This window comes from Gossypium hirsutum, chromosome A07 (assembly GCF_007990345.1).
Source record: "Gossypium hirsutum isolate 1008001.06 chromosome A07, Gossypium_hirsutum_v2.1, whole genome shotgun sequence".
Classification (NCBI taxonomy): domain Eukaryota; kingdom Viridiplantae; phylum Streptophyta; class Magnoliopsida; order Malvales; family Malvaceae; genus Gossypium; species Gossypium hirsutum.
In genome coordinates, this window is record NC_053430.1 from 40,126,755 (window position 1) to 40,195,439 (window position 68,685).

General features: G+C 34.1%; 2 non-coding genes across 2 annotated transcripts; one reads left to right on the forward strand and one right to left on the reverse strand.

The window, feature by feature from the left end:
* Nucleotides 1-33,281: 33,281 nt before the first annotated feature.
* On the reverse strand, nucleotides 33,282-33,387 carry LOC121203803 (small nucleolar RNA R71). Its single transcript, XR_005898740.1, has one exon. It is a non-coding gene; the product is annotated as a small nucleolar RNA R71 (small nucleolar RNA).
* A 20,854-nt stretch (nucleotides 33,388-54,241) lies between these two features.
* Nucleotides 54,242-54,348, forward strand: LOC121204350 (small nucleolar RNA R71). Its single transcript, XR_005899277.1, has one exon. It is a non-coding gene; the product is annotated as a small nucleolar RNA R71 (small nucleolar RNA).
* Nucleotides 54,349-68,685: the final 14,337 nt, after the last annotated feature.

Genomic DNA, 68,685 nt, shown 5'->3' on the forward strand with positions numbered 1-68,685 from the left:
ATTGAATCGGCGTTTTCGAAGAAGATATTTTAAATACTTTCCGAGCCAGTCCCTTCACCAGATTTAAACTTAAAATACATAAGTTATGAACTTTTAATCGAAATTTAATATAAATATAATAAAAAAGAAGCAGCTAAATTACGGAGACGTCAAAAGGTTTCCGAGAAACATGTGACCAGAAACTAAGATACACGTAATAAGGTAGGGATGACGTAAAGATTAGTCTAAAAATAAAAAAGAAAGAATGATGTGGAGCAAATGATAAAAAAATTCAAATGATTGTGAAATTCTAGGGTTAGGGTTTTGTTCCAATGAGGCGAAGTTGAGTTAGGTTAGGTTTGATGTTGGAGAATGAGTGACGGCTTCATTTTCCCCTTTAGATACCAATAATTTCACATCCCTTTCAAAGACTTGTGTCCTCTTGATTTTACTTATACACTCGCTTAAGTTAAGGGATTGTAAGTAACTTCTTCCTTTTATGGGATTGGTATACATACCCCTATATACCTATCTCTTCCTCAAACTTCATATGCACCCAATCAAATATTTTCAATGCCTCATAATTAATTAGACAGTTACATATGCTCAATTATTCTCTTAAGAAAAAGAAAAAAAAAACATTTGTTGGAGCCCCCACGTGGCTTTCTCTAATATCTTCTTTGGCCACTTGTTCTTAATTAGCTATTGGCGTTATCACCCTTTTGATAATAATATACTTTGATGATGTATATATACTCCATATTTACGCTATATTATACATCATAATAATATATTGATTTCAATGATTATCTTAGGATTTTTCTTTTTAGATGATCTCATTTTATTAGAATACTCCAGGACTATACTTGCTCTGCCCCTTTTTTTAATTTCTTTTCTTTATCGTATTAATTCACTCTATAAATCCATTCTAATAATTTCAAAATGTTTGGTGTTAGAAATTGAAAAGATAAATCATCTTTATGAAAACTCACACTGCTTTAAAAAGGAGGCTATGATAAAATGTAATGAAGTTTTGGGAAATATTAACAATATCACTTTCTATCCTCCATGTGTCAAATTTTTGGAAAGAATCTTTTAAGGGCATCTTCCATGGATAACTTCTTTTCAAAGAAAAAAAGAAAAAGTAATCTTTATTCACTTTATATGATATGCACTTTTGAAATTTGTGTCAAAAGTTCGATGAGGGGTGTTGCTCATACTACTATTAACACTTATCTACAATTCAATAACATTTTTATTATTTAATTTCTACCATAAAATCTTTATAAAGTATTTACTAAATCTGAAATTAATTTTGTTGAGAAAAATTTAAAAAAGGTTTCTTTCTAGAAAGTACTAAATGTTTTACGAGAATACTTTTTTATATGCTATATATAAATTCTATAAAAATCAATCTTAAAATACATATTGTAGGATTTGAATCTAAACACTATAATGCTTGAAGTATTAGCATTATCAATTCTATCAAAACTTCATTTATCAGCATAAATTTTTATAAATATATTAATTATACAATTTTTTTTCCAACTCAACTCAAAACTTAATTGAAATCCTAATAATTTTTGAATATCAGAATCTCAAGATCAATATAAAATATTAATTTAAGATAAGAATTTATTTATTTCTCAACCAAAATTAATTTTATTTATATTAAAACTTTGGTTACAGGGACAAAAACCCCTAAAACATCTTAAACCTTACAAAAATCACACCTTAAACCTTACAAATTAAGGGTTAATTGAATACAAATTAAAACATACTATAAATGCTAAATGCTTAAATTGGGATTCAACTTTTTAAGGCTTAATCTTTCGGAATGCTTATATAAGGGGTCAATTTTTACAAAAGTGCTTAAATGAAAGTCAAATAAGAGCCAAATATTTTTGAAATGACTCGAATAAGGTTTCTCAAATGTCATATATTAGGTCTCAAATTATATTTTTATCATTTTCTTTTATTTTCAAGCAATACTTGAGTCAACTATTATGTATTTTATTTTAAATACATTAAAATTTATCTAACTTTTACTTAAATTAGGTTGAAGTGCGTAAAAAATCCTTATTTAAATATTTTTATAAATGTTAAACCCTTATATCAACCTTTAGAAAAATTTAACCCTTCAGTAAGCAACACCTAAAATATTGTGTCTTAATCAAGCATTTAACCTAATATGAATGATGTAACAAAAAAAGAAAGCATAATATAATGCTAATGCTAATACAACTATAAACTTTAATGGCTTTTATTATTTTAGCTTTTTTTCTTCTTCTTCTTATTCTAAGTTTATTCCTTGTTAATAAATATAAATATTAAGATTGATTACTTAATTCATTTATTGTTTGGAAAAATATTTGATATATTGTTAGTAGAGTTTTTAGACTCTACAAATAATATTTAGTTGACAAAAGTCCTATAAATATACAGTAAAATATCAAAAAAATAAATAAATATTTTAAAATACATGATAATTTTTTAAAGTTGCTCACTGTTGTACCAAATGCTAACCATTTTATACTTTTTCCATATGTACAAAAAAGAATATATTTGTAGAAATTAACATTTCAAAATTAGAAAATCAATCAAGGTAATATATCCATTCAACATATTAATTAGAGCGCATTGAATGAAGATGTATTATTATTCTCAGGCATAATGATTTATTTAACCCTTCAACTTTTTTTAAAAAATTATTTTATGATATGATAAACACGTGATTGTTAAGATAACAATTAATTAGTTTTTAAAAATAAAAAAATATTATTAAAAAGTTTATAAAATATTTTTTTTATATTTTTAATTTTTAAAAAAATTAATTAATTGCTAATGTAATATATACGTAAAATTATTAAAAGTTTATGTGAAAAAAAAGAATGTCAGTAATGACAATATTTCGTAAAGAAAAGAGAAAATAAAAATAAAGAACACAGATTTTACGTGGAAACCCTTTCGAGTAAAAACCACGGGCAGTGGAGAAGAAAATTCAGTATGTCGAATTCGAATAGTTACAAGAGTAATAGACTATGTCTATTTATAGGCTTGTAAAATCATATTCTAATAGGAGTGTAGTAAGATTGAAACACTTATTCTAATCAATATCAAATAGATGAAGTTTAATAAGGTTTAAAAAACCTTATTTTAAAATAAAATAAGAGAAATGTAGTTCTATATTGATTTTACTTTTATTTTAATTTACCACTGTATTTTATTTAAATAAGGATTCGGGTTACTTAATTCTAATAATCTCCACCTTGACACGAATTCTCAATGAGCAAGTTCTTCATCTCGAACTCTCAACGTCTCCACCTCTTCCATAAAACCCCTTAAGGGTTTAACTTCAACAATAAACACTAACCAAGTCTAAGCAATGCTCAAACTTGGTTATAGGAAGTGACTTAGTCATCATATCTGTAGGATTCTCATGAGTACTAATTTTGCTCACAACAATATCTCCACGAGCAATAATATCATGAACAAAATGATACTGAACATCAATGTGTTTTGTTCTCTAATGAAACATTTGATCTTTTGTAAAGAAGATGACACTTTGATTGTCACTAAATACTATACTAATTTGAAGATCTTCATTGAGTTCACCAAAGAGTCCCTTCAACAAAATAGCTTCTTTACAAGCCTTAGTAATTGCCATGTACTCAGCTTCAGTGGTAGACAAAGCAGCTGTAGTTTGCATAGTGGCTTTCCAACTAATTGCACAACCTCTGATTGTAAAGACATAACCTGTGAGAGATCTTCTTCTATCAAGGTCTCTAACAAAATTAGCATCAATATACCCAATGACTCCATCTCTAGTTCTTCCAAATTGTAAGCATTCATTAGTATTACCTCGTAAGTATCTTAAAATACTGAACTGCTTTCCAATATTCTTTACCGGGATTCGCTATGTATCTCCTAACTGCACTGACTACATATGATAAATTTAGACGTGAACAAACCATAGCATACATGAGAGATCTCACTGAACTAGAGTATGGAACATGTGACATGTACTTAATCTCATCATCTGATTATGGAGACAATCGATGAAAGTTTGAAACGGGCCGCTAAAGGAGTACTAACAGGCTTAGCACTCTGCATATTGAACCTGCAAAGAACTTTCTCAATTGTACCCTTTCTAACTTAGGTATAATTTACTTGCTTTTCCATATTTGAGAATCTCCATACCAAGTATCTTCTTTGCTGGTCCGAAATCTTTCATCTCAAATTCTTCACTTAGTTGGGCTTTGACCTTTCTTATTTCTCCTTTATCTTTTGCTGTTATTAACATGTCATCAACATAGAGGAGTAGACATACAAAAGAACCATCATTTTTTTTCTTAAAGTAAACACAACTGTCAAAGCTACTTCTTTTGAAATCATGAGAAGTTATAAAGGTATCAAACGTCTTATACCACTATCTTGGTGACTGTTTCAAACTGTAAAGGACTTTTTAGCAAGCAAACATAGTCCTATTTTTCTAAGACTGTAAAACCCTCTGGTTTTTGCATGTAAATATCCTCCTCAAGTTCTTCATACAAAAATGCAGTTTTTACATCTAACTGCTCAAGCTCCAAATCATGCATGGCCACAATACCAAGCAAAACTCGAATCGAACTATGCTTCACAACTGGAGAGAACACATCTGTAAAGTCCACTCTTGGAATTTGACTGCAACCCTTTGCAACAAGTCTTGCTTTATATCTGGGTTCTTTAACTCCTAGAGTCTATTCTTTCTTTTTAAACATCTATTTATAATGAACAACCTTTTTTACCTTTAGGAAGTTTCACAAGATCCCATGTTCTATTTTTGTAGGGTGAATCCATCTCCTCTTGCATAGCAAACATCCACTTTTCTGAATCTTCACAGCTAGCCTCCTCAGAATAATTAGATGGTTCTTAGTTTACATCATATCTTCAGCCACATTTAAAGCATAAGCAACTAGATCAACCTTGGCATACTTCTTTGAAGGTTTAATTTCTCTTCTAGTTCTTTTTTGGCGATAGAGTATTGTGGTGAATAAGAAACTCTATTATGAATTTTTGTACTGGCTTGAGGAGCCGACTCTGTTGTAGATTCTGGATTAATCTGATACTCCACCTGTTTTTGATTTTCTTTATTGGAAGAGTCTTTAAGAGATAAGTTAGATAACATAGCAGTTTCATCAAAAACATCTCTACTAATCACAACTTTTCTATTTTTAGGACACCATAACTTATACCCTTTTACACCAGTTTTATAACCAAGAAAAACAAATTAAATGGATCTCGATTCCAATTTTCCATTATCAACATGAGCATATGCAGGACACCCAAAGATCTTTAAATCAGAATAGTCAGCAGGATTACTAAACCATACCTCTTGTGGAGTCTTTTTTCTCAATGGTAACGGATGAAGATCGATTGATCAAAAAACATGCAGTAGGGGCTACTTCGGCCCAAAACGACTTTGGTAAGTTGGCATTTGACAACATACATTGAACCTTATCCATGATCATTCTGATCATTCATTCTACAACGCCGTTTTGCTGTGGAGTATGACGAGCTGTCAAGTGTCTCACGATCCCTTCTGACTTGCACAGTTTATTAAACTTATCAGAATAGAGCTCTAAGCCATTTTCTATGCGGAGGTATTTTATTTGTTCTCCCCTCTATTTTTCAATCATAGTATTCTAAGATTTAAATGCGGAAAACACATTGCTTTTCTACTTCAGAAAGAATGCCCAAAAACGCAGTGTTCACAAAACTTCAGTTTGTAAATTCCTTGCACATCAAGAAGTCCTCTTTTACTCAATTCATCCATGTCATTCTCACTCATATGCCCTAGGCGCATATGCCAAAGTTTAGTAATATCATCATCTAACAAGGAAGAGGAAGTGACAGCTGCATCACCAGTAACAGTAGAATCCTGCATAACATATAACTTGACAGTCTTTCTCTGCCCTTTCATCACAACTAGGGAACCTTTGGAAATCTTCAAAACCCCACTTTCAGTTATGTATTTTACCCTTTTGAATCAATAGCTCTCAACAAAATTAAATTTCTCTTCAATTCTGGAACATGTTGTACGTCACTAAGTGTTCTGACAACTCAATCAAACATCTTAACTTTAATTGTTCAAACACCTGTGATTTTACACGAAGCATTATTTCCTATCAAAACAACAGCTTCAGACATTGTTTCGTAAGTTGTAAACCAATCCCGATTAGGACTCATGTGGAAGGTGCAACTCGAATCAAGGATCTACTCCTCACTCACTTTAGAATTATTGACAGAAGTGACTAGAAGTTCACCATCACTGTAGTCTACTACAACATCAACTTCACTGAAATTTTCTGGTTGTTTTCCCTTTTAATTCGTAGCCTCCCTTTTGATCTTGTTCTGTTGCTTATAGCACTCAGATTTAATGTGCCCTTTCTTCTTACAGAAGTTACAAGTTTTACCTCAGTTTGAACATTTCGATCTACCCTTAGATTTACCACGAGGATTCCGTTTCTGTGTCTTTTCACGATCGTCATCAACATTCCGATCTTGTCTCCCAAAAACAATGAGACCCTCTCCTAGAGTCAATTTTAACCACAAGATGCTTTATCTTATCATATGAGGTTAAAGAATCATAAGCATCATCAACTGTGAGAGACTCGTGGCTATATAAAATCGTGTCTCTAAAGGTTGAATAAGAGGGGGCAACTAACAAAGTAGAATCAACCCTAGATCTTCCTTGTCATACTAAACCTCTATGACCTCCAAATTTGAGAGAATTTCTTTAAACACTGTTAAGTGTTCGTGCACAGACGCACCTTCCTCCAAACGATGAGCATAAAGATGCTGCTTCATATGCAACTTGCTGGTTAGAGTTTTTGACATACATATTTGTTCCAGCCTCTTCTATAATGCAGTGGCGGTCTTCTCCTTCATTACATTTTGCAAAATTTCGTTAGACAAATGCATATGTAATTGTGTTAACGCATTTCGATCCTTACACTTCTTCTCTTCATCTGTTGATGTTGAAGACATCTTATCTATCCCTAGCAGAGCATCCTCTAGATCCATCTGCACAAGAACTGCCTTCATCTTAATCTGCTACAACGCAAATCTAGTGTTGTGATCTAACAGCGGAATTTCATACTTCAAAGACGCCATTACCGTGATCGAGATGAACAACTCGGAAGCTCTGATACCAATTTGTGAAAAAAATAGAACGTCGATAATGACAATATATTGCGAAGAAAAGAGAAAATAAAAATAAAGAACACACTGATTTTACGTAGAAACCCTTTCGGGAAAAAATTACAAGCAGAGGAGAAGAAAATTCACTATGTCGAATTCAAATAATTACAAGAGTAATAGACTATGTCTATTTATAGGCTTGTAAAATTATATTCTAATAGGAGTGTAGTAAGATTGAAACACCTTATTCTAATCAATATCAAATAGATGAAGTTTATTAACGTTTAAAAAACTTTATTTTAAAATAAAATAAAAGAAGCGTAGTTTTATATGGATTTTACTTTTATTTTATTTTACCATTGTATTTTATTTAAATAAAGATTCGGGTCACTTAATTCTAACAGTTTATAAAAGATGTTTCTTAATGTTTTTAATTTTTAAAAAATTAATTAATTGCTAACATAATAGGATATATATAAACTGTCATGCGGAAGTCACATCAATAAAGTTAACAAACATTAATTTTTTATCTATTTTAAATAAATTTGACAAACAATATAAGTATAAAAGCTAAAAAGATAAAAAAAATAAATAAATAACTAAAATAAAAATTTTAAATTAAAGGGTTAAATTATCATACCTTAACGCCATTGGTTAATTAGCAAAGCTTCAGAACTGATAAACCAAACTTTAAAGAACTTAAACAAGTTAAGTTACATTGCATGCATTTTTTTTATGATTAATTAATTAACGATCATAAATCTGCAATGCATCATTAACCTTCTAGTCTTAATTTGGTCTTTTCAAATCCATCATTTTGCCTTTTTTCCCCTTTTATTTTAGTGAAAGATCTGATCTTATTGTCAACAATTTTTGCAAAGAGTGGGATTTATAACTTGAAAAAATAATCACATGTTTAAAGTTAAGCCTAAGATTTTTAGGTGTAGGAACAAAATAGACACCACTTTTGTCAACAAAGCTGGCGGATTTGGCATAAACTGCCTTATTCAAACGGGATACATCATTAGGTACATCTTTTTATTATTATTATATATAAACATATTTCAAAATGAAAACATCGATAGACATACGTAGTAGGACAAATGTTTAATCAATCAAATATTAGCACATGTGGTTATTAATTAATAAAATAATTTTTTTTAATAAAAAATCATACTCCTTAATATTATTAGATTATAACACACTTATGATATATATAATAATTTTATAAAAAAATATATAAAAACAAAAAGTGATTTTGATTGAAATGTTAAAATTAAAACATTGAAGATTTTGATGACTTAGGGTCAAATATCATCACATATATATTTTTTAATTTTATAAAAAAATATAAAAAATCAAAATATCCTCAAAATAATATTTATTGCTTTAGTAAATAATGAGTTTTAATAATTTCAAATTAAAACTTAATTTATGAATAGCATTAACTCAATTAAAACTTTAGTAATTAAATTAATTTAATAAATAACAATAACTTTCATATGAAGGATTTATATTCTAAAACAACTCATATTTTCACAACTCATTGCACTATAAAGAAAAAGGTCACACCCATGCCTTGGGGTGAGGAAAAGTTGGTCACAATTGACTTAATCCATACATTTTGTTTTGTCGATTTTAGTTAAGTTAGTTATATATTAATTAATTCAATTAAGGGTTTAATTAAAATAATTGAGTTGATCAATCGATCGATTATTGAAATTTATAATTGAATTAATTGATTTAATATACATTATTTTCAATTTATTTTAAATATATTTATAATATATAATAAATATATAAAATATTATTCTTTTATTTATAGTACATTATTATTTCATATATAAAATATTGTTTTAAATTTATTTTAAAGGAAAGGAAAATAACAAAGTTGGCTAACCGACTTAACCGATTGAAGCCCACTAAAGTTAACTTGGTACGGTTAGGTCATAAAACCAATAATAGCCGATTAGCTGGTTATTATTGGAGGTTGATTTATTAGTCTAATTACTTATGTAGAATTGTTAGGTAGACAAAAAAATTGATTGCTCTTCTCTATCAAGCCATTAAAGATAAGCTTAGAAATTTGAAACTATGAAATTAAGAAGCCTAAAGATAAGATTATAAAGAATTCAAGCTTTCTCCCAAATCTATAGAAGTCTTTGAAAAAAATGAAAAGCTTGTAAAATTTTTGAGAACTTTATAGTAAGTTTGAAGAATTCCCAAAAGTTGCTATTTGATCTTAGTTCATCAAAGAAATGAGATCAAATCATGTTTTCGAGATCATGTCTTGAAGATTATTGGATCAAAAGTATTTCCAATCTTGCTCTTATGACACAAAGGAGATTAACCTATTTTCGAAATAAATTCTTGATACCCTTGAAGCAAGCCCGCCAACTCAAGATTAAGTCTAAAAGATTTTTGGATCAAATCTCAACAATTTTCAAGAAAGAAACTTTTTAAACCCATTTTTAAAGATCAAGTCTTGAAATCTTTTGAAGCAAACTGATAACTTTAAATTATATAGATTTTTAGAGCACCTTTTTACTTAGAATTTATATAGATCCCGAGTATTTTTATAACCAATTATGTGTTTTTTGTACATATCGAGAATGTTGGCACAATTAAGTCAAGATTATTATTTTTGAGTAATTCGATGCTAAATTCACATAATTCTACTCTATGTTTGCATTTCGAAAATTGCATAATCTGTGCTATAATTGTTGCAGCTTGGTACACCAACTTGTTCGATGTTCAAAGCCAGTATGAGTGACACATGCACATGAGTTGAACAACAATTAGCATGGGACGACAAGCTAAGGAATTTGGACTCAACAAAATCATTTTAACCTAGGTTGGAATTGTGTTGCTGAAAAGAACAAGTCTGCTTTTTACATAGGAGCCCAAACCGTCCATTAAGGGGGAAAGAAGACCAATTTCAACAATGACTTGATAGAGCAACCCAATCAACTTTGGAATAATTATTTTAGGGTCCTTACATATGAAAAAAATCACAAATCAGCCTCAATCAAACCTTATAGTTGTCATCCAACCCATGCCACAAATCAAACAAGAATCAATCTTGAATCATGAAAAAAATCAACCCCTCTCTCCATGAAATATGGTCAACCATGCATGAGAGATTTCTAAGGGATGTTCATGCTATTTTTAGCAAACTCCAAGCCTTCCCTCATGTACAAATACCACCCTCATTCACCTCCTAAAATTGTATTCTCTTGAAACCGAAATTTCGACTGGCTTAGTCGAAATGTAAAAATCTCAACACCTACTTGTTCCTATCGCATAAAATTGATTCCAATCGACTAATTATGCATCCAAGAAAAATCTCAACCTTCCAATTACACAAAACTACACATATTCGTGGTTTCGAAATTTAGACATCCTATGATAATTTTCACGAAAATTCATTAAAACCTTTGAATTCTTCAACGAAACTTTAAGGGAAGTTTAGAAACCTTCTAATCACTTTATAAAAAGTCAAAAAACACTTTGAAACATCATTTTTATTCAAAACCCCAAAATCCACTATTAACGACCCAATTCTTGGCATTTATTCAAAACTTTTGATTCAATAGATAAAAGTTCTACTTAAAAGTCTAGATATTATCAAAAACTAATAGGAAATCGAATCGTTACCTTTGATGGGAGAAAATCGAACGTTTGGTTGAAAATTCGGAAAACCCGCAAGTTGTGCAATGGCAAAATCAATGGTGTTTTTGACAGTTTTTTATGGAATTCTAGGGAAGTTTAATGCTTGGAAGATGATGGAAATCAAAAGAATTGATGTTTGAAAAATAAAATAAGTGAAGGGTGCTTGGGAAAATCAAGGGATGGCAACAAAAAAGGTGAGTGAAGAAACTATCGTGAGTTTAATGTAGATGGAGGGGAAAATAGTGTATTTTTAAAACTTTGATATAATTGCTTTAAAACCACTCCCAATTTAAACCATTTTACAAAATAGTCCTCCTTTCAAAATTAAAGATCTTTCCTACCTTATTTTCAAAGATTGATTTGATTTTCAAAAAGCTATAGTCGAAAATAATTTTAGGTTACCATAATTCAAAATTTCTGAACCCATTCCTAGCCAAAATCCCTAAATTACCCTCAAAACTACTAGGCCCAATTTTGGTGTGTGATATGATCAATGACATATATTTACCAAGTTATAAAGAAATCATATTACTCAAGATTTACCATGCCACAGTTACCATATAACCAACTATCCAAAAATGATCATTTTCTCACTAAGGTTCCCCTATATACATACTACAAAATTTGGAGACCAACAACATAATTCTATCGTCTTTTGATAGTGTGTGCTTCGCGTTGACTCAACTTGGCAAGTTCTGCAATGTGACAATTTACAAGGAAAGAAAACAACTAGAGTAAGCAAATGATGTTTAGTAAGTTCAAATAGAATGACCATACTTACCTTGATCATTTAAAGTATATTAACTATCAATCATTTTGGAATTCAAAATGACTATCCTTGGCACATATTGGCACAACTAGGTACATGTCAACACTAACAACCAAATAGGTTAGTTATACTTACATATCATGAGTAATATCACTAACATTAACGTAATCACATATCACATATCAAGTAATAAGCATGTACCATTCCCAATTCACTTTCAAGTTTTCCATTTAAATTAAATTGAATGACGCACGATGGAACTATAGTACGGGTGACTAAGTTGCTCACACAAGTCAACATTATATTAGGGTTGCTTACACAAGCTGACATTATATCAAGGTTACTCACACAAGATGAAATTATAACAAGGTTACCGTTCGGGCTAAACCTCTATTACATATAACCCATGAATCTACAATAAATGCTAGACCTCATTATAACATGTAAAATCCCTGATCAAGCATTCGTATAACCCTATTGGCATGCCAAATGTATCTTAATGTTTTACTAATTTCACACGGGCATCATTTCCGTATATATGTCATTACCAATCCCTGTACATGATCACATATTTCATTTACATGTCTTGTAATCAATTAACTTTTACATTTGTACCCTGTACTATGAGATAATAGCCAATGATCACTTGACATTTCATTTCAATCCATTATTAGCCATACATGCCAAATTTACTAGAATTCTAATTATATATATTAAATCAAACACCAAATCACACACAACATAAAATAAGATAGTAAGTTCCATATGAACTTACCTTTTTGAAACACCAAAACGAGATGATTCTCCAGGGACTAATTCACAATTTTAGCTTTTCCGCAATTTACTCCACTTTGATCCAAATCTTGATCTAAAAAATTATTTTATATCACCAATAACTACCAAAATTTTCCATAATATACTATGATATGCATGATCCTATAGATGTTTACTTTTTGATTTCCCCCAAACTTTTCATTTTATTTAATTTAGTCCCTGACCTCGGGATAAGCTTAACCTTTGATTTCTAGCTTTGGATTAAAATTTGATATAATATATTCTCATTAGGACCTTATAATTTCTATTTCTAACATAATTTCATGATAATTTTTATATTTATTCAGTTTGGTCCTTAATGTAACAAAGTTAACTATAAGCTAAATTAACTTTACAATATATTCCTTTTTATATTTTAAGTTTAAAATCTATCAATTTCAAGCCTAATTCTTCAAGAAATCAACAATGGAAACTTTTTAAAACTTTAACAATTTTACAAATTAGTACATGAGCTAGCTAAATTTACCTCTCATGACCTCAAATCTATAAAAATACAATAAAGTGACTTAAAATCACTTACCAATTAATGTCGAATGTAAAATCTTCAAAATGGTTTTCTTCCTTAGGTTTTTTTAGGTTTCACGGTTGGAAGAAATGGAGAAGATGAATAAATTTCACTATCATTTGTCTTATATAGCTTAATTAACCCACAATTATTTAGTTAATTCAATCACACTTTCATTAACATAACTTACCATTTAACCACATATAATGGATTCTACCATCATCATACACTAACTCATACTTTGAAATGGTTTTATTTCCTTTTTGGAACTTTGGCTAATTGCTGTTTTAATCCCCAAGCCTTTTGTCAATTAAAAATCTATACAATTTAGTCTCTAAGCCTTAATTAACTATTAATCTGACAAAATTACTAGACCAATCTTTAATATATTTTTATATTATCTCCGTAAATATTCATATTTAATACTTACAGGCTCAGTGTACAAAAATAAGGTTTTGAAACAATATTTTTCAATACCATGTAGGTTCACATAAGCCATCACAAAATTCTTAAGAAGATTAAAATAATTATTACTTTCGTTTTAAACCTCTTAACCTATCTAAGAGTTCTTTTTAATTAGAAGTTATTGATGTATCTTGTAACCTATGATGTTTGAAGATATCACATCATATTTCTCTAATATCCTTCCAAATCAAATCTTAAATTTACTATTATTAGTACTAACATGTCTAATTATATTATTATTATTATTATTTGCAGAGGCGAGGCCAGAATAATTTTTTAGGAGGGCTGAATAAAATTTTAAGTTTTTATAGTCTATATCTTTATAATTTTTAAAGGATTAAATTAAATTTTTATATTTTTAAGGGGGCCAAAGTGCAATATTATCTTTACTAATTTAAAATTTTAAAAAAATTTAGAAGGCCTAAATAGCAGTTTTCTATTTCAGGGGGGCTAGGGTCCATGCCAGCCCTCCTAGATTCCCTCTGATTATTTGGATCCATTTGATGGTTACACAAGACTTCCATTAGAGTTTTAAGTTCTTCATGTTGTACATCGCACCTTAGAACCTTTAGAACTCGGTAAAGAAGCACGATTTTTTGTCACTCAATTACTATAAGTAATACTAACATTCAAAAGCTTACACATATGAAACTTATGGAAGTACTATAATAAAATTAAGATATAAATAGAACTTATAAAATCTAAACTTCAAATATGCTAAAATTTAGAATCTAAAATAACACATTATATATTACAATGTCAAAACAACCATGCAAATATAAAAAATTATCATCATATACATATATCACTAGTCATACCAAAACTAAATATCGAGTATGTTATTCTCTCTCTTTTTTTCTCATAAAATAAACTTTATTAAATAAGATTGTTTGAAACAGAAAATCAATCTTGACATAAAGCAAGATGTTGCATACAACTTCACAAAACATAACGAATAAAAAAAAAAAGACACTATAAGCTATCCTCACAACAAAACACTAGAGAAAAAGAAAAGCAAGCAAAAAATTGAAAGGAATGAGACATTAGAAACTTGCTTCAAACATTGAATCACGTTTGACCCCCAGATTAGCTAAAGAAACTTTAAAGAAATTAGCTTCCCTAAGCAGATAGGAGAACTGCAGATGCAAAATAGATTCAACATAGCCCTCTATCTAGTTGAATAGCCTTCATATCTTCTACGGCCTCATTCCTTTATAAGTATGTTGTTTGGATATAAAAATAATATATTATCAAATATAATATTCAAAAATAATATTAAAATCCAAATAAAATGTATATAATATAGAATATCTAGACATAATAAAATGAATAGACTAAAAATAATAATAAATTACTTCTTTCAATCGAGTTAACTTAAAAATTCAACTATGCAAATGACACCCAAACAAACGCGAAATTCATGTTGTAAAAGTGAAGAATTTCCAACCTTTTTCTAGAATAAAGAAGTGGAGAATACGAGTTGTGAGTTTGTAATTTATAAGCAAGGGAAATGTGAATTTGAAACAAGAATTAAACCATTGTTAAAAGGGACTGGACAAGGATAAGCATGTGGGATTCTTGACAAGGTGAAAAATGTTTATGGTTAAATGCATTTTTCATTCGGGGAATCAACTCCTTATCTAAAAAACTTAAAAATGATCAAAAGTGAAATAAAGATATTAAAAAAAAAAGAAAAGCACAAAAAGGTGCATTTTTTTATTTTAATATAGTAGAAATTTTATTTAATCGCGTAAAAGAGTATCCTTAAAAGTTCTTTCCTTAAGGGAACCATGGCATCATAGGTGTCAAGTTTAATACATGGTTAAATCATCGTAGAATTTTTTCCCTTTCTATTAGGAGAAAAATATTGCAAACTACAATGTCTAAGACCTTGACAGTAGTCTACGTTGAGTTTAAGCTAGTCAACTTTGATTGGGTATTTATTTGCCTATTGGCTCAACCAACATATTTAAAACAAATAACTAGACACTCATGAGTGCCAAGGTGCCTCCCATAAATACCTAACCTCACCTAATTCTCATCTACTTTTGCCTGAAATCCTCTTAAACTCTCCTACTTTGTCAAAAAAGAAAAAAAAAGAAGGCATTTTCTACTTGTTTTCAGAAAACAAAAATAGTTGCTTTAAGGTTTCAAAAAGAGCAAATAGCTTATTATTCCATCATTAGGGTAAAATTTTATACTCAATTTTAATTTTTTTAGTATAAAATTATTTTTTAAAAGATTTTGCAAAATTAAATATTAATTTTTATAATATTTGACTGATAGAAGAATGAGATACTTTGCTATTGATTTATATTAAATATAAATAGATGTTATAGTAATTTTATAAGTAAATAATCAGTCTATTTAGTCCCTAATAATAAACTAATCTATCCCTAATTGTAACAACCCGTTTTTGGGTTAAATCAGAACAGTGGTTTTAGAACCACAAATTTGAAGTAGAAATAATTATTTTATTATTTATTTAAGGTTTACAGTATGATAGACTAATTGGGTGGAAATTTAGTTAAGAAATTTTATCCATTGAGTGTTCAATTTGATTAGAAGGACTAAATTGCAATAGGTGCAAAACTTGAATTCTATAAGTTAAGTGTGTCTAATTGCTATGAAATTTTAAATTGGAGGTCCTTAAATGGTAATTAGACCATTATACTTTAGGATGGACAAAAATGGACATGGTTAGGAGGAATTTTAAAGTTATACATTAAGGGTATTTTAGTAATTTGGTAAAAAAGACAAATTAACCTAAATAAAAAGTGTCCATCTTCTCAATTTCATCCCCCCATAGCTGAATTTTACAAGGAAGACATAGCTAAGGTTTTGGCCAAGCTTTCAAGCTTGATTGTAAGTCCGTTCTTGTCCCCTTTTTAATGATTTTTATATTTTTGAGATCTTTGTAACTTGATCTAGCTATTTCAAGGACTAATTTGAGAGAATTTTAAAGTCTAAAATTTTACCCATGTTGAATATACTTGTATTTTGATGTTTGATGGTAGAAAATTCATGTTTGTTGTTTGTCAAACAACATTTGTAAAGTGATTTTTGTTAAAAATGTCAAATAGGGATTTATTTGTAAAGTGTTGAAAAATGTGTTGTAAAGTGTGAATAAATGTAAAATGTGGGCTGTTATGAGTAAGGGTAAATTTTAGCTAGGCTTGGGTTGTGATGAAATTGAATGAAATTCATTTAATGAGCCTAGGGACTAAATTATAAAATGTTGAAATATTAGGGGCAAAAATGTAATTTTTGCCATAATATGATTTTGGATTGGATTGAATAGCTTGATGATTAAATGAGTTAAATGTGGTATTATAGATCGAGAAAAATGAAGTTCAGATCTAGATTAGGGGAAAAACAAAGTAATTGACGAAGAGATCCTTTTCACCTTTTTGTAACCAAGGTAAGTTCGTATGTTAATAAGCTTTGTTAAAATTGTATTTTAAATGCTTTAATTTATGCATGAATTTTGTAATCAAATTTACAGACACATTTGACGATGTTTTGGCAAGCAAAAAATCTTAATCAAACTTTAGGAATAGGTTAGGATACAAGTGACATGTCACTAGGGTATTATGTTATGTGATCCGGGTGCTGGTCCTGTACGTCCTACTGGTGGTTGAGTATACTGGCATATGTTACGATTACTTGACAGCTTGTATGAGCAGCACCGTGTTGCTATGTCTTGACTGATAGCTTGTGTGAGAAGGCCCGTTGATGGCTCGAGAGTGAGCATATATGTGTTATGAGATAGAGGTAGCAATGGCTACATATGTGACACCTTGTGTGTAAGCTTTCCCAAGTATCTAATATTATTATTATTTTTAGTGGTTCATTGGGGATGTCAAATATGAGAATAAGTATGAAATTATTTGGAGATGATACAGGTATGTGCATAAAGCTTATGATTATTAAATTCACGAAATGATGATTTCAAGGTAAGTTTGTGACTGAATGAATTTTAGTCATGAGATTATGGTAAATTACATTATCTTATATCATATTACTTGAATGTTAAATGTGTGGTAATTTTGCTTATTCCCTCCACACGAGCTTATTAAGCTATATAGCTTACTCCGTTTTACTTTCCATGTTTTATAGTGTCACCAAGCTAGCTCAGGTTGGAGATCGTCAGAGATCGCATCACACTATCAAATTGTCATTTTGGGTATCGATGATCTTAAACATTTTGAGTGTATGGCATTTATAGGGACTTGGTCTTTTTGTTATATGTGTCATCATGATTTTGGCCAAACATATTGACTTGTAATTCTCAAAGGCTTGATTTGGTATTTGCCCATGTAAATGGGCTCATTTTGGTTAAATTGATTGTAAGCTCATATATATATATAAATGCATGTATGTGCCAATGCCCCTTTGGTGGTGTGGTTTATATTGATTTGCTACATGTCGATTGTGGCTTAATGACTTGTTGTGAAATGGATGAGTTTGGTATATCGGTATGATGGATTATCATGATAAGTTAATGCAAATTGAAAGTAGTCTTAGTGATGTTTTGAATGTGAAATTGGTATGTTTGGTTTGGCATAATGGAATGTCATGAGCATGATAGATGACAGTATTGCATTGATATGTGTTGGTCATGATTGTAGATGTTTTGGTTGCATAAGCATACCATGGTTTATGCCATTGAATTTGTGTATGTGTATGTGTAAATGAGGGTGGCAAATGGCTTGCAAATAGCCTTTATTTTGTCCACATGGGTAGACACGGGCATGTGTCTAGGCTGTGTGTGACACATGGCCTGTCCCATGGACATGTGTTTCGGCCGTGTGTCCCCTGCATCTTAATTTTGAGAAACAGAATGCTCAGAATTGAGCACACTGGTAGAAACACGGGTGTGTGTCTCAGTCGTGTGAGGGACAGGGCCCCGGACATAAGCGTTTGTCCTGACCGTGTGAAGCCTACACATATTTTATGAAAATTAAATTAATCACACGACCTAGCACACAGGCGTGTGATTTGGCCGTGTGACTTCAATTTGTTCATGCCTTGCAAAACAGAGAGTTACACGGGTTAGGGACACGGGTGTGTGTGACCACACAGCCTGACCACACGGGCGTGTGACCCTGTACATGGCACAAAGTTTCTAAGTTTTGTAAAAAAATTCCCCTAAGCTGTAACAGCCCGGTTTTAGCTAAATCGGAACAGTAGTTTTGGAACCACAAATTCAATGTTAAAAAATTATTTTAATATTATTTTTGGTGTTTATAACATGTGATTATATATGTGTGAAAGTTTCGTGAAATAATTTTGGTGTTTGAATGCTTAATTTGATAAAAGGACTAAATCGCGTAAAATACAAAAGTGGCATTCTATATGTTAAATGTGTTTTTTTGCTATGGTTGATTACATGTGAAGTCCTTATGTTGTGAATAGACCATTGATAGTGGGAATGGACATAAATGGCCTTATATTTGATGATTAAATGGTTTAATAACCAAGGGTAAAATGGTAAACTATGTATTAATGATAAATAAAATAAAACAAAATCATTTTAATCCTTATTTCTCTTCATCTTAACTGAATAACAAAAAAAGTAAAGCCATGGGAGAACATGAGGGTTCGACGCACATTTGATCTTGATTGAGGTATGTTTCGAGCTCGATTTTTTATGATTTCTACGTTTTTGTGATTGTTGCTTTGAGTACTAGCTAGCCCGTGCCCTAATTTTGAGTTTGTTGGTGATTTTGTAAAATGCCATTGTTGAATCTATGTGCTTTGTGATGGTTGATGATGAATAATGGAAGATAAATGTTAGATTAATATGTTTTGTTAAGTGATTTTGGCTAAAAATGCATTTTAGGGATTAATTTTGAAGAGTGTAAATTATGTGGTTGAAATGTGAAATAAATGTGAAATATAGGCTGCTAGGGGCACTATGGTAATTCGACCAAGAATGAGTTTTGTCAAATTTGGTGTATTTTGTGTTTTTGTGAAATAAGGACTAAATTGAATAAATGTGAAACTTTAGGGGTTAAAATATAAAAATGCCCAAATAGGTATTTTTCGATGAAATTGAATGAATAGGTAATTAAATGAGCTAAATTTGAATTTATATAGATCAAGAAAGAAAGAAATCAGATTTAGATCGGGGGAAATCTAAAGTTGTCGAGTAGTCGATCCAATCCGTTCATCGTATATACGAGGTAAGTTCATATGCAAATAAATACCTTTAAATTGATTTATAAATGTTTATTTGTCATTGAATTGCTATGAATTTTGAACAAGCAAATACAAGCAAGAATCGACGAAGTTATGATATTCGAAAGTCCTGTATGAACCCTAGGAATAGTATGGGATACGAATGTCATGACATTAGGATTACCGAGATGTGATTACATGCAAGACCATGTCTTGGACATTGGCATCGTTATATGTTTTCGTGTAAGACCATGTCTAGTACATTAGCATCGATATGTGATAACATGTAAGACCATATCTGGGATATGGCATTGTACAATCTATATGCGGGTTTTAAGTATCCTTAACGATTCTGAAAGGTTCAACAGGCAAAGTCAAGTCGAGAAAGAATGTGTGAACGAGTAAAGTGATCAGGTATGTATGAGATTGTAACACCCCTAACCTGTATCCATCACCGGAATGGGGTTACGGGATATTACCGATCAAAACATAAATTCGAACAATCACAAAAATAACTTGTATCAACTTATAAACCAATCAATCTTAATATAGAAAGACAATTTATTAATTAGTATCACCTAACCAAAAATAATATGGATACAACTTTTTTTTTATACAAAGTATACAATCATACCTCAAATGAAAAGTCACAGGTAAATAGAATTCATAAAATCAAGTACATCAATTCATTCCAATATTATCATGAAAAAATCGACTTTTTAACATGATACTTATTATGTCAAATTTTACTATATAAAATGAAAAGACACACACGATGACTGCTTATTATTTGCCTACTAATGTACAAGTCATCGTTCAATTTGCCATTTTCATTTCATTTAACCGAATGTATGTACATTATCCATGATGCCTAACATTCATTCATTTCTAACCTTATTCGCCCATCTTAAGAATCAATACTTATTTAATATACATATTAAAACATATACTGAATATATATATTTTTCGTACTCATAACCAACATTTTTAGCTTATTAATGTAAAACTCATTATAACACAATATATATTCCCTATTCATGCATAACCGAACACATCATTAGACATTATCAAGTCTATGTTTACAAGCATGTACACCTTAAGATAAATTATATATCAAGTCAATTCCACATGCATGATTATTTATATATTTAATTGCCAAGTCACAATTTGATCAAAACCATTTCAAATAACTTCATTTGTAACAAACAAATCAACACGGTCACCATTCAGACATTTTAAGCTATGGTCCGTTTATTACTAGTCATGACTCTATTTAATAGCAAAATCATAGTATCAACTTAAACATGTAATATTAAATCCCATGCACCAACAAATCAAGCAAACTGTCATAAACATATATTCATAGGCATTGTCAAATCACAACTCAAACTTAACCATCATATTCAATTCCATTTTATGACCGAATATATCAAATTCATATAGGTTTCATCTATGCAAAACATTGACCGAACTATTTAATCATGCTTATGGCCAATTCTACCGTGCTCCAAACAAGGTCATAACCTACGTTAAAATATGATCATATAACGCATTTCATAAATATTCATAGCACACAGTACCTAGATCAAAATAGTACTAAACCTTAATGGAACCAAAACCCAAAATCAAGCAAAATAATTAAGCCATTTTTGCATGGCTATTATACATTCATTTTCAAAATAATTATCTTCAATATAGCGTATACATGCCATAATTCAAGTTTAGTTTAAAGGTACCAAAGCTATAGATAGTGTGATGAACTTGGCTGACGATCCTCGAGCTTGCAGCTTGCCTTCAAAATCTATAAAACAGAGTAATGTAATACACAAAGTAAGCTACCACATCTTAGTAAGTTATACACAGTAACTACTCAATAACATTTTTGATTTTTATTAACCAAACGAAATGCATTAATATTATTCACTAACTAAGCTGAATACATATATAATTACCTAATACATTATAAATCAACTTTCATTTCCAAGCCTAACAGCCATAACAACCACACATCCCTTTACTCTTCTATGCAATTCAAGAATCATCAAAAGTCGTCCCATGTATAATTTATATCTAAATAGCCGAATTCACAAAGTATACATATACACATATTAAATGACATTTCAATAGCACACAAATTATTCATCACAAGCCGAATACACATATCAAAATACACATGGATTCCTCATTTGCTTTATATATGATTTATAGCACACAACTATAACACTTTCTTACCTTGTCTTAAGTAAATATCAAATTAACTCATACCTGTCCATTTAGCCAGATGAACCATTCGGAATTGGATAGGACACTCGGATAATTACATAAATCTTACAATGCCAATGTGCCAGACGTGGTCTTACATGTAACCACATATGGATGCCATTGTCCCAGACATGGTCTTACTCGTAAACACATATCAAAATACCAAATCTATGCCATGGACTTACTCGCACACATATATCGGAATCCTATGTCATGACATATGTATCCTAGCTATTCCTAAGGTTCATACAGGGCTTTCGGACGTCGTAACTCGGTCAAATCGAACTCGGAAGTGTAATAGCCACATTTAACCATATTCGGCCATAATATATTTAGTTTCTATCATTTCAAAATAGCAAGTAAATATAACATTAAGTTACCAATAAACATGTCTATTTGCTTATAAACTTACCTCGGACGTCTTAAAACAGGACGGGGCTACTAGTCGACAACTTTTGTTTTTCCCCGATCCAAATCCGATTTCTTTTGTTCTTGATCTAAACATATTCAAATTAAGCTCATTCAAACATATTTTCATTCAATTTAGTCCAAAAACACATAAATGAGAAAATTACCATTTTACCCTTGACATTTACAATTTTTATAATTTAGTCCCTATTGCACAAAACACAAAATACACAAAATTTCCCTATATATATGTTGGGCCAAATTTACCCACTCTCAAACAAGTCCATATATTAAATTTATTTCACATTTTAGTCCCTCAAATTATTATTTTTGCAATTAAGTCCTAATTACTCAAAATCATCAAAAATTCCAATACAAAACATGTTAATCTAAAACATATCTTCTATTTTTCATCATCAAACAAAAAAAATCACAAGTTATCAACAATGGTACAACTCAAAATATTCATCAAAATCAGAAATTAAAGCATGGGTCTTGAAGATTACTAAGCAACGATCTCAAAAAACGTAGAAATTATCAAAAACCGGTAAGTAAACGAACCTTGATTGAGCTCCCAATAGGCCGAACACTAACTTGCTTTCTTTTCTTTTTATTTTAGTTTATATTCGACAGTGAAGAACCATTAAAACAAGTATGTAAGCTTTATTTTATGTTTTATATTATATATGTTATAATATTTTAGTTTACAAAAATAACCTTAGTTAATGAATTATAAAATCATTTATATCTTACCCATTACCATCCAACACCATATAAATTGGGCTAATTTCATCATAACTACTCCCATTTAGAAAGCCATCAACAGTTAAGCCCTTCACAAAATAAGCTACCCACTTTTCAATTTACGCGATTAAGCCATTTTATTTAATCGGACACCTAAACGACAAAATTAAATTACGAAAATTTCACAGATATCAATTCACACAAAATAAACACAGAAAATAATTTTAAAATATTTTTCTAACTCAGATTGGTGGTCCCGAAACCACCGTTCTGATTAGGGTCTAAATCGGGCTGTTACAACTCTCCCCCCTTAGGGATTTTCGTCCCCGAAAATCTTACCAGTGAATAGGTTCGGATAGCATTCTCTCATTGCATCTTATGATTCCCATGTTGCTTCCTCAACACTGTGCTTATGCCACAATACTTTAACTAACAAAATCTTTTTATTCCGCAACTCTTTAACCTCATGGTAAAAATGCGAATCGGTTCTTCTTTGTAGGTCATATCGGGCTGAATTTCAATCTCAGATGGACTAATCACATGTGAAAGATCAGATCGATACCTTCGAAGCATCGAAACATGGAATACATTGTGGATCTTTTCTAACTTAGGTGGGAACAATAGTCTGTAAGCAACTGGCCTGATACGTTCTATTACCTCATACGGCCCAATAAACCTCGGACTCAATTTACCTTTGCGACCAAATCTGAGTATTTTCTTCCATGGTGAGACTTTCAAGAAAAATTTATCTCCGATCTAAAACTCTATATCTTTACGTTTCAAGTCCGCATAAGATTTCTAAAAATCCGGTGCCGCTTTCAGACTTTCACGAATCACTTTCACTTTCTGCTCAATCACTCTGATCAAGTACAATGGCGTACGACATTTACGACTATACAAAGCCTCGTAAGGTGCCATTTTGATACTCAATTGGTAGCTATTATTATATTCGAATTCAATCAGAGGTAAGTATCGTTCCCATGTACCTTCAAACTCGAGAATGCAACATCTCAACATATCCTCAAGTATCTGAATGATTCGCTTAGACTAGCCATCTATTTGTTGATGGAAAGTAGTACTGAAATGTAATTTCGTACCTAGTGCATCTTGCAATTTCTTCAAAAACCGCGATGTAGTCTCACAACTTGAGAAACATACAATTCAACCAGCTTATCAAGTGAATAGTCTGTACGTATCGAAACAAAATGAGCCAACTTAGTCAATCTATCAACAACAACCCAGATTGCATCTTTCTTGCTCGGTGTCAACGGTAAATCAGATACAAAATCCATCGTGACTCTATCCCACTTCCACTCAGGTATCATGATAGGTTGAAGTAATCCTGAAGGCACCTGATGTTTAGCTTTTACTTGTTGACAGTCTAAACATCTTGCAACAAAGTCAGAAATGTCTCGTTTCATACCATGCCACCGGTAAAGCTGTTTCAGATCATTATACATCTTTGTACTACCTGGGTGAACAGATAACTGACTACTATGTGCTTCATTCAAAATTATCTGAATCATCTCTGAATTCCTCAGAACGCATATTCGGTCTCTGAATCTCAAATAGTCATCAACATCAACTCTGAATTCTGAATTAGCATCTGTCTCACACTGAGCTTGTTTTGGAACTAATTCATTATCAACCTTCTGGGCATCACATAGTTGTTGAACAAATAACGGTCTAGCTTTCAATTCAGCTACTATCGAACCATCATCAGACATGGCCATATGCGTATTCATTGAACACAAAGCAAACAGTGATTTTTGGCTTAAAGCATCGGCAACAACGTTAGCCTTTCCCAGGTGATAGCCAATCACAAGCTCGTAGTCTTTTAGCAATTCTAACCATCAACGTTGTCTCAAATTTAGATCTTTCTAAGTCATCAAGTATTCCAGGATTTTATGGTCAGAATAAAAATGACATTTCTCACCGAACAAATAGTGACGCCAAATTTTTAAGGCGAATACAATGGTTGCCAATTCTAGGTCGTGTGTCGGAAAGTTCTTTTCATGTGGCTTTACTGTCTCAAGGCATAAGCTATCACTCTGACTTCCTGCATCAGAACACAACCCAAACCATTTAGTGATGCATCACTATAAATAATAAATTCTTTACCCGATTCTGGCTGAACAAGCATTGGAGCTTCAGTCAAAAGGGCTTTCAACTGAGCAAAGCTTTTCTGGCATTTCTCTGACCACTCGAACTTAACATCTTTTTGCAACAACTTTGTCATCGGAGCTACAATCATAGAGAAACCTTTCACAAACCGTCTATAATAACCAACAAGTCCCAAAAAGCTTCAAACTTCAGAAACATTCTTTGGAGGTTCCCAATCAAGGATGGCTGAAATTTTGCTCGGATCAACCCGAATACCTGATACTGATACTACATGGCCCAGAAAACTAACTTCACTTAACCAGAACTCACATTTACTGAATTTCACATACAACTATTTATCTCACCATGTCTGCGACACAAGTCTCAAATGTTCGGCATGTTCAACTTCATCGCGAGAGTAGATCAAAATATCATTTATAAACACAACCACAAACTGGTCCAGATACAGTCAGAAGATTCGATTCATCAAATCCATGAAAACAGTAGGTGCATTAGTGAGTCTGAAAGACATAACCAAAAACTCATCGTGTCCGCACCTCGTTCTGAAAGCAGTCTTTCGTACATCTAAATCTTTAACCCGCAACTGATAATAGCCTGATCTCAAATCTATTTTCAAAAATACTGTAGCCCCTTTCAGTTGGTCAAACATATCGTCAATCTGTGGCAACGGATACTTATTCTTTATAGTCACCTTATTAAGTTGTCTGTAATCGATGCACATTCTCATAGTTCCATCTTTCTTTTTCACAAAAAACACAGGTGCACCCCACGGAGAGAAACTCGGTCGCGCGAAACCTCTATCTGTCAATTCTTGCAACTGAGCTTTCAATTCTTTTAATTCTGTAGGTGCCATTCTATACGGAGCTATGGATATCAGAGTCGTCCCAGGCATTAACTCAATACCAAACTCTACTTCCCGAATAGGTGGCAAACCTAGTAATTCTTCTGGAAACACATCCGGATACTCACATACAACAGGTACTAATTCAATGTATCTTTTAGCCATTTTACTGTCGAGCACGTAGGCAAAGTAAGCTTCACACCCTTTTCTCACATATTTCTGAGCTAGCATCGAAGAAATCACTGCTGGTAAACCATACAAATTACTAGATTCAATCTGAATAACTTCATCATTTTGGCTCCGTAGATGAATGGTCTTTCTTTTACAGTTCACAATAGCATCATGTAAAGTCAGCCAATCCATACCCAAAATTATATCAAACTCATCAAATGGCAGCAACATTAAATCAGCCGGAAAGCACAGATCTCGAACCATCAACGGACAATTCTTACACACTTTATCAACCATAACACTGGCCCAAGGGGTTTGACACTCTAATCACAAACTCAGTAGACTCAACAGGTAGAGTCTTGCTGAATACTAATGTCTCACACACATAGGAATCAGTAGAACTAGGACCAATCAATACAATTACATTAGTATAATAAAGAGTGAATATACTAGTAATAACATCTGGGGATGAAGCCTCCTCTTGCGCCCGAATGGCATAGGCTCTGGCAGGTGCACGAGCCTCAGATCTGACTACCGTATCTCTAGTCCCTCTCTGACTGCCACTCGTATTACCAGCATTCCTGGGTCATCTACCTCGAGCTCCAGTATTACCCGATCTCGTATTCTGCATTGGATTTTCTTCAGTTAACATTGGGCAATCTCAAATATAATGATCAGTCGATCCGCATTTAAAACAGGCCCGAACATGCAATCTGCAACTATCGTGATGTCGTTTACCACAGTGTTTACACTCGGGTTGATTTGATCTGACATTACCCACACTCGCTCTCGACACCATCAGCTACAGTTTTATCGGGATCCATTTACTATATGAAAACACATTTCAAGTGTCAGAAGTCATCACACTATCATAGTATATAATTATGGCATGCATAGCTAAACTCACACACGCTACGTTAATCCTAGAACCGATTAAACCGTAGCTCTGATTCCAATAAAATGTAACACCTCTAACCTGTATCAGTCATCGGAATAGGGTTACGAGATATTACTGATTAAAACATAGAGTCGAAGAATCACAAACATAACTTGTATCAACTTATAAACCAATCAATCTTAATATAGAAAGACAATTTATTAATCTATATCACCTAACCAAAAATATTATGGATACAACTTTTTTTTTATACAAAGTATACAATCATACTTCAAATGAAAAGTCACAGGTAAATAGAATTCATAAAATCAAGTACATCAATTCATTCCAATATTATCATGGCAAAATCGACTTTTTAATATGATACTTATTATGTCAAAGTTTACTATATAAAAAGAAAAGACACACACGCTGACTACTTATTATTTGCCTACTAATGTACAAGTCATCGTTCAATTTGCCATTTTCATTTCATTTAACCGAATGTATGTACATTATCCATGATGCCTAACATTCATTCATTTCTAACCTTATTCGCCCATCTTAAGAATCAATACTTATTTAATATACATATTAAAACATATACCGAATATATATATTTTTCTTACTCATAACTAGCATTTTTAGCTTATTAATGTAAAACTCATTATAACACAATATATATTCTTTATTCATGCATAACCGAACACATCATTAGACATTATCAAGTCTATGTTTATAAGCATGTACACTTTAAGATAAATTATATATCAAGTCAATTCCACATGCATGATTATTTATATATTTAATTGCCAAGTCAAAATTTGATCAAAACCATTTCAAATAACTTCATTTGTAACAAAAAGATCAATACGGCCACCGTTCAGACATTTTAAGCTATGGTCCGTTTATTACTAGTCATGACTCTATTTAATAGCAAAATCATAGTATCAACTTAAACATGTAATATTAAATCCCATGCACCAACAAATCAAACAAACTGTCATAAACATATATTCATAGGCATTGTCAAATCACAACTCAAACTTAACCATCATATTCAATTCCATTTTATGACCAAATATATCAAATTCATATAGGTTTCATCTATGCAAAACATTGACCAAACCATTTAATCATGCTTATGGCCAATTCTACCATTCTCCAAACAAGGTCATAACCCACCTTAATATATGATCATATAACGCATTTCATAAATATTCATAGCACACGGCACCTAGATCAAAATAGTACTAAACCTTAATTGAACCGAAACCCAAAATCAAGCAAAATAATTAAGCCATTTTTGCATGGCTATTATACATTCATTTTCAAAATAATTAACTTCAATATAGCCTATACATGCCATAATTCAAGTTTAGTTTAAAGGTACCAAAGCTATAGATGTGTGAAGAACTTGGCTGACAATCCCCGAGCTTGCAGCTTGCCTTCAAAATCTATAAAACAGAGTAACGTAATACCCAAAGTAAGCTACCACAGCTTTGTAAGTTATACGCAGTAACTACTCAATAACATATTTGATTTTTATTAACCAAACGAAATGCATTAACATTATTCACTAACTAAGCCGAATACATATATAATCACCTAATACATTATAAATCAACTTCCATTTCCAAGCCTAACAGCCATAACAACCATATATCCATTTACTCCATGAATCATCAAAAGTCGTCCCATGTATAATTTATATCTAAATAGCCGAATTCACAAAGTATACATATACACATAATAAATGAATTTCAATACCACACAAATTATTCATCACAAGTCGAATACACATATCAAAATACACATGGATTCCTCATTTGCTTTATATTTGATTTATAGCACACAACTATAACACTTTCTTACCTTGTCTTAAGTAAATATCAAATTAACTCAAACCTGTCCATTTAGCTTGTATTATACAATTCGTATGCGGTTTACCTTTGCCTAATGAACCATTCAGAATTGGATAGGACACTCGGATGATTACATAAATTGTACAATGCCAATGTCCCAAACGTGGTCTTACATGTAACCACATATCGATGCCACTGTCCCAGACAGGGTCTTACTCGTAAACACATATGAAAATCCCAAATCGATGCCATGGACTTACTCGCACACATATATCGGAATCCTATGTCATGACATATGTATCCTAGCTATTCCTAAGGTTCTTACAGGGCTTTCGGATGTCGTAACTCGGTCGATTTGAACTCGGAAGTGTAATAGCCACATTTAGTCATATTCAGCCATAATCTATTTAGTTTCTAACATTTCAAAACAGCAAGTAAATAGAACATTAAGTTAGTAATAAACATGTCTATTTTCTTATAAACTTACCACGGATTTCGTAAAATAGGACCGAGCTGCTAGTCGACAACTTTCATTTTTCCCCGATCCAAATCCTATTTCTTTGGTTCTTATTCTAAACATATTCAAATTAAGCTAATTCAAACATATTTTCATTCAATTAAGTCCAAAAACACATAAATGGGCAAATTACCATTTTAGCCCTAACATTTACAATTTTTGTAATTTAGTCCCTATTGCACAAAACAAAAAATACACAAAATTTCCCTATATATATGTTTGGCCAAATTTTACCCACTCTCAAAAAAGTCCATGTATTCAATTTATTTCACATTTTAGTCCCTGAAATTATTATTTTTGCAATTAAGTCCTAATTACTCAAAATCGTCAAAAATTCCAATACAAAACATGTTAATCTAAAACATATCTTCTATTTTTCATCATCAAACAACAAAAATCACAAGTTATCAAAAATGGAACAACTGAAAATATTCATCAAAATCAGAAATTAAAGCATGGGTCTTGAAGATTACTAAGCAACGATCTCAAAAACGTAGAAATTATTAAAAACCGGCTAGTAAACGAACCTTGATTAAGCTCCCAATAGGCCGAACCCTAAATTTCTTTCTTTTATTTTTATTTTAGTTTATATTTGGCAATGAAGAACTATTAAAACAAGTATGTAAGCTTTATTTTTTGTTTTATATTAGATATGTTATAATATTTTAGTTTACAAAAATAACCTTAGTTAATGAATTATAAAATCATTTATATCTTACCCATTACCATCCAAAACCATATAAATTGGGCTAATTTCATCATAACTACTCCCGTGGAGAAAGCCATCAACAATTAAGCGCTTTACAAAATAAATTATGCACTTTTCAATTTATGCGATTAAGCCCTTTTATTTAATCGGACACCTAAACGAAAAAATTAAATTACGAAAATTTCACAGATATAAATTCACACAAAATAAACACAAAAAATAATTTTAAAATATTTTTTTGACTCGGATTCATGGTCCCGAAACTACCATTCTGATTAGGGTCTAAATCGGGCTGTTATAGAGATTCATACGAGTATTGAAAAGGGAAGTATTTGATGAATTCACATGTGATATTGAATATATATACATTGGGAAAGGTTTATGAACTTATATGTGCTTATTCATAGTTGCCCTATTTGATGGAAATTGTGTTGAATCATGTGGTAATTTTATTTGTATATGGATGACTGAGCTTTTAAAGCTTACTTTGTGTTCTTTCCCTATTTTATAGATTATCGAAGCTAGCTTGGACATCGGGGATCATTAGGAACCGTCATCACACTATCAACTACTTGTTGGTACTTTTGGATGCTTTGTAAATATGGTATATGGCATGTATAGGCTAGTGATATGATGATATGTTTTGAGTTATGATATAACCATGAGATTTGGCTTGTATATAGTGTAAATGTTGGTGTGTATTTGGCCATTTGAGTTTGCTAGATTTATGAATTTGGTAAGTGATATGTGATGTATATAATAACTTATGTTTTGGCAAGTTTAGTATGGATTCATGTGTTTGCTAGATGGTTAATTGATTTGGTTAATTATCAATGATGTGTCATGGTTGAGAAATGACATATTTTGAATTGGTTTTAAGATGATGAATTGATATGTATTGAGGCATCCAATAGTTAATAAGATGGTGAGAAAATGCATATAGAAGTTAAGGTTATGGCATATTGTTTTGGCATGATTTTGGTTATGGATTTGAGTAGTGAAATGGATGGAATTTAAATGGCATGGAATGTGCATGAAATGTGCATGAAATGGTCATTTTAGGTTGCCTATTGTATGTAAAAATGATGCCAAATGAATGCTTTTAGGTACATGAATGATATGTGGGAATAATGGCTTAAATCAAGCCTATTTTCGTGCCACGTGGTTAAGCGCACGGGCATGTGAATCAACCGTGTGGCCCCTGAATCTTAGTTAAACAAGTTAGAGAGTTACACGGCTTAGACACACAGGCTGGCACATGGGCGTGTGGCTGGCCGTGTGGCCAAGTCAATATACCCTCCAGATTTCACATGGTCATGGTACATAGGCGCGTCTCTAGCCGTGTGATGCAAGTCAGTATGTATGCCTTGTTTCCACACAACCTATGACAACGGGCATGTCTGGTCACACGGCTTGTTGATACGGGCGTGTGAACCCTGTATGCATGAAAATTTTCTAAGTTTCCTAAAGTTTTTAAATGTTATTGGTTTAGTCCTGAACCTCTTCCAAGCATGTTTTAAGGTCTCGTAGAACCTTATAAAGGGCAATATGTTTATGTTTGATTAATGTTTATGTGATAATGGATTTATGTATGAGAAATGTATGTTGTATGCTGTATTTGATTGGTAATGCGTTGTAGCCCTATTCCGACGATGGATACGGGTTAGGGGTGTTACATAAGTTATCGTTTTACTCCAGGACCACTTCCAAAGCATGTTTTGGGCCTTGTATGCTCGTATTAGCGACTTTATGATTGAATACAAATGGTTTTAATTTGGATGCAAATTTATGACTCGATTGGTATGCTTGCTTGCGATGTAAGTTCGGTAATGCCTCGTATCCTATTCCAGCGTTGAATATGGGTATGGGGTGTTACACTAAGAATCGACTATTTACAATCTATAAGACTCCCCCTCAAGCTAGAGAATAAATGTTGATCATGGCTAGCTTTTTATATAGATAATCAATCAAATTTTCCCATTTAATTCTTTTGTAAATAAGCTAGTGAGTTGTTCTACTATCCTCACATAACTAGTAGAAATCAAAATTCTCAAGAATATTTTCATGAATGAAGTGATAACCATCTTCAATGTGTTCTGTTCTCTCATGATAGACTAGACTTGATGCAATATGAAGAGTAACTTTATTATCACACCAAAGCTTTGTTGGTATTGAATTCTCCAACCCAAAGGTCTTGAGTTGGGCCAAGCCCAAAGGGCTTGAATGTAAGATGAAAACATCCCGAACCCATGCAACGTTTTGCATGTGGGCATTTTAAGGCCCAAAATAATCCACTTTATTTTATTAATTATAGAATTGATTTGCTATAACTTGGTGTAGTGAATTAATCTAGTTTTCACATTTAAGGAGCTTGAATACAAGCATTTTCGTTATGTTTTAGTTAGGTATTTTTAGTTTTACTTACTTTTAATAAAATGTGCACATCGAGTCTTTTATTGACCTTAAGGGTCGAATGAGGCCTAAAGGAGAGCTAATGTACTTCGTGAGTGTGTAGAAGACCATTAGAAGGCATTTCGGGTCAATACTAGAAGCTATGTCGCCACATGAGAGAGCCAATGTCGCAACGTAGAGAGTAGAATAGCGAAAGTTAGAAACTACTTTCAATTTCGTGACACAGGCTAAGGATGTTAATAACTCCTGAACTTATATCTCAAACCTTTAAACTTGATGAATTGCCTATGCTTAAGTGGATATAATTTCTTTTTTATGTTATTATTAGAATATTGTATAATAAAGCTTGGATTGTGCCTTGAATGTCATTATATGTTACTTTTAAACGTGCAAATGGCACAAAATGAGAGGACTATAAGGGATTATGCCCTACCAATCTTAGACGTGGTTCATAAGAGTATAACAAGGCTAGTGATTACAACTAATAGTTTCAAAATCAAATCAATGATGATACAAATGATCCAAAATAATCTGCAGTTTAGGGGCATTATGGTAGAGGACTCTAATTAGCATTTGAAATGGTTTCTCCAACTTTGTGATACTTTTAAGTATAATGGGGTCACTGATGATCTATTCGTCTTTGTTTGTTCCCCTTTTCTTTGATTGTTAACACTTTTTCTTGGTTAGACTTGCAGGCACTAAGATCTATCACAACATGGGATGAACCCGCTGGAAAGTTTTTCCCGATTAGCAAAGCAGTTCGGCTAAGAAGAGAGATTGCAATCTTTAGATAGATGGAAGGAGAAGGTTTCTATGAGGCATGGGAATGCTTCAAAATGTTGATTCAAAAATGTTTGCACCACAAATTTCCTGAGTGGAAGCGACTGTAGGTATTTTACAATAGGTTGGATGCAAACATACGATCTGGACTAGACAGAGTAGCAGGAGGAGCTCATATGAACGGGATGTTCGAGGATGCATACAAAATTATTGAAAATATGACATTAAACTCCTGTCAGTGGCCAGCTGAACGTTTCACATATGGCTAGAAAATCGTTACAGTCAAAGCTATTTAAGAGGATGATAAGTATTAGCAGATAATGGATAGATTAAACCATATTGAATATGCTTCTGCATCGTCTATGTATGAAGGAGACAAGCCTCTCTTCCATTATATCAAAAATCCTACCGAGGATGTGAATTACATTAGGAATATGGGTGGAAACCCTTATTCAAACACATATAATCCCGGCTGAAGGGATTGGCCGAACTGGAGATAGGAAGGAAACCAAGGAAGAGGTAACAATTTAAATCAAGTTAAAAATACTAATTAACCTTTATTTATAGAAACCCCAGGACAAAACCAACCCAAATGACCATACTGCATGTGGTCAACATCTGGATAGAATTGAGGGGGAGATGTAGTCAACGAGAATAAGTGTCAAGTAAGTGCAATTTGAGTACACCAACTCAATATGAACATTGACTAAGTTCGAAGATCAAATGAGCCAATTGATGAGTATTATGTGTGATATCAAAAGATAAATTGGCTTAGACATTCCCAGTAACATGGAAGATAATCCACAGAGAGAAGGAAAATAGCATGTGAAAGCTATAGCACTCCGATCAGGCAAGGTATTGAGTAGCCCAGAAATACTTACTCTGGAGGTAATTGTGGATAATACTGATGAAACTCAAGACAAATCCATGAAAGTAGAAAACAGACTTGAATCAGAAGAAGAGAAGGCATCAGCGGTTGAGACAGGAAAAGAGATATATAAAGATGCCGAAATCACGAAAGTCCCATTTCTAACAAGATTAGAAGAAAGACAGAAGCAGGACGAGGATGAACTTGTAAGTTTTCTAAATCTATTTAAAACTTTAAATGTTAACCTACCTTTAATCAAGCTAATTGAGGAGGTTCCCAAATACACCAAACTTTTAAAGGAGACGATGACAACGCGTAAGAAAATCAAGGTAGAAGAATAAGTTAATTTTAGTGCTTCCTATAGTGTGATTATTTCAAGATAAGTACTTCAAAAGTTGAAAGACCCGAGAAGTTTCACTATTCCAAGAGAAATAAAGAGTATTCATTTTAATAGAGCTCTATGCGATTTAGGAGCTAGTATCAATTTAATGCCCTTATCAAAATGTAATGCCCTTATCAAAATGTAATGCCCTGAATTTGGGCCTAGTAGGATTGCGCATTGTGTAGGGGAGCCGCTAGGAGGTTGCACATAAAAGTTTATGTGTGCAAGAAATATCACAATTGTGTGGTTGGTGTGTTGGTTAAGTGAATTGGGAGTGTTTGGGAGTGCCTGAGAAGTCTTGAGTTCAAGCCCTGGCTTTTACAAAATTTTTGATTTTGCTCTTAAGTGATCCTTAGCTCTAGCAGGTAGGCTATATAAATGGTTGTGGTGGAAATGTGATATAAGAAACCATGTGGTCTAGTGGAAGTGGCGTTACAAGTGTGGCAAGAAGGTCTGGGATTCGAATCTTGGATTGCTCAATGAAGTGTTTATTTTTCCAATTGTGTTGTGAGGTGGTGGTGTTTGAGTAAAATATTGTTGATGGGGAACTTGACTTCGTCATGAGTGTTTCAAGGGAGGAGGATTTGGATGAAGGAGTTTAATTATAATTCAAACTCGGTTGGTGGCTTAATTCAAGGAAAAAATCAGGGAATTTGAAATGGGGAAGGTTGTTGCCGAAAGTAGGGTGCTCATGTACCGAATTTGCTTTGGTAGTTTAGGGTAATCGAGTTTTAGGGATTTTGGGTGCTAAAGTCGAAGTAGCATTGTTCATTTGGGGTTTTCTTTGTTTTTCCTCTCTTTCATGCGTGTTGCACTTTTAGTTCTCTCTCGATTTTGAGTACCTTCAATATTATTTCTTTTCCCTTCTTCTCAATTTCTTTGTTTATCGAACACAAATTCTTTTAGTCTTGTTGAATCACTCTTATGCTCCTAACTCCCCTCTATTTTCCAAGACTTAGCCGAATACCTTTACTTTTCTTTTCTTCTCTTTTAACAGTCGAACTCCTTTCTCTTTCTCCTCTTCTCTCACCCTTGGCTGATTGCAGTGTTTTCCCTCACCTTGATTTTTATTTTCAGGTTAGCTTTAGTAGCCAAATCTTTATATCTTTCTTCTTCCTCCATAAACCGAATGTATGTATTCCCTTCCTGGCTCTACTCCATCGTTTGTTTGGTAGTCTAAGACCGTGGACCAATTGCTTTTAACTATTTTTCCCTCTTTTACTCAGACTTTGGTGTAGCAATATTTATCTATCAAATCAGTAAGTACGTTTGTTTCTTTTTGTTGCTCTTAATGGATATCTATTCATTTTCTTCTTGTGCGAATTATAACTAAATAATTCTTCTCCCTTACATGTTGAATTATCCCTCTCTTATCGTTCGGATGTTGTTTACTTGGTTTGTTTCTAGAACTCTCGATGAGCAAAGGGGGTTCTAGCAATAAAGTGATGATAGTGGTGCCGACTGGGAGTGGACGCGAAGCCTTTGCCCCCAAGATTAAGCAATGTAGGGTGTCGGCGGTTCGAGACTTTCTACCAGGTTACGGAAGGGTGACTGCACAAAACTTTGGATTAAGTAGGCAAACCACAGTTGACCATTCGAGTCAAGGTTTAGGTGCTCGGGAATTCTTAGTACTCTACGTGATCAGGTATGTTACCGTATGCTATGTTTGATGATCGACTGAAAAGCCTAAAACGTGTGTTTTTGTATGTGGTATTCGATAATCGTTTGAAAGCCAAAAGTATGTGTTGTTTACACTGCTATGACTGTAGATCAGCGAAATGCCGAAAAGCTTGAAATATGGCGTATAATGCCACATGGGCGTGCAATCGTATGTGAGGTGAACTGAGCCCACGGACATAGGTATTAGATTGTAGAGGCCACCACGAGCGCTCTGTGGTTTTAGGCTGTTCTGGGCCTCGTTGGGTTAAATGGGCCGTGTGGACCCGATGGGCTTGTGGGCCTCACACTGATAAATGTATGTGATGTGGTAAGTGTTGTTTGAACTGTGATGTTGGCATAGCTATGGCTGTTTCTAGGCTAAATGGGCCACATGAGTGTGTAGGCCCACTTGGGCTGAGTAATGGGCCTTAGGCCCACTTACACTGTTATGTCTGTTTAGGTTACTTAAGTCACTCGAGGCGACGGTGGACCATCTGTTGGGTCGTTAAGAGCCCAGATTGTAAAGTCACTGAAATATCCCCGATTTGTAAAATTACTAAAATACCCTTAGTTTGTAAAATTACCCAAATACCCTTGTAGTGTAAAATTACCAAAATACCCCTGTAGGGTAAAATGACTATTTTGCCCTTGTGGGTAAATGATCGACTTAGACTATGAATTTGATCAATTTGATTGTGATCATTTGTCTATGTTTTAACTGACTTGATAGTGGTTGTACGACTGATATGCTTTTAATATATGTTTGAATGATTGTTACTGAGCATGACCATTTACATACACGGGTGATGATTGAGCATGGAATTGCATGGGGTTTAGGATTTTGATATGGAGGTAGTACTGTACCAGTGACCATGTCACATTCACTGTTACTGGTGGCTTTGCCACATTTACTGTTTCTGGCAGCTATGCTGTATTATTATTACTGGCAGCTTTGTTGCGATATTGGTGTACTGGCTGGGTGGGTCGATTTATATCCCCACATTGGTGTACTGGCTGGGTGGGATGCATAATTGCATTACACTGTACTAATACTGTATTGGGCTTAGGCCCACACTGTTATTGTATAGGGCTAAGACCCAGACTGTACTGATACTGTATAGGGCTAAAGCCCAGATTGTTTTTCATATTCTAATTTTTGTTGTCTGTTAGGGGATTACACACTGAGTTTTCATAAACTCACCCATTTGTTTTAACTGTACATTAATCCCCAGCATTAGGAGGATCAGTGCTACGAGGACTCGGAGATGGTCACACGACTGCAGTCTTATTATGCTTTGGACTTTATTTATGGTTTAGATTTCGTTTTGGGTTTTTAATTTTTGTAATAAGGCCCTTTAAATTTCTAGCTTTTAATTTGGGATTTTTGTTTATCATGAATTATATCTGTTAAAAGTAGAACGCGATTTTTTTTCCAAAATGATAACTGTTTTCTAAACACTGCGTTTCCGCAACAGTTTTAAAATGCTTTCGCAACAATTAGGGTTTTACAAGTAATGACGATTTAAAGTGAATAACAAATAGCTAGAATGATTTGAGTTCTAACAAAGAGGCTTTAAAATTTCCAAACGGGTTTTCATCAGCTAGAGTAGGTTTTCGAAAAGCACTCCAATGTGACACACCAGATTCGGCCATAACGTCTAGGCCAGGTTTGGGGTGTTACATTTAGAGATATCAGAGCCAAGTTTACAAAACTTGGCTATGGATTGGGTTTTAAAATTGAAGTTCTAAAAGAATTATTTCAAAGGATTTGAAAAGATTTGGAGTATTCAAAATGTTTCTTTATTTCTAAATGTTTTCTTGAAAGTGTGGTTTACTGAGTCTCTAGCGCCAATTTTGTAAGTCATTCTAAAACTATTGCTTGTTTTCACCGAAATGTAATGGATAGAAATACTGTGGTGTCTTTAGATATTGGACAGTATTTAGATTTGGTATTTATTCTGGATGTTTGAATATGATGATTTGTTATAGAAATTGTATGCATGTGTGATATATATTTGCTTGCTTTACTGGTTAGGTGTGTTGGATGTGTGTATGTGAGGTTTCAAGTTCTAGTTACAGTGTGTTAGTAAATTGGGACCAGAGTGCACAGTGGCAGCGTAGTGGTGTAGTTGTTACACGACTACCCTATTAGTTGGAAATTTCAAGGATGAAATTTCTTTAAGGAGGGGTGAATTCTAATGCCCTAAATTTGGGCCTAGTAGGAGAGGGCCTTATGTAGGGGAGCCGTTAGGAGGCTGCACATAAAAGTTTATGTGTGTAAGAAATATCACAATTGTGTGGTTGGTGTGTTGGTTAAATGAATTGGGAGTGTTTGGGAGTGCCTGAGAAGTCTTGAGTTTAAGCCCTAGCTTTAACAAAAATTTTAATTTTGCTCTTAAGTGATCCTTAGCTCTAGTAGGTAGGCTTTATAAATGGTTGTGGTGGAAATGTGACACAAGAAAGCATGTGGTCTAGTAGAAGTGGCGGTACAAGTGTGGCAAGGAGGTCTGGGGATTCGAATCTTGGATTGCTCAATGAAGTGTTTATTTTTGCCAATTGTGTTGTGAGGGGACATTCAAGTTTTGGGTGCTAAAGCCTAAGTAGAATTGATCATTTAGGGCTTTCTTTGTTTTTCCTCTCTTTCATGCATGTTACATTTTTGGTTCTCTCTCGATTTTGAATACCTTCAATATTATTTCTTTTCCCTTCTTCTCAATTTCTTTGTTTACTGAACCCAAATTCTTTTAGTCTTGTCGAATCACTCTTGTGCTCTTAACTCACCTCTGTTTTCGAAGACTTGGCCGAATACCCTTACTCTTCTTTTCTTCTCTTTTAATAGTCAAAATCCCTTCTCTTTCTCCTCCTCTCCACCCTTGGTCGATTGCAGTGTTTTCCCTCACCTTGATTTTTATTTTCAGGTTATCTTTAGTAGCCAACGCTTCATATCTTTCTTCTTTCCCCGTAAACTAAATGTATGCATTCCCTTCCTAGCTCTACTCCATCGTTTGTTTGGTAGTCTAAGACCGTTGACCAATCACTTTTAACTTTTTTCCCTCTCTTACTCAGACTTCGGTGTAGCAATATTTATCCATCAGATTGGTAAGTACATTTGTTTCTTTTTGTTGCTTTTAAGGGACATCTATTCGCTTTCTTCTTGTACAGAATATAACCAAATAATTCCTCTCTCTTACATGCCGAATTCTCCCTCTCTTATCATTCGGATATTGTTTACTTGGTTTGTTTCTAGAACTCTCAATGAGCAAATGGGGTTCTAGTAATAAAGTGATGATAGTGGTGCAGACTGGGAGTGGACGCGTAGCCTTTGCCCCCAAGTTTAAGTGACATAAGGTGTTAGTGGTTCGGGACTTTCAGCTAGGTTGCGAAAGGGTGACTGCACCAAACTTTGGATTAAGTAGGCAAGTCATAGTTGACCTTTCAATCAAGGTTTTGGTGCTCGAGAATTCTTAGTACTTTATGTGATTAGGTGTGTAACCGTATGCTATGTTTGACGATTGGCTGAAAAGCCTAAAGCGTGTGTATTTGTATACGGTATTCGATAATCGTTTGAAAGCCGAAAGTATGTCTTGTTTACACTGCTAAGACTGTAGATCGCCAAAAAGCCAAAAATATGGCGTATGATGCCACATGGGCGTGGAATCATCGTGAGGTGAACCGAGCCCATAGACATGGGAGTTAGACTGTAGAGGCCACCACGAGCGCTCTCGTGGTCTTGGGTTGTTCTAGGCCTTATTATTCTAAATAGGCCATGTGGGCCCAATGGGCTCGTTGGCCCCACACGGATAAATGTATGTGATGTGGTAAGTGTTATTTGGACTATGATGTTCGCATAGCTGTGGCTGTTTCTGGGCTAAATGGGCCACACGAGTGTGTGCCCACTTGGGTCGAATAATGGGCCTTAGGCCCACTTACACCGTTATGTCTGTTTAGGTTACTTAAGTCACTCGAGGCGACGGTAGACCATCTGTTGGGTCGTTACGACCCCCAATTGTAAAATTACTAAAATACCCTAGTTTGTAAAATTACTGAAATACCCTCGATTTGTAAAATTACCCAAATAAACTTATTGTGTAAAATTATCGAAATACCCATGTAGGGTAAAATGACTGTTTTGCCCTTGTGGGTAAATGGCTGACTTAGAATATGAATTTGACCGATTTGACTGTGATCGTATGACTATGTTTTAACTGACTTGACGGTGGTTGTATGACTGATATGCTTTTAATATACGTTTAAATGATTGTTATTGAGCTTGGACATTGAATTCATGAAATGTCATGGATGGGCATTAATTAGTGGATTGTATATGATATTAATAAGGTTAAAAAGGTAATTAGCAAAATAAAGGTTAATTAAATAAAACCAAAGTAAAAATTTGTTCATTATTTCTTCATCTTTGCCGAAATAAAGAAGAAAGAAAAGGGTACATGGCCATTTAGGGTTTCAGCACTATGAAAGCTTAATTCGGGTATGTGTTTGCTCAGTTTTTGATGATTTCTACGTTTTTGTGATCGTTGCTTTGTATACTATCAAGCCCATGTATGAATTTTGGAAATTGTTGATGATTTTGAGTTATGCCATTATTGATAAACTGAGTTTTATGAAGTTAGATGGCTGAAATGAAAGATATGTGTTAGATTACTATGTTTTGTATTGGGACTTTTGATGAATTTGAATAATTTGGATTACATTGTGAAAATGAGAAATTGATGGACTAAAATGTGAAATAAATGATAAATATAGGCTGATAGGGACCATAGGAAAATTTGGTTAACGTATGGTTTTGATGAATTTTATATATTTGGTGTTTTGTGTAATAAGGACTAAAATGTCAAAATGTGTAATTTTAGGTGCTAAAGTGCAAAAATGCCCAAATATGTGTTTGTGTATTAAATTGAATGTGTTAGTGATTAAAAGGATTAATTTTGAATACATCTAGATCAAGAAAAGAGGAATTCGGATTTAGATCGAGGAAAATTGAAGATTATCGAGTAAACGATCCGAATAATCAATTTCGAGTACGAGGTAAGTTCGTACGTGATAAATGATGTTATAGTTATGTTTTAATGCTATGATAATGCATAAATTGTATAAATATTTGATTACAGTTTGAGCATGATGATAATAAACTATGTTCGGCACTAAGTGTGCGGTTCGAAATAGCTTCGGCTACAAATGGCACTAAGTGTGCGAGTTGGAATGGCTTCGGCTATATGAGGCACTAAGTGTGCGATACCGAGATAGCTTTGGTTTATTGGAATGGCACTAAGTGTGCGAATTCTTAAAGCATGGAAAGAATTTCGGATGAATGAATGTATTTGGAAGAGAGGTGAGGATGAAACGAATAAATATGGGAAAGTTCGGGTATGTTCGATACCTATGTGGTAGATGATACTATGTGTATGAAGCTTGATGAATTTTTATGAACATATTAAATGAGATAGAATAGAATTGATGGATGAATTGTGAATTACTAAGTGTTTATTAATTGATGTTTCGTATATTATAAACTGTTGATTATTTATGGTACAAACTTGCTAAGCTTTAAAGCTTACTGTGTGAAATGTTCTTTGTTTTACAGTGTTATAAAGCTAGCTCGGATCCAGAGATCATCAGCGACTCACTAACACTATCGGATATCTATTTTGGTACCATTTTGAGAGTTGTATATATGGTATATGGCATAGATAGGCTAGAAGTATTTAGTATGCTTTGTGATGTGAATATCTAGCCTTGAGATTTGGCTTGTAAATGTTGGTATGTATGGCCTTTTAAGTTGGCCTAAATAATGTGTTTGATAGGTAAATCATATGATGTATATAATGTTCATGTGATGGTTTGAATATGGAGTGTTGAATTGGCTAGTTTTGTGGTATGAAGTATGTGATAAAATGATGAGCTTATTTATTTGAAACTTATGTAGCTATGATGATTTTGGTACATTGATTAGGTATGTTTTAGTTCTGAGTTTGGGTAGTGAATTCGAGGGTATTTGAACGGCATGAAACATATACAAAATGGGTGAATTGTTTGCCTATAAATGTATGCAATAATGCTAAAATGTTGTGGTTTTTAAGTGCTTGAGATAGGTGGGAAGTGTTGCTTAAACCAAGCCTAATTTCATCCCATACGGTTCAGCATACGGGCGTTTGTCTCAACCGTGTGCCTACTGTAGTTTAGTTATACAAGTCAGTCTCGAGGAAGGCCTGGACACACGGGCGTGTCTGGTGGCCATGTGAGGCACAAGCCTTAGCACATGGGCTAGACACACGGGTGTGTGATTGGCCGTGTGCCCGAAGTCAATCTTGACCATGGGCAAGGTACATGGGTGTGTCTTATTGTCGTGTGGTGAAGTCAGTATTTATGCCTTGTTTCGCTACGGCGTAGACACACAGACATGTCTTATACCGTTTGAGGCACACTGCCTGTTCACACGGGTGTTTGACCTGTATATCTTTGAAAAATGTTTAAGTGTTAAAAAATTTTGCATGCATTTGGTTTAGTCCCAACCCCTTTCTAAAACATATTTAAGGTCTCGTAGACCTATGTAAGGGACTTGATGTTGATGTTTGATTATGATTTGAGAATGATGTATATGAATTGTTCGTAAAATATTTTGATATGTCCGGTAATGCCTTTAACCCTAATCCGAAAAAGGACATGGGTTAAGAATGTTAGATTTAATTGGTATCAGAGCTACGGTTTAGTCAATTCTAGGACTAACGTATCATGTGAGAGTCTAGCGATACATGCCATATATATGAATTGCGATAGTGTGGTGATTCCTGACAGTTTAAATGTGTTTTTCATATAGCGAATGGATCCCGAACGAGCGATAGCTGATGATGTTCAGAGAAATGTGCCCGCTCCTATTCAAGGGGCAACGCAAGTATCTAGTAGTCAGGGAGGAGAGGCTAAGCAAGCCTTATTCCAAATGATGACTAAGTGTTTCATGGAGTTCGTTCGAATGAATCCGGCTGCTTAACAAACTCCACCCCACCTGTTCCTCAACAAGTTCTGGTTGTGCCACAAGTAATAGATCCGATTTGATTGAGTAAACTGTTGATAAGATTTGTAAACACGGGGCTGAAGAGTTTCGGGCTACGGTTGATGATGATGCCGAGAGGGTTGAGTTTTGGCTTAAGAATACTATCTGAGTATTAGATGAGTTGTCCTATACTCTAGACGAATGTATTAAATGAGTAGTATCTTTGCTTAGAGATAATGCATATCACTGGTGGAAAACGTTGACATTGGTAGTTTCTAGGGAGTGAGTTACCTGGGAATTCTTTCAGACTGAGTTTCGGAAGAAGTACATAAGCCAGGGATTCCATGATCAGAAAAATAAAGAGTTTCTGGAATTGAAACAAGGCCGGATGACCATTACTGAATATGAAAGATAATTTGTACGTCTAAGCAAATATGCTTGAGAATATGTGTCTACTAAAGAGATCATGTGTAAAGATTTGTTGATGAAGATATAAAGCTGTTAGTCGGGATACTTGAGCTGAAAGAATTTCTAGTACTGGTTGAGAGGGCTTGTAAAGCCAAGGACCTCAGCAAAAAAAGAGAAAAGTTGATATAGAGGCGAGAGATTTGAGGAAGAGATCGATGAATAAATCTTATCATTCCTCATAGAAGAAATCAAGAGATTTCTTTAATCGATCGACAGCTTCAACGGGATATCAGAGTAGAGATCGAGGGAAGCAATACATTAATCCTAAAGCTCAAACCACATCGGTATCGAGAGTTGGTAAAATAAAAGATGTTAAGCCTGAGTGTCAAAAATGTGAAAGATGACATTTTGGTGATTGTTGGGGGAAAAGTAATAATAGAGCTTGTTACAGTTGTGGTTCACGAGATCACTTTATAAAAGATTGCCCAGAGTTAGCTGAAAAAGATAATGCTCAGAACATGAGGCCGAGTAACACTACAGCTAGAGGTAGACCTCCCAGAAATACGAGAAATGTAAGTGGTAGTCAAAGAGGGACTAAAGATACCGCTGTTGGATCTGAGGCTCATGCACCTGCTAGAGCCTATGCCATTCGAGCACGTGAGGTTGGTTTGTCTCCAGATGTGATTACGGGTACATTTACTCTTTACGATACTTTTCTGATTACATTGATAGATCCTGGATCAACGCATTCTTATATATGCATGAATTTAGTGAATAGTAAGACTTTGCCTGTAGAGTCTACTGAATTTGTAATTAGAGTATCGAACCATTTAGGAAAGCATGTTTTTGTTGATAAAGTGTGCAAGAATTGTCCATTGATGATTCGGGGTAATTGCTTTCCTGCTGATTTGATGTTGTTACCATTTGACAAGTTTGACATAATCCTGGGTATGGACTAGTTAACGTTGCATGATGCTGTTGTAAATTGCAAACGAAAGATGATTGATTTGAAATGTTAGAGTAATGAGATTATTCGAATTGAATCAAATGTTTTGAATGGATTGCCAGTTGTGATTTCAATGATGTTAGCTCAGAAATATGTGAGAAAGGGTTGCAAGCCTATTTAGCTTATGTTCTTGATACGAAAGTGACTGAAAAGAAGGTTGAATCAGTGTCAGTTGTTTGTGAATATCCAGATGTTTTTCCTAATAAGTTACCGGGTTTACCACCAATTCGAGAGGTTGAATTTGGTATTGAATTAAAGCCAAGGACTACTCTGATATCGATAGCTCTATACAAAATGGCACCGATTGAATGAAAAGAGTTGAAACCTCAGTTGCAAGAATTGACAAATAGAGGTTTCACATGACCGAGTTATTTATCCTGGGGTGCACCAGTTTCGTTCGTGAAAAAGAAAGACAGAACTATGAGAATGTGCATCGACTATCGACAACTCAGTAAAGTGACGATCAAGAACAAATATCCTTTACCGCAGATAGATGATTTGTTTGATCAGCTAAAAGGAGCTACCATGTTTTCAAAGAGAGATCTGAGATCGGGCTATTATTAGTTACGAGTAAAAGATTCAGACATTCCTAAAACTGCTTTTCGAACAAGGTACGAACACTGTAAGTTTTTGGTTATGCCTTTCGGATTAACAAATGTACCTGCTGTTTTTATGGATTTGATGAATAGAATTTTTAGACTGTATTTAGATCGATTTGTTGTCATATTCATTGATGAAATTTTGATTTACTCGCGTGATGAAACTGAACATGCTGAATACCTGAGAATAGTGCTACAGACTTTGCGAGATAAGCAATTGTATGTGAAGTTTAGCAAATGTGAATTCTGGTTATGAGAAGTTAGTTTTCTGGGACATGTTGTGTCGGCATCTGGTATCCAAGTTGATCCAAGCAAGATTTCAGCTATTTTGGATTGGAAGCCTCCGAGAAATGTTTCTAAAGTCCGCAGTTTGCTGGGACTTGCTAGTTATTATTGACGGTTCGTAAAAGGCTTTTCAATGATCGCGACTCTGCTAATGAAACTACTTCAGAAAGATGTAAAGTTTGAATGGTCTGAAAAGTGCTAGAAAAGCTTTGATTAGTTGAAAGCTCTATTAACAGAAGCTCCGATATTAGTACAACCAGAATCGGGTAAAGAATTTGTGATCTTTAGCGATGCATCTTTGAATGGTTTAGGCTGTGTTTTGATGTAGGAAGGCAAAGCCATAACTTATGCCTCGAGACAGTTAAAGCTGTATCAAAAGAACTATCCAACGCACGACCTTGAGTTAGCTGCGATTGTGTTCACATTGAAAATTTGGCGTCACTATTTGTTTGGTGAGAAATGTCACGTATATTCTGATCACAAAAGCTTAAAATATCTGATGACTCAGAAAGATTTGAATCTACGACAGAGAAGATGGTTAGAACTGCTAAAGGACTACGAGCTTGTTATTGATTATCATCCATGAAAAGAAAATGTTATTGCTGATGCTTTAAGTCAGAAATTATTGTTTGCATTATGTGTCATGAATATTCAATTAGCTTTGTCTGATGGTGGTTCAGTTTTAGCAGAATTGAAAGCGAGACCATTGTTTTTACAACAGATTATTGATGCTCAAAAGGTTGATAATGAGATAACAGCAAAACGAGCTCAGCTTGATTTGGATTCTGATTATGAATTCAAAGTTCATAATGATGATTGCTTGAGATTTCGAGATCAAATTTGTGTTTCGAGAAATTCAGAGTTGATTTAGATGATTTTGAATGAAGCTCACAACAGTCTTTTATCTGTACATCCGGGTAGTACAAAAATGTATAACGATTTGAAATAACATTACTGGTGGTCTGGAATGAAAAGAGATATCTGTAATTTTGTTTCGAAATGTTTAATCTGTCAGTAAGTTAAAGCTGAACACCAAGTGCCATCTGGTTTGTTACAACCAATTATGATTCCTGAATGGAAATGGATTTCATTTCAAGTTTGCCCCTATCTTCGTGAAAGAAAGATGCTATTTGGGTTGTGATTGATCGATTGATGAAATCAGCTCATTTTATTCCAGTACGATATGATTACTCGCTTGATAAATTAGCTGAGTAATACATTTTGGATATTGTGAGATTGCACAGAATGCCTTTATCTATTGTATCAGATAGAGATCCGAGATTCACATCACGGTTTTGGAAAAAATTGCAAGAGGCTTTAGGTACAAAATTACATTTCAGTACTACTTTTCACCCGTAGACAGATGGTCAATCCGAACAAATTATTCAGATTCTTGAGGATATTTTGAGATGTTGCATTCTTAAGTTTGAAGGTTCGTGGGAACAGTATTTGCCATTGATTGAATTTGCATACAATAATAGTTTTCAATCGAGCATCAAAATGGCACTGGAAGAAGCCTTATATGGTAGAAAATGTCGTAGACCATTGTATTGGTTAGAGCTTAGTGAGAACAAGATACACGGGGTTGATTTGATAAAAGAGACTGAATAGAAAGTAAAAGTGATTAGAGATAGTCTGAAAATAGTTGCGATTCATCAGAAATCATATGCAGATTGAAAAAGAAAAGATATTGAGTTTTAGATCGGTGACAAAGTGTTTTTGAAAGTCTCACTGTGGAAGAAAGTACTCCGATTCGGCAGAAAAGGCAAATTGAGTCCGAGGTTCATCAGGCCGTATAAGATTACCGAGCGTATTGGGCTGGTTGCTTATAAACTGTTGTCGCCACTAGAGCTAGAAAAAATTCATAATGTGTTTCACGTATCGATGCTTTGACGATACAAATCCAATCCTTCACATGTGATTTCTCTGTCTAAGATTGAGATTCAGTCTGATATGACCTATAATGAAGAACTGAACTGTATTTTTGCACGAGATGTTAAAGAACTACGAAACAAGAAAATTTCATTAGTAAAAGTAATGTGGCATTGGCATGGTGTTGAAGAAGCTCGTGGGAGCCCGAAGATGCTATGAGACAATAATATCCAAATCTGTTCAACGGTAAGATTTTCGGGGACGAAACTTCCTAAGGGGGAGTGTTGTAACAACTTGGTTTAGACCCTAGTCAAAATAGTAGTTTTAGGACCACAAATTCGAGTTAGAAAAATATTTTAATATTATTTTCTATGTTTATAATATGTGAATTGATATCTGTGAAAGTTTCGTGTGAAAATTTTATCGTTTGTGAGCCGATTTAATAAAATGACTTAATCGCATAAAATGTAAAAGTGGCCTTTTATTTAATTAAGTGCTGAATTGACGTGTCTTTTTAATTGTGAGGTCCTTATGTTGTAAATGGACCATTGAATTCATGAAATGTCATGGATGGGCATTAGTTAGTGGATTGTATATGATATTAATAAGATTAAAAAGGTAATTAGTAAAATAAAGGTTAATTAAATAAAACCAAAGTAAAAATTTGTTCATTATTTCTTCATCTTTGCTGAAATAAAGATGAAAGAAAAGGGTTCATGGCCATTTAAGGTTTCGACACTATGGAAGTTTAATTTGGGTATGTGTTTTGCTCGATTTTTGATGATTTCTATGTTTTTGTGATCGTTGCTCTGTATACTATCAAGCCCATGTATGAATTTTGGAAATTGTTGATGGTTTTGAGTTGTGCCATTGTTGATAATATGAGTTTTATGAAGTTAGATGATAGAAAATGAAAGATATGTGTTAGATTACTATGTTTTGTATTGGGATTTTTGATGAATTTGAGTAATTTGGATTAAATTGTGAAAATGAGAAATTGAGAGGCTAAAATGTGAAATAAATGATAAACATGGACTGATAGGGACCATAGGAAAATTCAGCTAAGGTATGGTTTTGATGAATTTTATATATTTGGTGTTTTGTGTAATAAGGACTAAAATGTCAAAATGTGTAATTTTAGGGGCTAAAGTGTAAAAATACCCAAAGATGTGTTTATGTATTAAATTGAATGTGTTGGTGATTAAAAGGGTTAATTTTGAATACATATAGATCAAGAAAAGAGGAATTCGAATTTAGATCGAGGAAAATCAAAGATTATCGAGTAAACGATCCGAATCGTCAATTCCGAGTAGAGGTAAGTTCGTACGTGATAAATGATGTTACAGTTATGTTTTAATGCTTTGATAATACATAAATTGTACAAATATTTGATTACGGCTTGAGCATGATGATAATCGACTATGTTCGGCACTAAGTGTGCGGTTTGAAATAGCTTCGGCTATAAATGACACTAGTGTGCGAGTTGGAATAGCTTCGGCTATATGAGGCACTAAGTGTGCGATACTGAGATAGCTTTGGTTTATTGGAATGGAACTAAGTGTGTGAATTCTTAAAGCATGGAAAGAATTTCGGATGAATGAATGTATATGGATGAGAGGTGAGAATGAAATGAATAAATACGGGAAAGTTCAGGTATGTTCGATACCTATGTGGTAGGTGATACTATGTGTATGAAGCTTGATGAATTTGTATGAACATATTAAATGAGATAGAATAGAATTAATGGATGAATTGTGAATTACTAAGTGTTTATTAATTAAAGTTTCGTATATTATAAACTGTTGATTATTTATGGTACAAACTTGCTAAGCTTTAAAGCTTACTGCGTGAAATGTTCTCTGTTTTACAGTGTTATAAAGCTAGCTCGGATCTAGGGATCGTCAGTGACTCACTCACACTATCGGATATTTATTTTGGTACCATTTTGAGATTGTATATATAGTATATGACATGTATAGGCTAGAAGTATTTAGTATGCTTTGTGATGTGAATATCTAGCCATGAGATTTGGCTTATAAATGTTGGTATGTATAACCTTTTAAGTTGGCCTAAATAAAGTGTTTGATAGGTAAATCATATGATGTATATAATGTTCATGTGATGGTTTGAATATGGAATGTTGAATTGGCTTGTTTTGTGGTATGAAGTATGTGATAAAATGATGAGTTTATGTATTTGAAACTTATGTAGTTGTGATGATTTTGGTATATTGATTAGTTATGTTTTGGTTGTGAATTTGGGTAGTGAATTTGAGGGTATTTGAATGGCATGAAACATATACAAAATTGTTGAATTGGTTACCTATGAATGTATGCAATAATGCTAAAATGTTGTGGGTTTTGAGTGCTTGAGATAGGTGGGAAATGTGGGTTAAACCAAGCCTAATTTTATCCCATACGGTTGAGCACACAGACATGTGTCTCAGCCGTGTGCCTATTGTAGTTTAGTTAGACAAGTCTGTCTCTAGCATGGCCTAGACACACGGGCATGTCTGGTGGTCATGTGAAGCACACAACCTTAGCATATGGGCGTGTGTGGCCACTTAGGAGGCTACAGGGGCTAGACACACAGGCGTGTGATCGGCTGTGTGACCCAAGTCAGTCTTGACCACAGCCAAGGTACATGGGCATGTCTTGTGACCATGTGGTGAAGTTTGTAAGTATGCCCTATTTTTCCACAGGCTAGACACACGGACGTGTCTAATACAGTGTGAGGCACACGGCCTGTTCACACAAGCGTATGACCTGTATATCTTTGAAAAATGTTTAAGTGTTGAAAAATTTTGTATGCATTTGGTTTAGTCCTAACCCCTTTCTAAATCATGTTTAAGGTCTCGTAGACCTATGTAAAGGACTTGATGTTGATGTTTGATTATGATTTGAGAATGATGTATATGAATTGTTTGTAAAATATTCTGATTTGTTCGGTAGCACCTTTAACCCCAATCCAGCGAAGGATATGGGTTAGGGGTGTTACAGCCTAAGGGGCCAAAAATAGTTCTAAGGATACAAGTGTTAGGGCAATTTTTGAGGAGAAGTGAAGGAATTACGGCAATGGTAAAGGTAGAGGCAATACTGTAGGGGGTAATTTTGGCCTCATGTGGGGGATTGGATAGGCGTGTGAAGGGAATTAGAGCGAAATAGAAAAGTTGAGGCCAAATGTTTTGGGGAAATTTCCATTGGGTCTAATCGCTGGAAATGGGCCCCAACCTTTCAACTTCCTTCAAAAATTGGGAGAGCCCATCCCTCTTAATTATCTCCTTTCTCAAGAGCTATGCAGCTGTTGCCATGGCACTGCCTTTTATTATGTTCATCCTCTCACTTCTTCTTAAATAACATCTGTACTATAAAGTAAAAAAAGTATTAAATAAAAAACAAAAGATAAATTAAATAACTAGGATAAACTTAAAAATTGCAGGGATAAAATAAAATAAAAAAATATTGAGATGCTGAGGTTAAACATCTCGAAGGTCAATGGACTGTTTGTCCTGATCCACATGAGCACCTTAGTTGTGCTTTAAACATTGTCTGTTGACTTTAAATGTGACCCCCGTTTGTGTATCCTTGACATCAACTGTTTCATGAGGGTATACCTATTTCAAAGGGACCTGACTAGTGGGATTTTAGTTCGCCAGGAAACAATTTCAACCTTGAGTTGAATAATAACACTTGTTGTCATGGTTCAAATTGTCATGGCATAACGCTCTTATCATGCCAACGCTTGGTCTTTCCTTTGCCCCAGCACTTCTCCCACAACATAATCATTTGCATCACACATGAGCTCGAATAGTAATCTCCACTCAGTAGCTATTACAATCGGTGCAACCACTAGTCACTTTTTTAACTCCTCGAAAGCTAACAAACAAGGTTCATAAAAAATGAAAGGTTTATTCTGCTCCAACAAAGCACACAAGGGTTTAGATATTTTTGAGAAGTCCTTAATGGATCTCATATAAAAACCTGCATGGCCTAAGAAACTTCTAATTCCATTGACACTGGTAGGAGGTGGCAATTTGGTATCACATCAATTTTTTCCTTGTCAACTTCAATTCCTTTTTGAAATACCTTGTGCCCTAGAACAATACCTTTGTGGACCATGAAAAGACATTTTTTCGAATTCAAGACAAGACTCGTTCCTTCACATCGGTGAAGAACCAATTCCATATTTTTCAAATAACCTTCAAAATTATTCTCAAAGACAGAGAATCATCTATAAAGACTTCTAGAAAATTTTCTACCATGTTATAAAATATTGCTATCATACAACGTTCAAATGTTGTCTGGGCATTATATAAATCGAATGGCATTCTTCTAAATGTGAAAGTGCCATATGGACATGTGAAAGTTAACTTCTCTTGGTCACTAGAAGCTATAGAAATATAATTATACCTTGAATATCCATCCAAGAAGCAATAAAAGGCCTTTTGAGCTAATTTGTCTAACATTTGGTCAATAAAAGGCAAGGGAAAGTGATCATTTCGAGTTGCCTTATTGAGCTTGCGATAATCCATGCACACTCTCCATCCTGTGATAGTGTGAGTTGGTATAAGCTCATTGTTATCATTACTAGCCACTATGACACCTCCCTTCCTGGGCACACACTGTACAGGACTCACCCAGAGCTGTCCGAGATCGGGTAGATAATACCTGCATCAAGCCATTTGATTATATCTTTCTTAACAACTTCTTTCATGATAGGATTTAACCTTCTCTTTTGTTCAATAGAATTACCATAGAAATCCTCCAATAAATTTTTTATGTATGCATATAGCGGGGCTAATTCCTTTGATGTTGGCAATTGTCCATGCCAATGCGTTCTTAGATCTTTGGAGAACTTCCAAAACTTTACCTCTTGATCGGGTGTTAACTTTGCTGAAATAACTACCGACAAAGTGTTGTTTTCTCCCAAATAAACATATTTCAAATGTAACAACAAATGTTTCAAGTCTAATGTGAGAGGCTCCTCTATAGATGATTTAGGAGAATTGAAGGTGCGAGCTGATAAGTCCAAGGGCTCAAAATGTTTCCCTAGTCTATCCACAATCTGCTTTGCCTTCATGAACTCACTAAATTCTCCAAAAGTCTCTTCTTCATTCAGCTTGATCGAATTTGAATCACTATTAAAATTGCCATGCAAAAATTTTGCAAACTCTTCTTCCACTATTGTTCCTAGCAAACCAATGCCATGGAAATCTTCACTCTCATAAACACATTTCAAGGCATCAAATACGTTGAAAGTGATTTGCTGATCATTCACCCTCACTGTTAGTTCACCTTTTTGCACAACAATCAAAATCCAACCTATAGCAAGAAAAGGTCTTCTAAGAATAACCAACACATCTTTTTCAACTTCACATTCTAAAATAATGAAGTCGGCTAGAAAAATGAACTTATCTTCACTTACCAATACATCTTCAATTTTACCTTTCAGATGTGTATAAGATCAATTAGCTAACTGCAACGTTATTGTACTAGGTCTTGCTTTTCCAATTCCCAACTTCTTAAATAAGAACATGGGCATTAAATTGATACTTGCTCCTAAATCACACAATGCCTTCGCAACATAATGATTTCCAATTGAGCATGGGATAGTAAAACTCCCTAGGTCCTTCAACTTTGAAGGCAATTTATTTGTTAACTTAGTCGTACACCCTTCAGTGAAAGCAATCGTTTCAAATTCTACCAATCTTCTCTTCTTTGACAATATATCTTTCATGAATTTCACATAATTGGGCATTTTCTCTAGCTTCTACCAATAATATGTTGATAGGAAGTTATTTAAAGACATTCAGAAATCTTTTGAACTGGTGATCTTATTTCCGATTGTGGAAGCACTGAGGAAAAGGTGGAGGTGGCCGACCTTTAGGTTGCTGGAAATGTTTTATTGTGGAATTTCTTTCAACAAAATTACCTAATTCTGCTTCAGTAGTTCTCCATTTATCCTTTTCATTTGTGGTTTGCTTTTCCGGTTGTTCTAAGATTTTTCCATGGTTGAGATTTGAGTTGTCCGTTTCTAAAGTTGCATCTTTAACAGCTTCATCCAGTTGAGTCCTACTTCTGAGAGTGAGTGTGTTATAATGCTCTTTCCCTTATGATCTGATATTCTCAGTATCACTTGGCAGAGTTCTTTGTGGTCTTAAACTAAAAGAATTTGCTATTTGCCCCACTTGATTCTTAAGAGCTCGTAAGAATGCAGCTTGACTTTGAATCACGACCTCATTCTTGGCAATATATTCTTTCAATAGAAATTAAATAGATGATGTAGCCGATGCCAGGCCTTGTTCAACATTTTTTCATGGCATAGATTGATTATAACCAGTCAATGCACTCTCAGTATTCTACCTAATAGTACTGTTTGAATTCCTAGTACCTTAATTATTCGAACCAAAGTTTGGGTGTTGTTTCCACCTAGGATTATAAGTGTTGGAATAGGGATTATTATCCCGGTTGAAGTTACCCATGTAGTAAACACATGCTGGGTTTGATGGACATTTATCAAACATGTGATCTTCACCACAATAAACACAAGATGACTCAATTGATTTTAGCTCCTGGACCGCACCTGGCTTCCGCATTGTCTTGATCATATTAGCTAGATAAGATACTTGGGCTGTCAATGAAGTGATTGCATCAAGCTTAATGGTTGTAGCAGCTCTCCTGCCAGTTCCAACTCACGTGGTAGGATATTGATAATCAGTGTTGGCAGTCTTTTTCAAAATTTCATATGCTTCATTGTAGGATTAGTCCAACAAAGTACCATTGACAGATGCATCGACTACCATCCTTGTATTTGCATTTAGCCCATTATAAAACATCTCCATCCGAGTCCAGTATTGGAAACCATGCATAGGATATTTCTTAAGTAATTCTTTAAATCTTTCCTAAGATTCATATAGTGTTTCATCCTCTAATTGTCGAAAAGATGTTATGTTTTTTATGAGCTTGGCATTTATGTTTAGTGGATTATACCATTGCAAAAACCTCTAGAAGAGGTCATTCCATGATGTCACTATTCCTGACTGCAAAGCATTAAGCCACACTCTTGCATGATCTCTCAAGGAATATGGGAATAGTTTTAGTCACAGAGCGTCGTCAGAACCACCCTATTGTTGAAATGAATCATAGGCTTCTAAAAAAAGTCTCAAATATAGTTTTGGATCTTCAGTTGGTAACCCACTGAAGCACCCAACTATTTGCAGTATTTGAAACATTATCGGCATTAACTCAAAATGCTAGGCTTTTATGTGTGGTCTGACTATCTCTAGATTCAGGTCATCCAAAATGGGAAATACATGCTCTCAAATTGGCTTGTCTCTGTCATCTATAACACGATGAACAGGATGATTAACATTCTAACAATTAGGATTTAATTGATCATTAAAAACAGGATTGTTCCCTTCCCTAGCCATATTACGCAATTCTCTTTTCCTTTTTAGCAAAGTTTTGTCGATCTCTAGGTCAAAAGGATACTCTTCGCTAACTGGAATGCCTCTACTCATGCACTGATGGCAAACCTGTAGAAATTAAGTAATAACTAAGTTAGAAAAAACTAATGAAACAAAATAAAAATAAAAATAAAAAACCAAATTTCACTAATTTCCAATCCTCGGCAACGATGCCAAAAACTTGTTGGTTGCACAGCTGATATGCAAGTCTTGCAAGTGTACACATCGAACAAGTAATAAAGTGATTAGTGAAATCGTCTCCACAAGGATTAGATAGGTATAATTTGGTCAAGTTATTGTAGTTATGTTTGATTAATGCTAAAGCAAAATAAGAATAAAAATGTAATGACAAAAGAAGAGAATAATAATGTATAAAATGTGCAAAAGAAAAGAAGTAAACGAAACAAGAACACCACAAAAAAATCACTACAAAAAAGGGTTGATGAACTAAACTGTTGATTAGGACGATTGGGATTACTAATGAATCTACTTTCACTGCCTATTAATCCCACAAAAAAGTCATGAATATTCTACCACTCGATAGGTTTCTACAGTAGTCTACTTCTCTCGAGAGAAAAACCTTGGGTTACCTCCCCTAGGGAACTATATGTCTATAGGCTTTAAGTTCGACTACCACTAATGTTTCCTACCTTCTTTCACATGAGGCAAGGCTCTATGTCTAGAGGTTGCCACGAATAAGTGACTAATCATTCACTCATATTATCTAACTCCTATCTAGTTAACTTAACCCTTTATCTTTAAAAACTTGTTGCACATTTGTCATTGTACAAGCTGCATATAACATGAAATACCATTGAATAAAATAGTATAACAACAAAACTTAAACTTTAAACATTAATAGAAATAAAGTTTTCATCAAAGTAATCCTGAGCCTAAAAGATTTAGCTTATGGTTTAATACGATAACCAACATCATTCATAACTCTTGAAAAGAGTGATATTTTAGGCCTTTAGATGGAATTAATTGTTTGAAATTAAGTAAATACATATGCATTTCTAGTATAATTTTAGAACATTGCATAACAAAGCTTGGATTGCGCTACATTGGCCATTATTTGTTACTTTTATCACTTGGGGTGGAAAGGTGTAGTTCTGTGTGAACACAGGTGCAGGTAGAAGAAGATGACTAAGAGGTTGCAGAAAGAAAAGAAGGGAAGTGAAACATTGCCATGGAAACTGGTAATATTAATTGCCAATAGAATTGCCATGGCAATTTTGGGAAGATGACTCAGCACTGTATCCACGTCACTCTCAGCCGGTTGGACTAGAACTAGAAAAACCAATCTAAAAAGAAGAATGAAAAATGTGTACTGAGGTGGGATAAATCTACCCAATAAAAGAATGAAAGAGAATAAGAAAAAGGGTGAGGAGAATTAGCATGAGAAAGGGATTGGTGACAACAATTTTATCTTTGTGCAAAGAAGAACTCCACTAGAGAATTTTAAAGAAAGAAAATGTAATAGCTTAGAAGAGAGTAGAATACAGATGTCAGCAAGAGGAAAAAAATCTATCTTGGATTCACGTACAATTGAAAGATAAAAGAGAAACTGGAGTGTGGAATTAACTTCCTGCAGTTTGCCTTTATTTTTCTAGATTGAATTTTCTATGATTGAATTTCCTGCTATTTTAGTATAATTAACAGTATGATAATAACATACTCAATTTCTTACCAATTTTCAATCCCTGTGGAGATGATACTTACTTCTCACTTTATTACTTGAATGACGTGTACACTTGCACAATGGCATTAGTTATTATACATGCAACAAGTTTTTGGCATCATTTTCAGGGATCGACAACATTGGGAAAAGTTGATTTGTTATTATTCTTGTTATTCTTGTCAGAACAGTTAATTAGTATTTTATTAGATTTTTCAGGCTTGTTAGTGGATGAGATAAAAGTATTCAAGAGGATATAGAACATTGTTTTGATCCTTAAATTGAAAGGACATTAAGGCGAAGAAGAAAAGAGTTAACAGAAATGAAGAGAATTAGAAATGATCCAAACAGAGAAGATCAGGTACTCTAGAATGAAAGAAATGTTGATATTACTTGAATTATAGATGATAGAGATAAACCCATCAGAGAACATGTTGTGCTTATTTTGGATAATCTAAATGCAAGAATTGTTAGGCCACATATTCAAGCTCAACACTTTGAATTAAAACTAATAATGTTTCAGATGCTGAAGATTTTACCTATTGAAGATCCTAGATTGCAACTGAGACTTTTTCTTGAAGTTTGCGATTCATTCAGACAGTAGTGTGTTCTTAAAAATTCCCTTGGATTAAAAATGTTCCCTTATTCATTGTGAGATCGTGCCAAATCATGGTTGAATGCGTTACCATCAGGTACAGTGGCATCTTGGAATGATCTGTGTTAGAGATTTCTGCTTAGGTAAAATCTCCCAACATGATTGCCAAGCTGAGGAACGACATTATATCATTCATGCAATCTGAAGATGAGACATAATATGAAGCTTGAGAACATTTCAAGAAACTAATCAGAAAAGCTTGATGCATGGTTTTCAGCATTGGACACAGATGAAAATGTTCTAAAATGAATTAAATGCTCACATGCGAATGGTGGTGGATGCATCTGCTAAGGGAACATTGCTTAACAAATCCTACAATAAAGCATATAAAAATTCTAGAAAGAATAAGAAATAATGATTATCTGTACCCCACTACTAGGGTTGGTACTAGTAGAAAAGTTGCTAGAACAATGGAACTTGATGCGATCACATCATTAACAGCTCAGGTATCAACTTTAACAAGTACGATTAAAATTTGAAAAGACCCTTTGCAGTGCAGGAGATGAAGGTTGCAGAACTGGCATGCATATACTGTGGAGAAGATCATGTTTTTTATGAATGCCCATCCAATCCTGCCTCTGCTTATTACATGGGGAATTTTAATTATAGGAACAACAATCCCTACTCCAACACCTTCAATCCAGGGTGGAAACAACATCCAAATTTCAGCTGGAGTAATTAGAGAAAGGGAAATGCCAGCAATGTTAATCGACAGAATGTGGTTAGTGTACCACTTGGATACAGTCAACCAATGCTATGTCAAAATGTGCAACAAAATTCGTCATATTCAAAATCAACTATGGAAGCTTTATTGAAGGAGTATAAGGTAAAGAATGATGCAATTATTCAAAGGCAGGCTACTTCCTTAAGAGCTCTGGAAAATCAAGTGGGACAAATTGCCACTACATTAAGGTTTCAGACAATAAGGAGCATTGCCTAGTGACACAGAATGTTCTCGATCTCAAGGAAATGAACAATGTAAGGAAATAACACTTTGGAGTGGCACTCAGCTACCAGGAGTTGTGGCTGATGACTTACTGAGGAGGAATATTCAAAAGTTCCTGAAAGCACAACTTTTGAGTCAGTAATGGAACCAAAAAAAGAAGAAGATAGGAGTAAAAAGAAGCATGCAAAAGCAAATTCATGTTGTAAAGCCAATAGAAATGCCATGGCAAAACAACCCCAACAAATGGAAGGAAGACCACCACCACCTTTTCCCCAGTGTTTTTAAAAGTAGAAACAAGATGCCCAATTCAAGAAATTTTTGGAGGTCTTGAAGAAATTACAGATCAACATACCTTTGGTGGAAGCATTAGAGAAAAATACCTAACTATGTGAAATTCATGAAATATATCCTATCCAAGAAGAGAAGGTTAGGGGAATTCAAAATTGTTACACTTACTGAAGGGTGCACAGTAATACTGAAGAATAGACTGCCACCAAAATTAAAAGATCCAAGAAGTTTCACTATACCCTGCTCGATTGGTAACCATTATGTAGGTAAAGCATTATGCAGTTTTGGTGCAAGTATCAATCTAATACCTATGTCTATTTTCTATTTTTAGGAACCTTAGGATAGGAAAGGCAAGACCTACTATAGTCACACTACAACTAGTTGATAGATCATATGTCCATCTAGAAGGTAAAATTGAAGATGTACTGGTAAGAGTTGACAAGTTCATATTTCCAGTAGATTTTATTATTCTAGAATGTGAAGTAGATAAAGAGGTTCCTATAATACTTCTATGACCTCTCTTAGCAATGGTGGAACATTGATTGATGTACAGAAAGGTGAGTTAACCATGAGAATTAATGATCAGTAGTTGACATTTAATGTGTTTGATGCTTTAAAGTGTGCAAACCCAATTTAAGAATGCCGTACTATTGAATTTGTTGACGGTCTAATTCAAGAAGAATTTGCAGGACATATGCACCACAATTCTAATGCAAACTCTATTGAATTAACTGAAATAGAATTGACCAAAGAATTTGGAGAACTGATGGAAATTTAGCAATCTGGAAATGGATTCATGTGGAGCTTTGAATCATTTGACTTATTAGATCGATCTTTCAACCCTCCTCATTCGTCAATAGAAGATCTACATGTGCTGAAATTGAAGCCATTACTAGTGCATCTGAAGTACACTTACTTAGGAGATAATGATACACTACATGTAGTTACCTCTGCCGAGCTTACAATAGACCAGGAGATGCAATTACTAGAGGTCTTAAAAAAATCGAAGAAAACTTTAGGATGATCAATTATGAATATCAAAGGAGTTAGCCTGGAAATTTGCATGCATAAAATAATAATTGAAGATTGCCATAGAAAATCTATTGAACAGTAAAGGATACTGAATCCTGCCACGAAGAAAGTAGTTAAGAAGGAGATTATCAAATGGTTGGGTACTGGAATTATATACCTAATCTTTTATAGTTATTGGGCGATCCCTTTTCAATGTGTACCCAGGAAATGAGGAGTCACAATAGTCAATAATGATAACAACGAACTCATTCCCATACGTACTATCATAGGTTGGAGAGTTTGTATGGATTATCGAAAACTCAACAAAGCAACGAAGAAGGAGCATTTCCCTCTGCCTTTTATAGATCCAATGTTGGACAGACTAGCAGGGAAAGCCTTTTACTGTTTTTTAGATGGCTACTCAGCTTAAAATCAAATTGCCATATCTCCTACTCATCAAGAAAAGACTACATTCACTGTCCTTATAGAACATTTGCTTTGAGAAGAATGCCATTTGGGTTATGTAATGCCCTGGGAAGGCAGCGTTGCATGATTGCAATATTTTTTGACATGGTGGAAAAGTTCCTTGATGTATTCATGGATGATTTCTTGGTGTTTGGTGGCACTTTTGAAGATTGCTTAAAAAAATTAGAGTTAGTACTTTGCCGATGTCAAGAAACAAATCTGGTGTTGAATTGGAAAAAATGCCACTTTATGGTTTGTGAAGCATTATTTTGGGTCACAAGATTTCACAACAAGGAATTGCCACTGACAAAGTAGAAATAGAAGTTATTGAAAAGTAACCACCACCTACTTTAGTGAAAGGAATCAGAAGCTTCATGGGTCATGCTAGATTTTACCGTAGCTTCATCAAAGATTTTTTTAAGATATCCAAGCCTCTATGTCAATTGTTGGAGCAAAATAGACCATTCGAATTTGATGAGTCTTTAAAGACGTTCGATGAGTTGAAGGAGCGATTAGTTACAACATTTGTAGTCGTTGCACCAAACTGGACTCTACCATTTGAACTAATGTGTGATGCAAGTGACTTTGTTGTCAAAGTAGTGCTGGGGCAAAGAAAAGCAAAGATGTTTTGTAACACCCTGTACCCGAGACCGTTGCCGGAGTCGAACACAAGGTGTTAACGGACTTAGTTCATTTATTAACACAGTTCATTTTAAAATTTCCAGACAAGCTGGCCAACTGCATCACAGTCACTTTAAAAATCATATCTCGAGTTCCAAAACTCGAAAACCAATTTCATAAATTTTTCCTAAAACTAGACTCATATATCCATCTACAAATTTTTTTCTAGAATTTTTGGTCAGGCCAATTAGTACAGTTTATTAGTTAAAGTCTCCCCTATTTCAGGGTTTGACTACTCTGACCTTCATGCATTACGACTTAGATATCTCCCTGTAAAGAGCTTCAATACTTATGACGTTTGTTTCTAATGAAACTAGACTCAAAAATGAATCTATACATATAAAGAATGACTTCGAATTATCTCTTTTTGATTTATGGTAAATTTCTAAAGTCGGAACAAGGGATCCAGAAAACGCTCTGGCCCTGTTTCACGAAAACTCCAAAATCTCATAAAATATGGCTCATATGGTTGTTTCGTTTCTTTCATATGAAAATAGACTCATCAAGATTCGATTACATAATTTATTCACTATTTAATTCCGTTCCTACTATTTTTAGTGATTTTTCCAACTTACATCACTGCTACTGGCAGCATCTATTTTAAGGTAAATTTTTACCTATTTCATAATTTTCCATGAATCAAATAGCAAATAGACATACATTATTACCAAGGGTAATCCCGATTAGCCATGACGTACGTAGCACCAATAGGACCATGATTGGCCATTCCAATGGCTAGTCATTACTAAACATTTCCACACCACTTAATAACCATATCACAAGACCATAATGTTATACTTCGAAATATACGAGCCATTTTCGCATGGCTATACGAATACACATTACCAAAGGGTACTTAATTAACAACAAGGGTCAGCCCTATACATGCCATTTTCAAAATTGAACTAAAAGAGTACCAAAAAGTGGCTTAGATAGTGCGGATGACTTCAACTTTGACACTCCCGAGTCCGATAGCTGACGAACAAAATCTATAAAACAGAGAATCAAAATAACAGAGTAAGCATTTTAATGCTTAGTAAGTTCAAGTAATGAAATTATTTACGACTAAAGTATAGCGTTCATATGACTAAATGAATAGTTGCATATACGCATATTCCCAAAATCATACTTATTTCACACCTCAACCAGTATATTCATACACAGGGGAATCAAACCTAACTAAGGCCGGAAGTTGTTAATCAATAGAGCGAATTCTATTAAAAAGGAATTAACTTTTCCGATGCATATACGAAACATACCTTATCGTTTGGACTTTATGAGCGTATTAATTGAAATTATTACAGCAAGATCGCTCATTCCAAACCCAAGTACCTTCGGGATTTAGCCGGATATAGCAACCCGCACAAATGCCTTCAGGTCTTAGCCCGGATATAGTCACTAGCACAAAAGCCTTCGGGACTTAGCCCGGATATAGCAACTCGCACAAACGCCTTCGGGACTTAGCCCGGATATAGTCAATAGCACAACTGCCTTCGGGACTTAGCCCGGATATAGTCACTAGCACCATGCCTTCGGGACTTAGCCCGGATATCATCCGAATAATCATGCACATATATCGATAAATCATGACACATCCATATTTCATTTTCATTACTAAAGCTCAAACACGAGACACTTATCAAACCTTACCAATTTCGGCTCAATAGCCACATACAAAGAGCATGATTTCGAGTGGCTTTCTAACATGATCTCTATACATATTCGGCTACCCGTCATAAGTATAAACTAATCACCTCAATATATAATTCAAGTGGAATCCTTATATCTCCGTTTATTCGTTATGCTTATATGTCATGACTTAATCAAATTATAAACTAAGTTTCATTACTCGAAGACTTACCTCGGATACTTGGTATAGTTGCGGAGTGGCTACTCGGTTACTTTCTCTTTTCCCTTATCTGAAATTTCCCCCCTATGCTCTTGAGCTTAAGTTCAACAAATTTTAACTAGTCATTAATCGACTATACAAGTATTACTTTCAGAATATAATACATATGGATCCGACTTTCACACATATAGATTATAGTAAGCTTTATAAAAATCAATAAATAATTCATTAGCAAATTTTCATTAATGTTTACAATATAATTACAATTTCCCTATAAGCTGACTTCCTGAGCAATAGTCACTAAAGTTTTTATAACTGGAGCTACGAAACTCCAAATCAATTTCCGTAAATTTTTCTTGACAGAAAACTCATTTATCTATTATCCATAAAATTTTCAAAATTTTTAGTTTAGCCCAAAAATACCAGATTTTTCTTAAAGTTCACCTTGTTTCACTGTTTGATTAAACTGACTATTCTTCACTACGAATCAAATTTCTCATTCTACAGAATTCAAAATATGTTCTCATTTATTTCATTTGAAACTAGACTCATTAAGGAGTCTAAGCATATAAATTTTATCTTAGGGCCATTTTTGTAAAATTTATAGTGATTTTTATAAAAACAGAACAGGGAATCTAGTAGTCATTTTGACTCAGTCCCACAATACTTCAAATATCTCAAGATCGGTAACTCTTTTGTTTTTATAGTTTCTTTTCTAAGAAATTAGACTCTTCAAGATTTAATGACATAATTTATTCAGCTTCTAATTCAACTCCTACAATTTATGGCGATTTTCCAAAATCACCTTACTGCTGCTGTCCCCAAGCAGATTATTACCAAATCAAATACTAACATTTGCATTTCACCTTAATAGCTAGCTTAGCAAACCTTAATTTAACATGTAATTGTTCATAACACAATTAAAGCATCCTCTCCATTCCATCAATTCAAAACACATACATTGCCCAATAATATCCAAAATCATATTCGGCCTTAGTACACAACTTGTTAGCCGATTTTTCTCCATTTAGCAACTAATGCACATATGTGCTCATTTGTTAGACTCTACTTCACCTAACTACCATTTTTTTCCATCCAAATAACATGAACAACACCATTTCTTGAACATTTTCTCTTAACCGATTACTCATGTTACCAACAAGATTCAAAATTTGGACATGGGCTAACTAAGGGACTTAGTAACTAGCTTAATACATTCAACAATTTCAAAAGCTACCATGAATTACATACCTTATTTATACATAAATTTTCAAGGATTTCAAAGTACTTACCTCTTCCTAAACATCAACCAAGCTGAACATGAAACAAGAGAATTCTTTTCTTCTCCCACCCTCAAGTCACGGCAAAGGAGGAACAAGGATGAGACAACTTTTTGTTTTTTCCTCCCACTCACCTCATGTTCTATTATTCTTAATTCATTATTTTGTTTTGTAACATAAAATTATTAGCACAAAATAATTATAATTGTGACAGCCCAAAATTGACCCTAGTCGGGAAGTGGTTTCGGGACCACAAAACCGAGTCATAAAAATAATTAATTTCCATATTCTATGCTTATTATGTGTGTACATGAGTATGTGGAAGTTTCATTCTCCAATTTTGCCAATTGCATGAGAAATTATTAAATAGGGATCGATATGAGACATGGTGAAAATATGATAGGCTAATTTAAAATGGTCTATTAATGCATGTTGTGAAAATGATGGGTTTGCATGTCAAATTACCCAAAATTTGAGCTAGTGGTTGGCCATGCTATGGGTGGAAACATGTTGGGAACATGTTGGTTTAGTGAGGTATGTTAGAAAAAAATAAAATAAGGAATAAGGTTAATAAAATACTAGTTAATAGGAGGAGAAACCAAAGTTTCTCCATCCTTGCTCCTCATTGCCGTACCTAGAAGAGAAAAGCTTTGAAAAATTCAGCTATGGTGGTTAGCTAAATCAAGGTAAGTTCAAGGATGATTCTTGGATTTTTAGCATTTTTTTTTTGTTAGTCATCAAGTTCCTTGCTTAACCCATGACCAAAATTTGAAATGGTGTGGTGTCTTGAGCATTCGGTTTTAGTTATTAAAGGATGAGATTGGGTTATAGTCTTTATGTTTTATGAAGAATTGTTGAAGAGAAAATGTTCAAGAAATGGTTGTTGTTCATGTTATTTGGATGAAAAAGAAAATGGTAGTTAGGTGAAGTAGAGTCTAACAAATGAGCACATATGTGCATTAGTTGCTAAATGGAGAAAAATCGGCTAACAAGATGTGTACTAAGGCCGAATATGATTTTGGATACTATTGGGCAATGTATGTGTTTTGAATTGATGGAATGGAGAGGATGCTTTAATTGTGTTATGAACAATTATATGTTAAATTAAGGTTTGCTAAGCTAGCTATTAAGGTGAAATGCAAATGTTAGTATTTGATTTGGTAATAATCTGCTTGGGGACAGCAGCAGTAAGGTGATTTTGGAAAATCGCCATAATTTGTAGGAGTTGAATTAGAAGCTGAGTAAATTATGTCATTAAAGCTTGCAGAGTCTATTTTCTTACAAAAGAAACTATAAAAACAAAAGAGTTACCGATCTTGAGATATTTGAAGTATTGTGGGGCTGAGTCAAAATGACTACTAGATTCCCTGTTCTGTTTTAAGAAAATCATTATAAATTGTACAAAAATGATTATAAGATAAAATTTATATGCTTAAACTCCTTAATGAGTGTAGTTTCAGATGAAATCAAATACAACACATTTTGAATTCTGTAAAATGAGAAATTTGATTCGTAGTGAAGAGTGCTCAGATTAGTCAAATAGTGAAATAGGGGAAACTTTAAGAAAAATCTGGTATTGATTGGCCAAGCCTAAAATTCTGAAAATTTTATGGATGGAAGATATACGAGTCTATATTCAGGGAAAATTAACGGAAAGTGATTTGGAGTTTAGTAGCTCCAGTTATAAATAATTTAGTAACTACTGCTCAGGAAAACAGCTCGTAGTGAATATGTGATTTTGTTGTAAACATTAATGAAAATTTGCCAATGAATTATTTATTGATTATTATAAAGCTTACTATAATCTATGTGTGTGAAAGTCGGATCAATATATATATTATTCTGAAAGTAATACTTGAATAGTCGATTAATGACTATTTTAAATTTTGTTGAACTTAAGCTCAAGAGCAAAGGGGAACTAGATCCGATAAAGGTAAGGAAAAAGTAATTGAATAGCCATTGAAGTCGTTCGACAACACCTGAGGTAAGTCTTCGAGTAATGACCCTACTTGAATTATATTGAAATGATTAGTCATACTATGACAGATAGTCGAATGTGCATAGAGACTATGTTATAAAGCCAATCGAAATCATGCTCTTTGTGTGTGGCTATTGAGCCGAAATTGGAAAGGTTTAATAAATGCTTTGTGTTTGAGCCTTAGTAACGAAAGTGAAATATGGATGTGTCATGATTGTTGATATATGTGTGCATGAGCATTTGAATGATATCCGGGCTAAGACCCGAAGGCATTTGTGCGAATTGATATATCCGGGATAAGACCCGAAGGCATTTGTGCGAATTGATATATCCGGGATAAGACCCGAAGGCATTTGTGCGAATTGATATATCCGGGATAAGACCCGAAGGCATTTGTGCGAATTGATATATCCGGGATAAGACCCGAAGGCATTTGTGCGAACTGATATATCCGGGCTAAGACCCGATGGTGTTTGTGCGAATTGATATATCCGGGCTAAGACCCGAAGGCAATTGTGCAAGTTGATATATCCGGGCTAAGACCCGAAGGCATTCGTGCGAGTTGCTATACCCGGGTTAAGTCTCGAAGGCAATTGAGCTTGTGGTTATATCCGGCTAAATTCCGAAGAAACTTGGGTTTGAATGTGAGCGTTTTGTGCTGCAATAAATTCAATTAATACGCTCGATAAACCCAAACGATAAGGTATGTTTGCATGTGCTTCGAAAAAAAAAAGTCGATTCGTTTTAAATAATATTCGTTCAATCGACTAACGAATTTTCGGCTTTTAGATAGGTTGATACCTTGTGTGTGTATATGTTGATGAAGTGTGAAGTAAGTATGCTTATGAGAATGTGAATTAATAAAGTGATTTATTTAGCTATGTGAATGCAATACTTTAGTCAAAGCCGATTTCATTACTTGAAACTTACTAAGCTTTAAAATGCTTACCCCGTTGCTTTGGCTCTCTGTTTTATAGATATTGTTCGTTAGCTATCGGATTCGGGATCATCGAAGTCGAAGTCATCCACACTATCAAAGCTCTTTTGGTACTCTTTTAGTTGAACTCTGGATATGGCATGTATAGGACTACCCGTTTGTTGTGGGTCATGGACCCTTTGGACTTGTATAATTTTGGTTAGCCATGCGAAAATGGCTTATATATGTTTGAGTATAATGTTATAATCATTTAGTGTGAATATGCTTGACAAGGATAGGCCATGGGAATGGTTAATCACCATCATCATTTGTGCTACTCATGCTAAAAGGGCTAGTTGAATCATGGAAACTATGAAATAGGTAAAGTCTACCTTAAAGGCAGATGCTGACAGCAGCAGTGATGTAGATTTGGAAAATCACTAAAAATAGTAGGAATGGAATTAGATAGTAAATAAATTATGTAAACGAACCCTGATGAATTTATTTTCATAGGAAAGTAACGAAACGATCATATGGACAGTATGTTAAGAGATATTCAGGTTCTCGTGAGACAGGGCCAGAACGGTTTCTGGATTCCCTGTTCTGACTTTGGAAATTCATTATAAATTAACCAGAGATAATTAGTAGTCATACCATATATGTATAGATTCCTCTCTGAGTGTAGTTTCCATAGAAACAAACGGCATCAGTATTGAAGCTCTGTGCAGGGAGATATCCAAGTCGTAATGCGAAAAGGTCAGTGTAGTTGATCCCTGTAACATGGGGGACTTTGACTAATAAACTGTACTAATTGGCCTGACCAAAAATTCTAGAAAAAAATATGTAGACGGGCATATGAGTCTAGTTTCAGGGAAAAATCACAAAACTGATTTTCGAGTTGTGAAACTCAAGATATGATTTTTAAAGCGACTAGTACACAGATTGGGAAGCGTCTGGGAAATATTTTTATAAGGGCTTTAAAGTCTGTTAACACCTCGTGTTCGACTCCGGTGTCGGTCTCGGGTTCGGGGTGTTACACTTGATTGGTATCAGAGCTACGGTTTAGTCGATTCTAGGACTACCGTAATGTGTTGGGTCTAGCTATACATGCCATTTTATGTGATTATCTGATAGTGTGGTGATTTCTGACATTTGCAATTGTGTTTAATTATAGTAATGGATCCCGATCCCGACCGAGTGGTAGCTGATGATCTTGAGAGTGTAGCGCCTGCTCCCGCACAAGGGACAGCGCCGGCGGACTCTCAACCGAATGCTAGTAACCCGAATATGAAGCTAGACAAGCTTTCTATAGCGTGATGAATGATTGGTTTAACCAATACATTCGAACTAATACGGCTGTTCCACAACCTCCATTCCCGACTAATACAACCCCCGCACCTACAATACCTCCGGTAACTGACCAAATAAGGTCAAATAAGCCCCCAGTTGACAAAATTCGAAAACATGGGGCTACTGAATTTAAGGCTACGGATAGCGACGATGTCGAGCGAGCTTGTAAAGCCGAAGAGTTTAGAATAGAAAAACAAAAAGTTGATGTGAGAACTGGAGAGTTTCGTAAAAGATCCTCGGGAAAGTCTCTTCAACAGGCATCGAAGAAATTTCGAGATGATATGGGTCGGTCTAGAGGCACTTCGGGCCTTTTTAGACGAGATCGTGATCGACCCCCTGTGGGTACACAAGGCACTTCGGTCGCCAGTGTTGGGAATGAACGTCGAGACAGAACGGAATGTCGATATTGCGGTAAATGGCTTTCGGGGAGTTGTAAATCCCATGACCGCTCCTGTTACAAGTGCGGATCAGTTGACCACTTCATTAAAGATTGCCCGAGGTTGTCTGAACAGAATGTAAATCAGAGTGGGAAACCGGGTGCTACCACTGCTCGAGGTAGACCATCTAGAATTACGGGCAATGCTAGTGGTGGTCAGAGAGGATCTAGAGATGCTACGACCAGATCCGAGGCTCGTGCGCCTGCTAGAGCTTATGCTATACGTGCCCGCGAGGATGCTTCTTCGCCTGATGTTATTACCGGTACTTTTACTCTCTTGATACTAATGTAATTGCTGATTGA